Source organism: Urocampus carinirostris, chromosome 9 (assembly GCF_059441175.1).
Source record: "Urocampus carinirostris isolate Australia breed hairy pipefish chromosome 9, RoL_Ucar_1.0, whole genome shotgun sequence".
NCBI lineage: Eukaryota > Metazoa > Chordata > Actinopteri > Syngnathiformes > Syngnathidae > Urocampus > Urocampus carinirostris.
The window spans coordinates 2468002-2540090 of record NC_142357.1 but is presented as its reverse complement, the minus strand read 5'-3'; positions in this window follow the sequence as shown (position 1 = coordinate 2540090).

The following is a 72089-nucleotide window of genomic DNA, read 5'->3' as shown; positions in this document are numbered from 1 at the left end:
TCCGTGGTAAAGTGTCAGAAAAAAAGTCTTGCAACGATTTTCTCAAACGCATCAAGCTTTTGTTTCAAAAGACACGGCGCGCCTCTTCCTTACACTTTCCATCAACCATAGTGAATGGATGCTAGATATATTAAAACAATAAAATGCCAAAGTTCCTACTGTTCGCGTTGTTATGATTACACATGAAGAAGTAGACGCCGGATTTCTTCTTCGACGTAAATGCTGGGTGAAAGGTCACAGTGCCACGCGGCGAAAAGAAGCACTCCAGTAATGTCCTCTACTTGGAAAAAGGTGCACACAATACAAACTCTAACTCACAGGAATGTCCGAATATTTTTTGACATCCCGAAATTGTTTTTTTCTATCTACCATTTTGCGTAAGTCGAATGTTTGTAAGTAGGTGAAGGATTTTTTATTTTATTTATTTGACTATAAGGGATTTAATATAATACAAATTGCATTTGCTGAATGCAGGGGGATTTTTCACAGGGAAGGCTTGGGGTCAGTGTGGCCTGGACAAGAATGATGTTTACAGAAAAACAAGAATGGGGACAAGGGTTGACGCGGGAAAAGGAGACAAGATTTCTGATAAGCTTTCTTGTTGTGAGTCCTTTAAACATGGCGGCGTCTTTCGGCGACGAGTTGTCGTCTAGGTGGAAGCCATGTGAGGAGTCGGCCAGGGGAGGAGTCAGCACGCACAGGGGAGGAGTCAGCACGCCCATGGGGGGTGGCCGATGCCCCGACGTCTCAAAAAGACGGAGAGAGACAGGAGCAGAGACGAGAGATGGGGGGCTCGACAAAGACTAATTAGACTAATTCGACAATAATTCGGCTAAATTCGATGGAATTCACTTAATAAATACTTTAAGAAAATAAATCTGCCCCCGTGTGGAAGAGCCTGTTTCTTGTTCCCATTAAGAAACGAGCATGCATTGTTAAGAGAATAAAGTTTGTGTTTCATTAATGGAGTCAGATAACCAATTTGAACGATTTGGTGAACACTACATTTGTAATAATATAGTTTGATGCCTAACAATTTGGTCACCTCTCGACGTGACTTAAATGGGGAACAATTTAATGGGAAAAGACTTCGAGAGACCACAAGCCGTCGTCCTCATGTACAGTTACATTACAAATTACAGCCTGTTTTTCTCCTAGTGTGGCCACACTCTTTAAGGTAAGCACAATAGTTCTTATTTAAAGCATACATTGGACACTACTAAATTGAACGGAGAAAAGCGGCTGTAATTTGTTTGGATATTGTGAGGAATGTGTAGATGGCAGTAAGGTTTAAAATTCGGTATTTACTTACTGCTGTTTCGGGAAGGTCTCGGTACCTATTTTCGTGTTTTTGTGGGAAGCTAAAATTTGATAAAACTTGCTTGAGAATAGTTAGGTGCCATTGGCCAGGACACGGGGGGCAGATCGTCAGATTGGTAGATTGTTTAGGAGAAAAAGTCTCGGCTAGAATAGTCCCAAACTAAGTGGAAAAAAAATAAAATTATATATATATATATATATATATATATATATATATATATATATATATTATAAGTGAAAAAACGTTAAATAAAAATAAGGGAAGTTATACAAAAAGAATAAGATAACAGGAATTGTGAAGAGAAAAAGGCATTAGTTCAGATTAAAGCGGACTCTCGTAGGTCGTGGCAGAACCAACTAGTCACCTGAGTGTTTGGGACACAAGCTGGGTTTGAGACCCGGGGAGGTAACGAGCCCCGAATTCTTGTGAATAAGAAGGTGCAAGGCCCGCGACAGGATTAGCCTACGCGAAAAAATCCGCGGTGGAACAGGGTTCCAAAGTGAAGTAAACATTAAGGAAAAGAAAAAATGATCAAAATAAAAAGGAGTCGCTTAAGCAGAAAGGAAGTTGAGCCAGTGTACACGTTTCAATTTAAACACAGATTTAAAAATTCAAAAAGTAACCCAAATCACCAAATTCTGTTAAATTAATTACAAGTTTGTTTGTCTGGGCCTTGTAATAATAATAATCATAATGCATTTTATTTAAAAGCGCCTTTCAGGCCACCCAAGGACACTGTACAGACAATGAAAAAATACAATTTAAAAAAGTTGTGAGCAAAATAATAAATAAAAACATGACATAAAATCATAAAACATAGGAAATGGAGAAGCTATGTGTTGTAGGCAGTCCTGAACAGGTTTGTTTTTAGACGGGACTTAAAAGTGGAGAGAGGTGTGCAGTTTTGGAGGTCCGGAGGTAGATTGTTCCAAAGCAAGGCTCTGGCTCCCATGGTGCTCAGGTGGGCAGGGGGCACTGACAGTCGGAGGGAGCACGAGGATCTGAGGGAGCGAGTGGGGACGTGCACCTGGAGAAGGTCGGACAGGTAAGGAAGGGCCAGGTTGTGAATGGCCATATATGTATATAGGATCAGTTTGTAACTGATGCGATGTTGAACAGGAAGCCAGTGTAGCTGTTGGAGAATGGGGGTGATGTGCTGCTGGGAAAATGTTTTTGTGATGATGCGAACAGAGGCGTTTTGAACCAGCTGAATTTTATGGAGGGACTTTCGAGGAAGGCCGCAGAGGAGAGCATTGCAGTAGTCAAGGCGGGATGTGACAAGACTGTGGACGAGAATAGCAGTGGTGCGAGGGGTGAGGGAAGGGCGGAGTCTGGTAATATTGCGGAGGTGGAAATAAGCAGTGATGGTGTTGATATGTGACTGGAAGGTAAGCATGCTGTCCAGGATCACACCCAGACTCTTGACCTGGGGGGAGGGGGACACTAAGGAGCTGTCGATGTTGAGAGAGAAATTGTTTACTTGGGATAAAGTGGATTTGGTGCCAAGAAGGAGGAATTCTGTTTTATTGGCATTTAATTTAAGAAAGTTTGTTGTGAACCATGTTTTGAGTTTGGAAAGGCAAGAGGTGAGGGAGGGAGGTGGGAGTATGGAGTTTGGTTTGCAGGAGAGGTAGAGTTGGGTGTCATCAGCAAAGCAGTGAAAGTGGATATTAAATTTGCGGAGGATATGACCAAGAGGCAAGAGGTAGACGATGAAAAGAAGAGGACCTAAGACAGATCCCTGGGGTACACCTGTGGTAACTAGGGAGGGCTATGAGGTGAAGGATTTCAGCTTGACAAACTGAGTGCGGCCAGTGAGGTAGGAATGGAACCAACTGAGGGGAGTATGGATGAGACCATTGGAGGAGAGTCTATTGAGGAGGATGGGGTGAGAGATTGTGTCAAAGGTGGCCCTCAAGTCTAGGAGGATGAGGATGGAGACTAAACCGGAATCAGATGCTATGAGGAGATCATTTACAATACGGATTAGGGCAGTCTCTGTGCTGTGGTGGGGGCGGAAACCAGACTGAAAGGGTTCATAGAGAGAGTGGAGGGACAAGTGGGAGTGGAGTTGAGCAGCAACAGTTTTTCAAGGATTTTCGAAATAAATGGAAGGTTGGAGATGGGGCGGAGGTTGTCAAAGTTGTTGGGGTCAACACCATGTTTTTTCAGTGTAGGGGTAACAGCAGCGGTTTTGAAAAGTAATGGGACAATACCAGAAGAGAGTGAGGAGTGGATAATGGCAGATATGAGAGCAAACATGGAAGGGAGGCAGGATTTAACAAGGGATGAAGGGAGGGGATCGAGCTGGCAAGTGGTGGGCTTGGATTTGAGTATGAGGTTGGATAATTCAGCAGTCGTGGGTGGAGCAAAACGAGATGAAGTGACAAGGAGAAGGAAATTCAGATGGGGAGGGAGCAGACAGGTTTTGATGGAGTTGGTGATGAATCTTAAGGATTTTGTGATTGAAGTACTCCATTATGGAGTTGCAGGTTGTTGTGGAGTACAGGTGGAGGGGGAGATAATTTGGTGGCTGGAGGATTTTGTTCATGACAGAGAAGAGAGTTCTTGAATTTCCTTCATTGGAAAGGATGAGGCAGGAGTATTAGCTGGATTTGGTTTGTGCAATTTGCTCCTTGTATTTAGCAGTATGGGTAATGTACATGTCCTTATGGATGGTGAGGCCAGTTTTCTTATAGAGTAGCTCGAGTTGGCGGTTCTTTGATTTCATTGACCTAAGAGCGGGTGTAAACCAGGGGGCAGAAGTGGAGAATGAGGCAGTCCTGGTCTTCAGGGGGGCAAGATAATTTAGAATATTTGTGAGGCAGGCATTGTAGTGAGCGGTGAGGTCATCCGGGCTTGAGAGAGCATCTGGGGGTAGGGAATGGTCAATAATGGAGCAGAGGGTGTCAATGTTTATATTTTTGGTATTACGAAAAGAAATGAGACGGGAGGTTTTGACAGTAGAGAGACAGAGTACGGTGTTAAAAGTGAGGAGGACATGATCGGATTCAGGAAAAACATCAGCAGTGGGCTTGGAGGTGGAGAAGCCAGAGCAGCAGACCAAGTCCAATGTGTGGCCTTTAATGTGGGTGGGGAAGTCAATAAGGCTGTGTATCCCAAGGCTCTCCAGGCAGGATGTGAAGTCTGGTGAGTGGCAGGTTGGGGTTGTCCATGTGAATATTGAAATCTCCCAATAAAATTAAATTTGGCGAGAGAGTGGATAAATGTGTAATTAAGCTGGAGAATTCATTGATAAAATCACAATGTGGCTTCGGGGGGCGATAAATTGTAGCAATGATGGTTGGCGAGGGTCCAGGGAGCTTAAACACCAGGCATTCAAAAGAGCTTTATGCAGGGACGGAGACAGGCAAGACTTTCCACTTCTCGCGGTGGATTACCGCGAGGCCTCCTCCACGGCCACTGCCACGGGGACGGCAGATGTAAACAAAGCCGGGAGGAGTGGAGTCATTCTGAGCAGCGAAGTTGTTAGTTTGTTGCCAGGTTTCTGTTAAAATGAGGAAGTCAAGTTTGCGTTCGGCGAGGACGTCTTGGATGAGGTGGCCCTTGTTCCTGAGTGAGCGGATGTTCAGTAATCCAAAGTTGACGGCGGAGGTGTCATGTTTGACAGAGATGGGCGGATCCAACTAGATGTTTGATCGTACTGTACACAGTAAAAAGCTCCGTCGGGGTGTGCAAGCTGCTATTTATTGATAGCAGCCAGCAGGAGATTTAGCGCTATGCTAACGTTAGCATCCGGTGGAACGTAAATAGAAAGCACAATGACCACAGTTAGCTCTCTCGGTAGATAGAAGGGTGTACACGATACTGCTAGAAACTCTATATCGAGTGAGCAGTGTGTGTCAATGATTCGGCTGGTATTGTAGCGCATAGTCCCCAACCTGTTTTTACCGGAGTCTCCGTCTCGTTCGTGCCGGTGAAGCGTGCGTCCTGCTAGTTGGACTGCGGTGTCGGGAAAGCCAAGACTCCGAGATGACAAAAATACTCCAATTTCGGACGCTGTTGGTGGCGATCCGCAGCTCAAATTCACTCATTTTGTTGACGATGGATCTGGCGTTGGTTAGGAACATGCTTGGGAGCGCTGGTCTGTGTGGTTGCCTTCTTAGCCCAGGCCCGACTGGCAGCCTTTTTCTTTTGCACGGTCATTGTTGGCAGGCAGATCACCCAGGGAGAGCCAATGGTCTATGTGTATATCCCTCGGGATGTTGTGGATGTTATTGTAGTTGCGTAAGGAGTCAAAGGGAAAATATGAGGGATAAAAAAACACTGAAAAACAAGACGGATCGACATTTGAGATGAAGTGCCCGGTGGTGTTGATGGTGTGGTGGGTGCCAGCTCTTCCATGGGACGTTCTACACTGGCCTTGAGTTGGGGGGGAAAAACAAGAATAATCAATTAATGGCAGTGTATTGTACATGGTCTGTTACATACTGTTGTAAATAAAGACAATGTTACTAGTGGGGGCGGCAGTAGCTCAGGAGGTAGAGCGCTCGTCTTGGGATCAAGGGATCCCAGTTCGAATCCCGGCTCGTCCGTGTTACATGTCGAAGTGTCCTTGGGTAAGACACTGAACCCCTAATACCCCCAATAAGCAGGTTAGCGCCTTACATGGCTGCAAGGCCGCTATTGGGAAATGTGGAGCACATTGTAAAGCGCTTTGGGAAGTCATTGACTTGAAAAGCGCTATATAAAATGCAGATCAAAAATGTAGATCAAAATAGTGGGCTCCTCTCAACTTCCCGTTTGTGGTTCTGTGGTTTTACGTCTCATGTATGACATAACCATTGATGGCGGCTCAATAGATGGCCTCCCACCAAGAACGGCATGCATGGCCACATATTAAGGCCAGTTTGATGCCGTTAGTTGCCCATCAGAGGTCCCTGATCCTGTTTTTGGCATGTTTAGGTTCTGAAATCACAACACACACAGTTACGTGACATCCTAATATATCGTGTATCTATTTGAAACAGGATCTACGTAATGACAGCTAAGGGGTTAGGAAGGTGTAGATCACATTGAATTTTGGATTACTTTGTATTTCATTTTTAGGTTTTCCCATTCTTTTGCTGCCTGTTGTCCTTTTATCCCCCCCTCCAGGCCGATCACTTTGACAGCTGTCCTATGACATTAGAGTGGGTTAATGCATCATCACATGATCGCAGAACTGCAGGTTAGGCTACTCACTCCCACAGTTGTTTTGTGGTGAACCTCTTTCTGGTAAACTTTTCATCATTTTCTGTCCTGAATTGTATCAGGGCTTTGGTGTGCTCCACAGTCCCTGAAACATTAGCCCATATGAGCACATTAGACAATAGGCCAATTCAACTTGATGTGAGAAAGGAAGGTTTGGAATGTGTTCTGGAATAATATTAAATGGTGAACAGATACACAAACGTTACATATTATTCGAATGGCTGTATGAGCCTTCTCCTGACCAGCATCACATGTGCTTTAGAAGAGTCTCCACATTTGGACAATTTTTCGAGAAGGTAATTAGTTTATTTAATACGTGTTGACAGAGAAGACAGTGGGCTATGTTATAGTTATTTGTTTCAACTGTAGTTCCACGTGAAATATGGTGACATTACTTATGATGCATGCTGAGAACTAATGATTTTTAGCAATAATGTTTTAGGTCTCACATGAAAGCATCACATTCTAAATATGACGGGACACACGAAATTGTGAGCAGTAAAACAAACTGCGGATTACAATTATGAATAACGTTATTGTGGCTATGCTGCTTTAGCGACTGGCGTTTTGGCCATTGAGATGTAAAGGCAAAACTCGTTAAAGATGAAAACATGGAAAACAGCAATTTCATGCACAATAATCTCACTCTAAGGTCTGGAGTGTGAAAATATATCTGTGGCTCTCTCGGTAGATTTGTGCATTATGTAAAGTAGCGATTTGGCGATGTTTGTGTTTTAACGCAAAGAAAAGGGTTTCTATTGCATTTAAGTCTGACTAGGATACCTCATATATTTCGCTGCAAATACGTGCTTTAATTGTAGAAAACTACTTACATTTGTGCGTTTGCTTTCCAGCAATGTGGGTTTGTTTTCAAATTTCGCGAAGCCTTCAGGGTAGTCACTTCGCTCCAAGTCAGGTACCGACCTCCCTTCATCTGAAATGGTTATGTCATGGGTGGAGGGCACTTCTCCCTCGGTCTTGAGAGTATTGGGACACATCCCATTTTCACGTGAACGCGCAAAACCGAGTGACTAGGGCAAATAGCAAGTGAAAGTGAGAAGAATGGGACGCAGGAGCTGCCGTTTTACCATACTATCTAGCTGAGATATGATTGAATGAAAGTTTGTGCATTTCAATGTAGTAATGGTATAATTTACGGTATTTCCATTGAAACGGAAACTACTAAAAGTAAAAATTCAGTTCTCTATTCACTAATGGGATGCATTTTAATGAAATTCCTAACGCTACTCTTCTGTGGCTCTGTTTTTGTGATGATAAAATCTTTTTTTATCTTTGTCATTGTCTTTGTCTTTTTTTCAAGAAAAAGACATTCCTGGGAGAGGATTTTTTTTTCCTTTTTGAAAGTCTTAGCCTCTCCATGAAATTACCAATCTGATGTTCTCTTTTATAATGTTCTTTGAAATTCACAACAGGGGGTAAATGTAAAGTTGGCTGGTTTTGGTTGTGTATTTCTCAGACTTCCATGCTATGAAATTAACCTGTTTTTGTATTCCTAATATAAAAACAATCTTCTCACACACACACACACACACACACACACACACACACACACACACACACACACATAGTCACATTTCAAAGATAAGTCTTAATTCCATTATTTGTAAATACGTTTTTCAATCTTATTTCCTTTTCTTGTTAAGTCACACTCATGTGTGACTTCACTTCCTGTTTATGTGTGATGTCAATAAACCACGCCTACTGACCGGATGTTTTCAGTTCGCCTGGAGCAGTCGACCAAGATGGCTGTGCGGGGCGGGCTGAGAGATCCACTATGTAGATTTAAAACCTCAATAAGTGTTTTTATTTGAATAATTCTGCCAACAGAGTTTATATCTTGTATATCTCTCACAGCCATGCAAAGCAGCCATGATGCAAAAATGGCTACAACTACCATGCCAAAATTCCGCATGTGTTGGCTTCCTGTTGAGAAGAAAGAAGATATGTGCAAACAATGGTTCAGGAGGCAAGCTCTTTGGAAAATGGGAAATCTCCTGCAGCTGCAACAAACACCATCTCTGTCACTGATGGATCAAATGAAGATTTTTTATTTGTGTTTGGGAAGAAAAACAGGACTGACAAGAGCACAGCAGAGGAAGAGGTTTGGAGGTTCCTTGATGATACTGTTAAGACCATGGACTCCCTGAATGCATTTCCTTTGGTTAAGCAGCTCTTCATGAAGTACAATACTACGCTGCCTTTCAGTGCTCCAGTTGAACGCCTTTTCAGTTATAGTGGAAATGTACTTACCTCATCTCGTAGTAGAATGTCTGATGACCACATGGAGCAAGTCCTCCTCCTTCGTTATAACAAAGTTTTGCCCAAAGCTCAGTTTTGATTGAATATAAGATTGGGCTGCACATTTCCAGTCTCAGGATTTTACAAATGGTTCCTACCTCCTACACACTAGTTCTGCAAATGTATAAGCAGCAAATGTTCTTTTTGCCTTGCTTTATGTTCTTAAAGTGTAGTACCTTACATTCATTTTGATCGTCCTTTTATTTCATTTTTGAAAATTCAGAAAGCACACCTGATTTGTTAAACATGGTGCGAAGGACTTAAGTATGAGAATTTGGTGTTCACTACATAAGAAGTATACTTTATTTCTGTTTAGTTGTGTATTGTGGGTGCCCTTAATCTAAATAGTAAACTTAAAAAGAGCACTTAGTGTTTTGTTATGACTATTTCCATTTGGAAGTTTGCTTTAGGCCCATTCTTAGATTCATTTTTCATCTACCCACGTGCTGTATTTACTTAATGGTGTGAGTGCTAGATGAAGGACTAAAGTAATATTTTTGTGTTCACTGTACAAGGAGCAGACTTTATTTCTATTTTGTATATTGTGCTGTAAGCCTATACTTTTGATTTAAACTCAAAAGCACCTGCCTGAATTTACATTATGGTGTTCAATATATTTGACTTGCTTGGAATTTTTGTTGAAAAGTGAAACGTTTAGAAAGTGAACACTTTGTGTGGTTAAAACATTTATGGGCTCTTAATGTGCTCTTAATTCATAATGTGAACTAAAACAGCGTATTTTGGCTGCAATGTGAAAGAGAAAGTTTTTTTTTTGCTTAATTAGCTATACTATGTGTTTAAGATTTGAGCATTTTCTTTGAAGGACTACAAGCAACTATCTGACCTTGGTTTCCTGTATTTCATTTACAAGGTTACACTGTTGATTTGTCTTACACAAAATTTAGTAATTTCGTTTATATTTTTTTTCTTTTGTCTTTTATTAGCGTATTTGTTATTGGAGTAATCCAAAAGTAATTACAAGTAATCAAGTTACATTACTGTAATATTATGGTACTTGGATTACGTTACTGACTACATTTTTCAACAGGTAACTAGTGACTGTATCGGAATACATTTTTATAGTAACCCTCCCAACCCTGCCTGCGAAGCACCTATGTCACTGTCCGTCCGAGAAGAACATGTGGTAGTTACTGTAATGCAATCAATACTCCATCGTCCAGTTACTGTGTTAACGTGCCTCGTTGAGTACTCACGTACTCTTGTACGGTGTGGCATGCATAGTCACATATCAGCCTTCCTACCTTTCCTCCTATCTAATTGAGTTGGGACCCGAGCGGTGCAGCCGGATGCATGAGTCCCGTTCTTATAATACTGGATTAAGGACTTGCAACCTGGTCGGAATGTGCGTACACTCACCGTTGTCAGAACGGTCGGGGAAAACGGCAATTGTACCGGAGGTACATACTCTGACCAAGATGGATGATACCAGAGCGCCTTGGTAAAAGCACAGTATGTGATCGTGATGCTCTCTATCGAGGCAACCGCCACACTTTTAGATGACAAGATCATCATCTTTCGTGCTGGACTGAGGTGTTCTTTGACTTCGGAATATTGCAGTGACAATGAGTTTGGGGAAGCAGTGTGGACATACCGGGAGACCAATGATTGCCCGTCAACTGTCGGCACGCTCTACTCCGGTCAGGGGATTATCACAAAGGCAGATGATGGTGGGCTATACAAATAAACATGACTTGACTTGACTTGACTATGTCCATTCTTGTTGTGAAATCTGGACCATCTACCTTTGCCTTGAGTTTAACAGGACTGTCTACTCTCTGTGGACACGTGGTGTTTGGGACTGAACACACTAAAGTGTTCGTATCTTAGCGTACCTACCTAAGCCCACAATGGCCGAGTGACCCTAATTTTTACAGTAAGAATGTGGATCCCTACATCCACATCGGATCCAAGTTCCTGTTTGTCACACACATGGGCTATACCAACATGGTAAGTCTGGCTCGAGGCTTTATGATTCCCACCTAGTCCATCCGGTCCTCCTAGATCACATATGTCAGAGTCAAAGCCCGCGGGCCACATTAGGCCCGCGAGAGGGTTTTACCTGGCCCGCGTGACGATATCAATATATTATTAGATCCGGCCCGCAGGCCGCTGCAAGCCAGCAGCCCGCAGTACGCACGAATACTACATTTCCCACAATGCAACAGAGACGCGCCGAGCGGGAGCACAGCGGGAGGCGGTTTAATTTATTCAGCAGTCGATCAGCAGCAGTCATTAGCATAACAGCAAAAATTATCTTACAGATACCCATCAACAATGGCTAAACGGAAGGTGGACACTGAAAACCGGGGCTTTCAAACAAGGTGGGAGTTGGAGTACATGTTCACGGAGGTAGCTGGAAAACCTGTGTGTCTGCTATGTGGAGAAAGTGTGGCGGTGATGAAAGAGTATAATATGAGACGACATCATGAAACAAAACACACGGACAAAACCAAGATTCTGGACATAGAACAAAGGCTACAGAAGGTCGAGGAATTTAAACAAGGTCTCAAATCTCGACAGGGTCTGTTCAGAAAAGCCCAGTCACAAAGCGAGGCTGCTGTCAAGGCCAGTTTTATTTTAGCAGAGGAGATCGCCAAATCAGCCCGGCCATTTACCGAGGGGGATTTCATCAAAAACTGTATGCTTAAAGTCTGTGACGAACTTTGCCCAGGCAAAAGACAACTTTTTTCAAACATGAGCCTGAGCAGAGAAATACCATTGCTGATCGCGTAGACCTTTTGTCTAACAATCTAAAAGAGCAGCTTGTTACATAGGGGAAAGATTTCATCGCATATTCCCTGGCTGTGGACAAGAGCACAGACATTTCTGACATTGCCCAGTTGTCAGTTTTCATCCGCGGAGTGGACTCCAGCCTCAACGTGACAGAGGAGTTGTTAGCGCTACGTCCTATGCACGGCACAACTACTGGACATGATTTGTATGAAGAGGTCTCAAGATGTGTAAACGAGATGGAGCTGTCTTGGGAAAACAGACGGAGCACCTGCGATGTGTGGACACAGGAGTGGACTGGTGGCAAAGATACGGGAGAAGATGCAGAAGGAAAACGTCACACGTGAGCTGACAGCTTATCACTGTATCATACACCAAGAGTCCTTGTGTGGTAAAGCCTTGAAAATGAAAGATGTAATGAGCACCATCACATGCGCAGTTAACTTTATCAGAGCCAAAGGGTTAAATCACCGCCAGTTTAAGTCATTTCTGTGCGAGTTAGAAACGGAGCATGGTGATTTGCCCTATCACACTGAGGTCCGGTGGCTAAGCCAGGGAAAGGTGCTGCGCAGGTGTTTCGAGCTTCGTGAGAAGATTTGTTTGTTCTTGGACAGCAAAGGGAAAGACACAACACAACTCCGAGACAAAAGGTTTTTGTGTGAAATGGCTTTTCTGTGTGACATTACGAGTCACCTGAACGCAATGAACCTGCAGCTGCAGGGTCGGGCTTGTGTCATCTCTGAAATGTACACTACAGTGAAAGCATTTCAAGCCAAACTGACTCTGTGGGAGGCACAAATGCGGAAAGAAAACTTCAGTCACTTTCCTAGCTGTCAGACCATGAAAGATGAGCTATCTACCAGTGTTTTCCCAAGCGCAGTTTGCTGATAAAATTATTATACTCGCTGCTGACTTTCGACACCGATTTGCTGACTTTGAAGCACAAAAAAGCAGGTTTGCACTGCTCAGCAATCCATTTGCCGTTGATGTGGAAAGCTCACCGCCAAACCTCCAAATGGAGTTGATTGAGCTACAATGCGATGATGCGCTGAAGGCAAAATACGCAGCAGTGGGTGCTGCGGAGTTTGCGCGCTTCCTCCCCGACACAATGCCCCAGCTGCGCACCCAGGCTGCTCAAACATTGTCTATGTTTGGCAGCACATACCTGTGTGAACAACTGTTTTCCTTAATGAAACTGGACAAAACATCACACAGAAGTCGACTTACTGTTGAACACCTTCACTCAGTTCTGAGGATTTCCTCAGCTCAGAGCCTGACCCCGAACATTGATGAACTTGTGCAAAAGATGAAGCACTGCCAAGTATCAGCGTCAGCCTCAAACAAGTAATGTAGAGTTGTAGTAATACAGTAATGTATATAAATGTATATAAATACAGTAATAATACAGTAATGTTTCCTGTGCAATTACACATTTGAAGTTTTTACTCCGTTCAAGTTTAAAAGTTAAATATGCACATAAAGAAGGTCTTGTTTTTTGTTGTTCCCCTCTGGAATTTTAAAGCTTTATTGTCTATGTTGACTATGTTGTTTTTGTTTGCCGACTCCGTTCCTGGGAGTGTTTCTTGTTTTTCGGCTTTTCATGGAAAACAGATCTTGATGTGGACAACAGTCTTTTGATAAAATTGTCTCCTATTTAGCAGAGAAAATGACTTTTGATTGTTATTATTTGTTAATCAGTAATTCCTTTTTTTTCACACTAACCCAGAGAAAGCACAGAAAGGAAAGTCAATGTACATTTGAGCAGGACAGATGAGGTCCAGTGTGTTGATTGCTATTGGTTTTAAGTAACAAGAGATTTTTGCACTTTATTTTATTGTATTTCGAGGCAATATTTCTTTTTAATCATTTCAGATGATTGAATGATAGAAAATGGTTATGAGTTGTTGTTATGAGATATGTTATGAGTTTTTTATATAAAGGACATTTGTATTTTGTGCCTGCTGAAATTAAAAATGACTGACAGAGTCATAAGAAAATATTGCTTTATTTATCCAATCATATTGTAATATATTTGTTGTGTTTTCAGTAGGTTAAATCTTGGTTTCAGTAAAGATTGGACAGTCCGGCCCTCGGCTTGTAGCCAAATGTTTTATTTAGCCCTCCGTCCATTTGACTTTGACACCCCTGTCCTAGATGTACCACTGTGGCACATGCTAAGAAGGCAATAAATGAAACAATTTTCGTCTGAATGTTTGACTGAAAATACTGTGTATTGATTGTTACTGTAAGTCGCTCCTGCCTAATATCCTTTGTGTGTAAACCAAGACCAAGCATATCTTGACTGTGCAAGAGAATATTATTATTCTTGCCTGATAAACAATACTTCATCGTTAACATATTAAGCCCTTTTTTTGTAGGATTACACGTGGCTATATAACTTTGGTTTCCGCAAATTCGTTTTCAAGGTTACATTGTTTTTATCAGTTCAACAGTTTAGTTTTTTTTATATGTTTCTGTCTTATTAGCATATTTGAAATTAGTCATCCAAAAGTCTGTGAAAGTAATCAAGTTACATTTTCTCTATATTATAGTATTTGTTTTAGGATACTGATTACATTTTCACCATGTAACTAGTAACTGTATCAGATGATATTTTAAAAGCAATTCACCCTTCCCTGAATGTATGACGGCATGGAGGCGGCCCATATGCTGAGAATAGGCAGCAGGGGGTGTGCACAGTGTGTAGGGATGAATAAATATATCAGTACAGACTGTTAACATCAGGGGCTAAAACGCTGTTCCAGAGTTCATGTCTTTTTCACACAGAAGTTCAGCTTTCTTGTAATAAAATGTAATTCTGCAAGAAGAGTGACCTATTGTTAAGGGAATGTACTGTTTTGATATCGAAGGTATCACACATATGCTTTAAAAGAAAAATAGTTTCAAAAAAACTGTCAGGACCCAGAATGGAATCTCAGACTCAATTGCGTTCGTTTTTAAGGAATCTTTATTGGATAGCTGACAGAGCTTGCTTTGGGAGCCGATGGTTGTTGGTTGCTTGCAGCGTTTTACGGAAAGGCAGTTCTGTGACCGGTAAGCAGAATCAATACGTCTTAGCGGGCAGGTCGATCGCCAGGGCAGGAGAGTAGGTCGTAACGCGGAGCAGAAACAGGTCGGAACCGAAGGCAGGAATCAAAACAGGAGAGTAGTTTATAGTACTTGGTCATCTGGCGAAACACACAGGAACACAGAAGTACGCTCTCACGACCTGGTCTGGACGCTGACCGCTTAAGAAGAGAACGTCAGCCAATCAGGGAGCGCGCTCCAGTGCGCCAAGCGACTGCCACAGGTGTCTTCACTTCGGCAATCATGACAAAAACTAAATTTTTGAGTTTATCTTTGAAACAATTATTTTCAAGAAACTTGGCAGTGTTAACTACTCTGTGGTAAAAGCTATTAGCATTCTTTTTCTTTTGAAAGATGAGGGTTCCAGACAGTGGCCATAAAAAGTACTTTGGTAACTTACTACAAAATAATGATTCAAGTAGAAGTTAAAGGTATTCTCTCAAATCAATTCTCGAGTAAATATAAAAAGGTACCTGGTGGGAAAAAAAATCCTCAAGTCCTCAGTAACTAGCATTGTTTATGTATTGGTTTGTTTTCAAACAAAGATTTGATTGTATCATTAAAGTCCTGCCATTAAACAATAAACAAAATTTAATTTAAAATTGATCTAAGTAATGTATATTAATGTCTACTACTAAACCATTGAACAATTGTCACATAAACCAGTAACTATTGAGTGCAATAACCAATAAATCATGTAATACAATAATAAAATTAACATTTTAAATGAAGGACACAGGACACATTGAATACTTGGATGTAAAAAATGATCAAATACAAAACAATCTTATCCTTTTTCGTGCTCCGCTAACAACACCGATCCCCTGAATAAAATATGTCATTTGCAAACAAACCAGCTAAATGAGCTGGATCATTTGCGATCGTCACATCACTAATTCAGGCCGTAGTGTAAAATCCACGGTCTGCCACATATAGGTGTCTATTTACAAGGAGTTGTTTTGAGCATCTGCCCCGATGTAGGCTAATGTAGCTGAGTCACAGTACAATTCTTCACTAAACCACTTGACCAACAGTCCAAAGTATAGTGATTTAAAATTACTTCTAGATTTACAAAATGTCCCAATATGTTAGTAAAAGTAACCCGTGTCTACCCACTCTGGTTCAAGCTTTCTTTCTATGATTCCTATGTCTATGTAGCTACATAACTCAATTTACTGCAGGCTTTCAAAAACGAGTCAAAAAATATGGCATCGGCACTTTCCATTTGAGAGAAACGTACAGCACCGAACGGAATAAAGAATGTTGTCTAATGTAAACTGCTATTGAACACCTACAGTAATTTCCTGATTCATCGTTTTAAAATTCGTATTTTTGCCTGATGTTTTCTGCAAACATGTGGAGATTTGGACGTGATGCTCCTTCTGGACGGGGAGGGATCACTGCTGAACGTCTCCGTGCACTCGGAGAAAGTAATCGGGCAGGAAGAGTCCCTCAAGGTGGCGCAGCCCGTAGAGAGGTTGAACGTCCAGCGGCCCAAATTGCTCAACCCGCTGCGGGACAGATAATTGTGCGTGCCGGTGCAGATAATGCTGCCGTATTTGCCGCCATGGTTAGCACTGCTGGAGTGCTCCGTTGTATGTTGCGCGGATGCAACATAGCACCCTTTACACAAGCGGCAATTGCTGGGAACGAGTTAGGTCTCGGGGATGTCACATTAGCCGCTGCACTCTGTAGCATACGAGCGGGGTTAATGGACGCTGGAGAGCGAGCAGCTGCCCTTGCTAGGCAACAGGTGATTGCTGAGGTGTTAGCACCAAATTGGAGACAGGACAACTGTATGACGGAGATTGAAGCAGGAGTAGAGCTCAACCGCATCTTAGAGAACCCTGTTAATTTCGCTCGGCAACAGTGGTTCCTGGACGTGGTTTTTCAGATGTCCCCAGGAGCTGCTGATAACAATGTGCTTCTGAATGTGTATAACCGTAACACTCTGGAATGGGTTGGCACCCCAACTCTGGAGCAAAAGGTGACATTTGTTAGAGCAGTAGCCACTCACCCAGCAAGCAGAATCCACGCTCGCTCAGCATACATCGTGGTGCTCCTCCTTGTGGCTTTTTCTACTCGAGGTCAATTGAGTGCTCCGAAGCTGCAGCGCATAAAAGATGATCTCCGGCTGCGGCTGCATCTGCTCCCGACAGTTTCTCACATTCTGGTCAAAAACCCCAATCTTCGACTCAGTTTATGAGGGCGAACAAAGACAACTCTAACTGCAGATTAATATACGATCGCAGTTTTTTGCTGGATATGCGAACATCCAGAAATCCAGCGCAAATTTCTACGATCACTCTGGAGTGTTTACTTAGCCTCGGAGTGCTACGTCAACAGAACACAGCGGCCTACAAAGCAGCGAGTAAAAGTGGCAAGCGGAAGCGCTGTGACCGGGGAAGGAAACGAGGTTGTCGGGCCGGGCTAACGGCTCGGATGAAGGCTAAACCCTTCAAAACGCCTCTACCATCCATTTTCCTATCCAACGTCCGCTCCCTGGACAACAAACTGGACCATTTACAAGTGGAATTCACATCAAACCGCGAGTTGACGAACTGTTGTGCTTTAATTCTGACGGAGACATGGCTAAACTCATCTATCCCGAATGACGCTGTTAGCATGTGGGGCTAACTGCTTTCCGCGCTGATAGAAGCGGCGAGCTCACCGGCAAGAGCAAGGGTGGCGGTCTATGCATTTATACCAACAACAACTGGTGTAGAAATGCGAAGATAATCTCGAATCACTGCTCACGAGACATTGAACTTTTGACGGTGATCTGCAGACCCTTCTACCTACCGAGGGAGTTTAGCGCGACCATCATTACTGCCGTGTACGTGCCCCCCAGCGCTAATACGAAGGAGGCAATGGACGTTCTCTACCGAACTGTGAGTGAACTGCAGCATGCTTACACCGAGTGCATTTTTATTGCGGCGGGGGACTTTAACCAGGCCAATATGAAAACAGTTCTCCCGCATTTCCATCAGCATGTAAACTTTGCTACAAGAGTAGGAACACATTAGACCTGGCCTACACAAACATCAAAGGTGCATATAAAGCAGCCCCCCGCCCCCACCTTGGCTCATCAGATCACCTTTCTGTTATGCTAATTCCGGCATACAAGCCCCTGCTGACCAGAGAAAAACCTACAGTGAAGCAGGTGAGGGTGTGGTCTGAGGGGGCAATGGAGGCACTACAGGACTGCTTTGATTGCACTGATTGGATCTGAATCTGAACTTAACACTAGAGAATATGATAATGTGTGACTTGCGGCTCACTGATTGTCTAATGTTTTGTACAGCTGGATGCAATCTCTCCCATCTCAGCACAGTTCAGACCTGAGGTCCTGCAGTTCACTGGAGTGGTCAGTTTCGCACGTTTTGTAGATACCTTAAAAATTAAATGCTTCTCATTTTGCCACTTCATTGGTCTTTCTATTAGTTATTTTTCTTGGTGAACATATTTATTGAGGAATCACAATCACCTTACTTATTGTATCTGTGCAACACGATTATGGTTGGACTCCAGTAGGCAAAGAAAAGAAAATATAAAGACTTGTGGATAGAAAACAATCAACCGCATGTTTTCACTTCTTATTACACAGTATTTGTTTACATCTGAAATTAAAATTATACACAGCCTAGTATTTTACCTAAAACTTTGACAGTCATAGTGACGATTGAAATTTTCTATTCACAAGGTTTTTGAAATAAAGTCAAGTGTCAATAAGTAGAACAGCGTAAAACCTTTAAAAATACAAATACGTAAAAGTCTCCTTTTGCAATACAATATTTTTTCCGCATATAAAATACGTCTTCACAACTGAATAATCTGCCAGAATAAAGATTCTTCCAGTTTACTTGGGTAATTTTTCCAGTGGTTACAGGTTAAGACAGTCATGACATATGTGTTATAAATAAAAAACTGCTTTAAATGAATAGATGTGTAACAAAATGCATTCCTTGTTTTGTTTTTGTTCCAGCCAATCAGTGTCATTACGGCGTCCCATTCCCAGGGGGATAAAAGATACGACACATTTTCCCGGAGCAGCCAATAAACCTGCATGGCACTGACTTTCCTCGCATACCTCTACGAGGGGTTGCGATTTGACACGGCGTGTCTTGATAGAGTGCTAGCTCAGGGAGATTCACTCTATGTCGGTGTGAAATGGCGACTTATCATGGATGGCACCTTCACACATGGCCACTTGACCCTTGAACAAATGCCAAACCACGTCTTTACCAATGACCATTCCTATTTGGTGACCATGAACCCATCAGATCTCATGGTCGGGCCGGTCAACTGGTGATAAGGTAAGCACTTGCAAAAGTAAGTCTAATAAACTGCAGTATGCGGGTATGTCTGCATTTCGGGAGAAAAAATTGCAGGCGTTGAGGGCTAGCTATCATCTGCGCTGCCAAAGCAAGACTTCTTCTGTAATGGTCCTTGATCGGGAAGTACGTTCACGCGTGTGAACCATCCTGCTCGGCTCTTTGCACAGCTCCGCCGGAGAGGCTGAGCGAGTGGATCTGCTACACCTGCAACAGCCACTTGCTGAAAGGTAAGATGCCATCGCAGGCCGTGGCTAACAAAATGGCTTTAGCCCCAATACCCTCCGCAGCTGGTGCAACACTTTAAAACGCCACCTTCTGGCGAAAGTGCTGCCTCTCACTGAAGTAATTTTGCTGAGCAAGGGAAAGCAAAGGGCGGTGCACAATGCCGTTGTTTGTGTTCCATCAGAGGTAGAAACCGTAGTCAATGCTTTCCCCAGGCCTTGCGCCAATGCTCAGCTCTTGCAGGTGTAGCTAAAGTGCAGAATCCAGTTTAAAGGTCATCAGCGTTTTTATAGAGTAGACATGAAGAATGTGCTGGGAAGCTCATTACCATGAGTACAAAGACGTTACCATTAATGAGGGCGCCGTTCACGTGGACTACGAACCGGGTCCCGAATCGCCGACCGAGGAAGAACCCAAGCGACCCGACAAGCAGGAGGAACTCTGACGGCTTGGACTTAGACAGCTGTCTGCAGCTCCCCAACAGGTTTCAGGCTAGAGGTAGTCCTCACATCCACATGTTGGTATGAGTCAAAGATGCACTGGAAATCGAGGACCCCGAGCTCTGCCCTGACGTTCTGCAGTTTATCGATAAGTACGTCAGCTGCCAAATTCCGGACGAGAAAGTGGACCTGGAGCATTTCCGGATCGTCACGGAGGTTCAGACGCACAGTCGTAACTACTCCAAATCATGCATGAAAGGTAATGTCACCTGGTTTCCCCCACCTCCCGATACTGAAGACCGCCATCATGGCATTAAGGCGGCGTGGGAGGCTATGCCCAACGCAGATTTTAGCATTTCACAGCCACTTTTGCATTTTCTCAAGTCGCACGTAGCCGCTGCGCCGATGTTGATCATGGTACACCACAATAGTCAGGGGCTTCCCTCCCACTTGGAGGACTTGAGGCATCACCACGAACTCCTCCTCGCTGATGTTCTGTGCATCAGCGAGAGCCATTTACAGGGTTAGGTAATTACGCATTCGTTTGAGTTGTTAGGGTATCGACTAATTGCCCGTAACAGAAACGTCTGTTACGGGGGCAGATCAGACATGGCCACAAAGGATGGAGGAGGTGTCATTGTGTACTACAGGCGCAGTCTCGTCGCCGGGCCGCGCAAGTTCTAGCAGGACGTGTCTGATTTAGCAATCACCTTCCTCAAGGTTGAGCGACCTGTGGTGGCTTTGATTGCTACTGTGTACAGACCGCCCGACTACACCTTTTCACTATTTGTCAGTAAAATGCATTCCTTGTTGGACTCATTGGAGCTGATGGGTTGTCAGCCGATTGTTGTGTGCGGGGATTTCAATGAAAACCTTCTTTCCGGTTGGAAGAAGGCGATCAATGGCCAGATTGCTGTGTTCAATCGGGTGTACTGCCGTCCTATTATATCTACCATCAGCCCATCTTTTGTATTTTATGTAACGTAGAGCCAGTCCCGGAGAGCGCGGACCAACCGGACGACGGGTAAGTAGCTGAGGCTTAGACGTTTGTGCTTGTGTGGCGACTCTGCACCCTAGGTTTTCTTTGTAGTGATGGTCCATGTCCGGCGATTGTAGAGGAAGGCAGAGGCTGCGCTTGGATTTTGATTCTCGGTTCTTGTTCCTCCAGATGGGTAGAGGTCTGGCAAAGTGTAGCTGTGGTTGGTGCTATCATGGCCATGATTTCGGTTGTTGTAGTTCTTCTGATGTGAGCTACTCTTTGTTACCGATTAGTGCAAAGGGTACTCGACTTTACTAAAAATTAAATGGTCAGCGGCCACGTCCACCGTCCCTAGGGGGCACTGGGCCCTGGTTTAATTCTAGACTTATAACCTTCTAATCTGTAGCTTACGATTGATGCTGACCTAATTCTTTTGTTTTTCACTCATTTTTTGGATGTTTGGCTGCTGGCGGAAGAGTGAGACAGACGAACTTGGATGAGCCACTGAACCGACGCGTGGACTTGAAGCACGTCGTTGCCCCCCGTTGACAAGCTGAGATGATTACAAGTGCTATTTCGGTGTGTCCTACTACGCGCATTTGTATTCGCTTTATTCACTGAGCAAAAAATATTAAATTGTATTGCTTCGTTCCAGACAACCAAGGGACCAAAGAACTCATGAACTTTCTCTTGAAGATGACCCTCTTGACGGATGCCGGCATGCTCTTTACAGGTAATTAAGGTTTTTTCAGCCTTTTGTACATTGATTAATGAAAAAGTAATGAAAAAGACATGCAAGCATTAACTTGACCCCCTCTCACATATATGATTTGATTTCCCCCTCGGTTCCTGCTCGGTAATGGCCGTTCTACGACTCACAGAACCATGGAGATATCTGCAAACTCTAGAGCGCTCTCCCTTTGTGTTGGATGCTGCAGATTGCTCTGCCTCCTGAAGGATTTTATATTTTATACATTTTACTATAAAGGATTTTATACAAGTTACATTTATTGAATGCGATGAAGATTTTTCACAGAGAAGGCTTATGTTCAATGACAGGTCGCGCCGTTCCAAGTACGGAGTGTTTTGGCTGGGGAATTTTGATAACAGTGCGCTGACGAAGGACGTAGGCCTTGTTTTGATAAGCGCTTAGTGTTGTTTTGAGTTTCTCCAGACGAGGTGGAGACGAAGTGGAGCCCACATGGGCATTCTTGGTCCGCCCCATGGGGGTGGCCGACACGGCGGCGTGGGCAAAGGAAGAACTTCAAAAGATCGATCGCGAGGGACACTCGAGAGAGAGGCTCGACGAAGAGCGACACTAATTCGGCTAATTTGATGGAATTCACTTAGTTAAATACTTTAAGAAAATAAATATGCCCCGTGTGAAAATGTCGGCTATTCTTGTTCATTTTTTCATAAGGACACAAGCATGAATTGATAGAATAAAGTTTGTGTTCGGTTAATGGTGTCAGAAAACTAATTCGAACAATTTGGTAAACGATACATATTTTAATAGTTTAAATCCAAACAATTTTGGGGACACCGACGTGACTTAAATGGGGAAAAGACATTGATAGACCACAGGACAAAGAATCACAGGGGTCACAACCCTGGGTGCGTCCGTCCCCATCTACGCAGGTGATAAATTAAACATCACAAATTACAGTCTGTTTGTCTCTGGTGGCCACTTTTCTTTAAAGTAAGCACAATATTTCTTATTTAAAGTATTCATTGGACATTACTAAATTGAACGGAGGAAAATGGCGGGATATTGTGAGGAATGTGAAGATGCCAGTGAGGTTGAAAATTTGGGATTTACTTACTGCCGAATCAGGAAGGTCTCGGTACTGATTCAGGGACCGACGAAAAGTTTTTGTTATCTTTTTCGTGGTTTAGTGGGAAGGTTAAAATTTGGTAGGCATCCTGCTTGGGAATAGTTTGGTGCTATTCGCGGTGATACGGTGTAAAATTTTGTATTTACGTATCGCAGTCGGTTGAAGCAACAAAACGTTGGATATTGGAATTTAAAGAGTGAAAGTTGAAGCGGTGTGACTGTGATACAATATGGACCTTCTTGTTGAAAAAATAGCCAAGACACGGGGCGGATCGTCAAATTGGTTGGTAGATTGTTTAGGAGAAAAAGCATCGACTAGGATCGAGTCTCCGACTAAGTGAAAAATAAAAAAATTAAGAAAGAAAAACAAGTGAATAAATAATAAAAATGATCAAAATAAACCAAGTTGCTTATTCAGAAAGGCAATTGAGCTACGGTACACGTTTCAATTCAAACACAAATCTAAAAGTTTAAAAGAAACCTAAAGCACCAAATGTTGTGAAATTAAAATCACTTAAGTAAAACAAAACAAGGAACGGGAACATAAGACTAGGAATAAGCAGTTCGTTTGTCTGTGGGCCCTGTGTATGTCTTATTTGTTGATGTGTTGGTATGTGTACCTATCCTATTAGCTTTTATCCATGTGTTTGTGTGTGTCCTACTCGTCACAAAGAAAGAAAAAACAGCTCGGAAAATTGTGTTTCTAAACGACAAAAAGAACGCTTTCAAAACAGCTGAGGTTGTTTAAAAAGTGATATTTAAGAAGAACTTATAGAAGATATGAAAAGGAGTCAGAAAAAAATGGTTGTTTTTTTTGAGAAATTGGTTTTCACCTTAGGGGTGTTCAATATGAGGAGCGCGGGCCACAGATGCTTCTGGAGATTTTTTTTTGCGGTCCGAATTTTTTGGGTTGAAAATTGATAAATTAAGGAGTGAGAAGTTTAGGAAAAGTATGAGTGAGTGATTTTGGATGTGTTAATTCATGATAATGCCAGATTAATACAAAAAAAGATCAAATATTTCTGTTTTTACTTCAAAATTGGTAAAAAACTAACAAAGACATTCACTCATCCATTGTCTGCGCCGCTTATCAACATCAGGGTCGTGGGGATGCTGCAGCACATCCCGGCTGTCTTCGAGCAGTGAGCGGTGAACCGATTACAGTCATTTGCAATGGAAAAAACAAGGACAATGAAGGTCAGTGAAGCACTGATACGGATAAGCCACATGGACACATTCAAGCAGTGGATTACGAGTGAACGTCACATGGACTAGGTCAAGGCCGTCAATGATTTTATTTTTAACACAGGAATACTGCTAAAATTGTATTTTGAATATGCTCTCTAGGAAACGTTGACATTTCTTTCCAGATGCAGGAGCATCAGGGGGATTTTTACGAAAAATAGGTAATAGCAAATTACCTTTTAATTCTATTTCAGTAGACAGAAGCACTAACCATTTACATTGGTAAAATTGTGCAATTAAAACCTAGCAATGAGAAATTTAGAATACTGATATGCTAACCAGGATATCCTGAGATGTGAATAAACGTCTACATTGAAATTTTTAATGAAAACATTGCATGCAACAAGGTTAGATACAATACTTTAGAGTAAACATGCTATTAGGATTTAAAAGGGAATAAAAAATAGACAAGCAAGAAGAAATGTTTACAAAAGTTATGCTTAAAGATTGGCCTAAAATGATAATGATTTGATTGAAAAAAAAAAAAAAACAAACAAAGAGTGAATCTTGTGTTTTATTTGGCTAGGGGATGATTTAAAATGTGGATCAATTCAGTGACGGGAACAGTGCAAATCAGCCAAATTTGAGATTTAGAGACCAAAATAGATTGACAATTCTGAAGAGGAAATTGATTAAACTGTATTTATTTAAAATGTTGTTATAAAGATTTATTAACCTTGTTTTATAAAAAAAAAATTTTAGGATCACCCACTTCCAGGACAGAATGTAGGGGTCGTGCGGCTGAGGGTCTACGCGGCTGTGCAGTTGGCCACCGTTGGCTCGGGGTGGCGCTGTGGAATTCTTGTCCGGCCTGCACGGCCCTCAATGCCCAGCCCACATTGACATTTTTTCATGTATTTTCAAATTTTGACATTTCCATTATGACTCATTTTGATTGACTGGGTAATCCCCAGTCCAAAAGGGGGAAAGAAAAAGGGTTTCGAACAGGTGGCATTAGCTCAGGAGATAGAGTGCTTAGATGTCGAAGTGTCCTTGGGCAAGACACTAAATCTCTAATGCCCCCAATATGCAGGTTGGCCCCTTCCATGGCCACTATTAGTGTGTGAGTGTGTGTGTGAATGGGTAAGTGTGAAGCACATTGTAAAAAACTTTGGGAGGTCTTCATTGACTTAAAAAGCGCTATATAGGCAGAACATTTACCATTTATAACAGTACTTTTGTGGGAATGCTACAAAAATAAAATAAATAAATTACAAGGATAAATATGTAATTAAATGCTTATAAACATGGACATAATATATAATTTCGCTTTAGAAGAAGAAAGAAATACCACAGAATTCCTACACAAATAATATTAAAGTATTATGATAAAAAAGGTTCTACTAAATGAATACTTTAAAATACTACAAAAATGCTACCACAATAAAACTAAAACATAAAAGTACTAAAACTATTCTACAAAGGTACAGCTACAGTAACACTACTTCATTAACACTACTTATATTGACTTGATTTAGGGATATCGTATTGAAATTGCTAAGAGTTCACAAGACAATTGAAATACAGACATCATTATGTACTTATGCTGTGCCCCGCATTCGAAAATAATGCAGAAATACAATAATATGGCAAGGCTACAAAATTACTACTTCAATAACACAACCTTTCAGATACAGACAGAGATAATATAATTACAGCAGCCAACCACACTTGCCATTACCCTAACCCTTACCCTAGCACAAAATCCCACTGTAGACCAGAGAGAAATACACAAACCAAAGACCCTAACCGGAACAGAATCAGTGATGATTACGATGTAGACATGAGGGCCAAAAATTCGCTTGGTAAGTATGAATGGTACAGATATTTAGCCAGGGCATGGACCATATTAATAAGGGAAACTGGAGATAATTGGACTGATTGGTCAAAAGGGAAGACCATGCAAATTAGAAAACATTACACCTGGCCAAAGCCCATGGTGGTTTGCTTGTCACCTTGTTAAAATTATATGGGAAGAACAATTGTACTAGAGTCTTAGTCTTAGAATCTTAGTCCAAAAATAAAAAAGAATATGGAAAATCCAATGTTTCCTGTGACTATATTTTTCAGAAATAATACAGCCTCAACAGTGCCACTGATAGGACAAATTTTATGACGGCAAGGACACTCGTTGAGAAGTCTTCTTGCATTTGAAATGTAATGAACAAATACCAGACCCAAATTTGATTGCCAAATTGATGATTGGGTGATTCTGGCCCCAATGTTTGGGGGCCATGAGAGGGACTGAGGGATTTTATATTTTATATATTTGACTATAAGAGAGTTTATACAATTTTATACAAGTTATATTTCTTGAATGCAATGAAGATTTTTCACAGAGAAGGCTCAAGATCAATGACAGGTCGCGGCGTTCTGATTGCGAATGTTTTGTTTAGTTCTGTTGATAACAAAGTTCTGACGCAGGTGGTAGGCGATATTTGGAGAACAAAGTCCTGATGACGTGGAAGCGCGCGGGGATGTTATGACCGGTCCAGACGAGGTGGCGCCCACATGGGCGTTCCTGGCCCGCCCATGGGGGTGGCCGACATGCCGGCTTAGGAAAAGACATGGGCAGAAGAATTTCAGAACTTCAGGAGATCGATCGCGAGGGTCAATCAAGAGAGACGATCGACGAAGAGCGACACTAATTCAGCTAATCCGATGGAATTCACTTAGTTAAATACTTTAAGAAAATAAATCTGCCCCCATGTGGAAATGCCGGTTTCTTGCCCATATTTTCCCGAAAAGAAAAGAGCATGCATTGTTGGGTGAATGAAGGTTGTTTGTTTAATGGAGTCAGATACCTAATTTGAATGATTTGGTAAACACTACGTTTTTATTAGTTTAATTCCCAACAAGCAGTTTATTTGCAGACTTGGCTCACGCGTCGAACAAGTGCAAATTACCAAACACCTAAGCCTAAAAAACTGCGGTATGCAGGTCTGAATATTGGGAAAGGAAATGGCAGGCAATGACGGCGTGCTATCGTCTGCGCTGCCAAAATAAGACTTCTTATGTAATGGAGCGGTACTGGATTAGCCTTCTTTCCAAGCAGCAGAAGAAATCTACATGAAGTCCTACAGCTGAAAACAATACAGCACCAAAACTGTTTTTGCAGCAAAAGAAAAACTCGATAAAGTTTACATCCAGACGCGCTACAGCGCTGGCCTTTTCAGGGACCAGCAGAAATCTTAGATTCAGGCGGTAAAGCACAGACCATATTTTTCGGAAATGGCAGATATCATACTTCCCGACACGGTACAGCACTATCCTTAATTTCCAGCATTAGAAGAAAAATAATTTGAACTATAAATACCAGCATGACGCGTAGCCCGGGGAAAAAAAAAGTCACTTGACACGTTGCAGACTGTACCAACAGGCTCTGAGGACGGCTTCATTAATAAACTACAGTGTGAATTGGATCTCAAGCATATGTATTTGTCAATCACGTGATGCCATCCAGACCCACGAAGACCATTTCGTTGCTTGACACGTACTTTGCCACCTTCTGCAACATTTGCACCGTGTGTCACACTACTGAGTTTCCGAACTAAGTGAAATGGTGCCTCAGTAAGAACTACAAGGAAAACCAGAGTTCCAGACATTAACGCCGCCGCAAGTTGTGCTGGAGGACCCTGCTGTTCAGGTGCTGCAGCGGAGTTTGAACTGTGTCAGGTCAATGTACAAAAGCATGAATGAAGATCAGGCCATTGTTTTTATGAGGTCTGAGAGTGGTGTCTGCAAGCGTGTCTGGGGTCTGGATCCGCAGCCTTTTCCACTGGTTATGTCTGGGGGAGCTGGTTGTGGGAAATCAAAGATCTTGGAATCAGCCTTTCAGAAAGTGACGAAGATTTGGCTTGACAACCAGAACTCCTGAACAGACCTGTGTTTCCCACCAATGAACGAGACTGTGGTGACCAGCCAGTCTTGTTTGCCGCCTCCCCCATCAACACATTGTCTAGAAACGGGCATCCCTTCTTCTCTGACATATTATACGAGTGCTGGTTAGAAAAAACGAAAGAAAGATGGGGTTAGAGAAATGATGATGAGACGTTAAAATTTACTAAGCGCTAACGTTTTATTAGCAACCAGTGTTCTGGACCACAGGCCCAGTTGATGTCGCATCGAGCAGGCATAACACCATTCAGTATATATTTTGAGTGAATATGGCCAGTCAGCCAGAATTTGATATCAATTTATCTGGGTTATTTTAATGCAGTCTACTGTGTAAATATACACCAAGCTTTGTTGGAGAACACCTGCCAATCAATTGTAATATCGTCACTGGGCTTATAGCAGAAAATACAGTTCTCTACGAAATGATTCCACGTCGACACCAATGCAAATGGGCAGACTTCGAGACGTACACACCAGGATTCCTTTCATTTAAAGCTTGGCCTAATAGTTTGTGCTTTTGATTTTCAGACCATGAGCTTTTAAAATATATCAATATAATGAATATGGTTTTCTTGAACCCACTACGGTGTTACAGTTGGATTACAAAAACTAAAAAATAAAATAAAATCGTAAATAAAGAATGAAAAATATTCCACAGCGCGATCGCGTAGTACCATTTCAAACAAAGGCTATCGGCACTGCCAGTCACAGTGCGCATGCAGGAGGTTTCTTTTTAGCTCAATTTTGAGCACTGCCATTGTTTAATCTGCAGCAAGAAGGAACCGAGATGTAGGTCACAGTGCTTTGAATAGACCATGGAATCTACCGGAGAAAAAGTGCAGAAAATTGTGAAACCGAAACAAAAATTACAGTGCTTTTGTCAAGAATATTTCAAAGCTTTCCCTGGAGTACTTATCAGTTCGAAAAAATGTGAAAATTACGCGAACTGCACACTGTGTAGACAAAACTTTTCTGTTGGTCATGGAGGAATTGATGACATGAAAGACCACTTGGGAACGGAAAAACACAAATCAAATGCCAATAACAGTAAGTCCAGTGGCAAAATCTCCACTTTTTTGTCGCCCCAACTGATTCTTTGGACGTCATAAATGCCAAGGGTTATTATCTGAAGCGATCATTGAACATGGTGTTCCAATCGCTATGGCCAACCACATGGGACCGCTTTTCAGGAGAATGTTTCCCGATTCTAAGATCGCTAAGAAATATGGTTGTGGGAGAAAGAAAACTTCGAACATTTCAGTGCCTTGGTGAAGAATCATCACAAAGCATCGTTGATGTCATCAAATCTTCGCCTTTTAGCATGTCTACTGATGGAAGTACAGACTATGACGATGTGAAACTATCCAATTTTTGTACAATTCTTCGATAACCAAACAGGAAAAGTTCTGTCAATGCTTCTTTCGTTGAGAGAATGCAACACGGCATCGACGGGCGAGAACATTTTTGAGATTATTGAAAAAGAAATGAACTCGAACAATATTCCCTGGGATAATTTAGTGTGTTTTGCTGCTTGGATCCAAGAAAGGAGGCGCGTCCTTCATCACAGAAAAATCTCCATCTGCATACATCGCAGGTAATTGAATATGCAATTTATTCAAAATTATTATTATTTCATATCGATGTGCTTATTACCAAAACGCTGCAAGCTGATTAATTTTTGGTATCAAATATCTCACTTGAAAATACAATTTTCCATAGATTATTTTACAGTACTGATCTCAATTACAATATTGGGATAGTTTAATTCAACTAAAATTTGTCATTGATTTAATTATTTGTATGTGCACAACAGTAATCACCTGGTAAAGTTTTGATGTGCGTACTATAATTATTAATAATATCATTATATTTTAAATATTGTAATTTACACTTACTCATTATGAATTTGGTAAATATATCTCTGTTTTATGAAATTGTAAATATTATAAATAATTTAATATTGTCTGTACCTTGCTTATGAAATAATTATCAATTAGTGTTTTTTTAGACATTTTTTCAGCAGACACAATCAGTGTTAACGGTTACGTTGCTTCACAATATTTCAACACTGATATTGTTCATTTGTGCTAGTCATTAAAGAAACATCTTAATATTTCATACTTAAGATGTGAGTTTGTATAAATGTAATTTATTAGGTTTTATGGCCACAAGTCCCCCAACACTAGCCCGGATTTCAGCCACTATTGGCGGGCACAAATCCCCAAACACTAGCCCGGATTTTCAGCCACTAGTGGCGGGCACAAGTCCCCGCGCACAATTGTTTTACAGTCGGAAGCTGCTTCCGATCGATGTTGAAGGGCATCCCCTCCCACGGCTGCTAAGACGCTCTTTGGCATCCGACGCTTACAAGTGAGTATGGGTTGCTGTAAAGGTTGCTCCCGTGTCCGTAGGCAAGTAGCCCTTCTAGAGGGACGTGTCCGTGAGTTAGAGCAGTTTAAACGGAAAATGTTAGGTGCCTCAGACACCACTGCTAGCTTGGGTTGTAGCGAACCTGCTAGTCCGGTTAGCACTAGCCCTAAACGGCATGCAATTCAGACGCATAACAAGTTCAGCCCCCTAGCTAGTCCCACTCCACCCCGGTCTACTGGCTCCCGCACCCTAGTTATAGGTGACTCCATCACCCGTAACATAAAGCTTAGCACCCCAGCCACGGTTATGTGTATTTCTGGGGCCAGAGCACCCGACATTGAGGCTAATTTGAGGGAGCTGACGAGAAAACCTAGACACCAGGACAGGGCTAGCTACACCGATATAGTCATTCACGTCGGCTCTAATGATACTAGAATGAGACAATCTGAGATTACAAAGAAAAATATTGCTAGGACCTGTAATCTCGCCAGAATGATGAGTCGGCATCGAGTAATTGTCTCTGGCCCCTTGCCTGCTAGAGGCAATGATGAGAGGTTTAGCAGACTATTCTCACTAAACCGGTGGCTGGCAAGTTTTTGCAATCAGAAGGGATTTAGGTTTGTGGATAACTGGCCTGCTTTCTGGGGCTGACCTGACCTCCTGAGGAGAGACGGCCTTCACCCTAACTGGGAAGGTGCTCTCACTCTTTCTAAAAATATAGATTACTGTTTAAGCCTTCCATGACAGGGTACACTAGTGCAGGCCAGGTCACAGGTGATTAGTGAACCTGTAACCATGGGTGTGGAGTCTGTAACGCTAGGGCTAACTAGCGCTATGCTAGATTCATGCAATTCACATAGTTTTTGTAGTTTAGAGCGTTCTACTAACTGCACCATACACCCTGATTTATACTCTTCTATAGCATCTTCTGTGCTTCTTACCTGTTTCTCCCTTGTTAGGTGAGGAGGGAGAAGAAATAACATTATTTTCTACCAATAGTCATCCTGCTACTCCACCTGTCAACAATATTCCTGTGGTATGGAATTCGGGCCGCATCTGCCGTCATGCAAGGCACAAGACCCGGGACCGGCAGTCTAATCCTGTGGTGGTTACCACTAAGGTTGCCATTAAGGTTCAAAACTCGCGAAAGGTTTCAGCTCAGTCCACAGTGCTGAAGCTTGGCATTCTTAATATTAGATCGCTAGCCTCCAAAGCTTTACTTGTCAATGACCTTATTAATGAACACAATCTTAACCTTATTGGCCTTTGTGAGACCTGGTTAAAACCAAATGAGTTTGTAGTGTTAAATGAGGCTTCTCCCCCTAACTTTGTGAGTTCGCACTTGGCACGACCATGCAAAAAAGGTGGAGGTGTTGCTCTTATATTGAAAGATAGGTTGAAATTTACTTCTAATACCCCTACTAGTTTTAAAACGTTTGAAGCACTTGTTATGAGGTCCTTAATGTCAACACCAATTTATTTAGTTGTTGTGTATCGCCCACCTGGACCATACTCAAACTTTTTGGAAGAATTTTCGGAACTGTTAACAGACTTAGTAACTTATGCGGACAATGTTGTAATTATTGGTGATTATAATGTTCACATAAACTCCCCATCAAATTCACTTGCAATTGAATTTAAGTCACTGATTGATACATTTGGTTTCAATCAAATAGTTGAGGTGCCCACTCATAAAGATGGGAACACTCTAAATCTCGTCCTGACCCGTGGCGTAGTAGCCTCAAATGTTACAGTGTTACCGTATCCTAATGCCATCTCTGATAACTATTTTGTTAAATGTGAGGTGCTGTTTAATACTGTGATAAGGAAAATTTAGGCTTTAGCAGTCGCAATATCCGCCCTAAAACGGTGTTAGCCTTAAAAGAATTATTACCTACGGTAACTGCATCCTTCCCTTTGTACACTGGGTCTGTTGACTCATTTACAAACAACTTCAATACTGCTTTGGTTAATGTTCTTGATTCTGTGGCGCCCCTAAAGTATAAATTCCGACCCAAGAAGAATACACCTTGGTTTACTGAAGAAACTAGGTTACTCAAACAAAGTTGCAGAAAAATTAAACGAAAATGGCGCACTACTAAGCTGGAGGTTTTTCGACTGGCCTGGTGTGACAGTTTGCTGAAATATAAAGTAGCTCTTGCCTCAGCTAAAACTTCGTTTTTCTCTAAGATTATTGTTGAACATAAGAATAATTGACACAGTGGCGAAACTTACCAGACAACAACTTAACCCAAATGGTTGCACTTATTCTGCTAATGACATTATGGAATTTTTTAATAAAAAGATTCAACTAATCAGGAATAACATTTTAAAAGAACGCTCTGTTTCCTCCTCCTATATCAAAGATGTGGAGGTGTTAGGTATGGACTGTGTCAGCGGTTGTTCAGAAACATTCTCCAGTTTCAATGATTTGTCCCTTGATAATCTAACACAGATGGTCAGTAGGGCCAAACAAACTACGTGCCTGCTTGATCCGTTTCCAGCTTCACTGGTGAAGGATCTGTTTGGGATCTTAGGACCATCAGTTTTAAATATTATTAATATATCGCTATCCTCGGGTATTGTTCCTGTAGCCTTCAAGTCTGCCGTCATTAAACCCACACTTAAGCGACCTAACCTTGACCCAGAAAGCCTTGGTAATTATAGGCCAGTATCAAATCTGCCATTTTTTGCGAAATTACTTGAAAAGGTCGTTGCACAGCAGCTAAATGACTGCATGTCAGAAAATAACCTTTTTGAAACTGTCCAGTCAGCTTTAGGGCAAATCATTCTACTGAGACAGCCCTGGCTAAAGTAACCAATGATCTCCTTTTAACAATAGATTCTGGTGCCTCATCAATGTTACTGCTGCTGGATCTCAGCGCTGCTTTTGATACGGTCGACCACAACATATTATTGGTTCGTCTAGAACGCATTGGTATCTCAGGAACTGTACTCTCGTGGTTTAGGTCCTACCTGTCAGACAGGATGCAATGTGTTAACTATGGCAATCTGACCTCTAAACAATCTAATGTCCCTTGTGGTGTTCCTCAAGGCTCTGTACTTGGCCCCCTTCTTTTTAGTATTTATATGATCCCGCTTGGTGACATTATCCGCAAGTATAATATTAGTTTCCATTGCTATGCAGATGACACTCAACTGTATGTGCCACTGGAAAAAAACTGGACATTTAAGTTTTAGAAATCTGGAGGCTTGCCTTACTGAGATTCAAAGATGGATGTCAAATAATTTTTTACACCTTAACCCAGAAAAAACTGAAAGGTTGATTATTGGTCCAGCTCACTGTCGTCAGTTGTTTTCATGCTCCATGCTATGTTCCTGCACGGAGTCTGCGCTCGGAAAATGCCGGACTACTTGTGACTCCGAGAGCCAAGAAGTCTGCGGGCTCGAGAGCGTTCTCCATCCGGGCCCCGGTGTTATGGAACGCCCTGCCTCTGGAGATAAGATCTGCAACCTCAACGGAAGTTTTTAAATCGAGGTTTAAGACACACTTCTATTCCAAAGCATATGATTGATGCCCACCTCATATTCTGTTTTGTCCTGTCTTTTTCCGACGCCTGCCTGGCTGATACGAAGGAGAAGGATGATTTGGGATGGGTCAGCGGACCGGCGTCTGACCTGCAGCATGTCAACCCCTGCATTTACCAGCTGGCAGAGACGGAGACAGAGTGATGCTATCAATCACTTGTAGCAGGTAATCTATAAACTTTTCTCAGTCATGTCAAATCACAATCGAAAAAAGTTTTCAGATATGTACTAATGTTCAGGGATTTTCTTTTTTTTTTGCAGGACACACTGTCAATAATTCATTTAACCCTGTCATTGTTGTGGAGCATGAAGCTGTGGTTGGTGGATTCAAATGCCTGTATTGGTTGGTGAAAAGCGAAAAATCCCACCACACCAACAATGCCAAGATGCTCAGCTTGGCCCAGCTTCTGGGATGTTACTATTTCCTCAAGCTGAAGGTAAGTACTTGTGCTAATATTACAGTTCAATTAAATCAGTTCAGCATTCCGCATTGATGTTACAACTACCGCTCTCATCAAATCATTGGTGAGCTGCTAAAGGTAGTTTCAGTTCATTGAGGAGCCCTTTCTGAGAGCAGATAACAGCATCCCAAGCCATTGGGATTGAGCTTGGTGAAAGCACAGATGTTTCCTTGCTTCTTCAGCTTGATCTGCACATCAGGTACAACGAGATATTTTGAGGATCCTGCTCACAATGTATTCAGTCTCCCTTAGAGGTCAAATTGTCATAATTATTTATGAATAATTTATGGTATGGTACCATATTTTTCTGTGTGATGATCTTCTGCAGCAGTGTAAGCAAAAAAGGCTTGAATAATATTCCAGGATGTGATTCTGCTTTATCAGGAATACAACTTCCATACACTACCTTTTTTTGAGGTAATGAAATGCCTTAATGCTATACTTAATGCTGTATTTGTTTTATACAGATACATAGATAAAGAGGGACATGTAGACAGCAGCTACCACCCTAGGACTGTGTGACTTGAAGATGAAGGTTTTTACATATACATCACTCACACTTGATGTTCTCAATTCACTCATTAATACTAATAATTTGTGATATGAGAATCTGAGAAAATGCATTTAGGGTTAGAGGTGAATTCATGTAATATTTCATTACTTTAAAGTTACTTCCTTTGATTTTCTAGCATGAAAAGCAGTTAGATGTGTGTTGAAGCAATCCCCAGGTGCAGTACGTACATTTCAGAGCAAAGCTAGAAAGAGCCAGAGCCGAGGGGTAGCTTGTTTAGAATACCGTATTTTCCGCACTATAAGACGCACCGGGTTATGGGGCGCACCCCGAAAAAATAGTTTTTGGTCCTATTTTTGACATACATAAGACGCACCGGATTATAAGGCGCTACAATGGGAACGTGGACAAAACAGTCAGATAGTTCAGTCCAACTTATTACCCCCTTAACATTCCGAAAGCTTGCAAAGACGCAAATACGTGTCGAGAACACATGCGGATGCGGTGTCCGTAAGATGTCACTCAAATGCATCGTTCCATCATTCGGAAGGTTAAAGTCTTGGGATTCAAGAAATGCTAACCATTCCTTAGTATCCATTTTCCTTTTTGCTCGCAACTTTACTGTGCATATGACAATAAACACTTGGAATTGAGTTTAATTTAAAAATAGACACTCCATTATCTGCACCGCTTATCACAGAAATTGCAGGGTTTGTTTTGGCCATTTAGCCAATCCGAGGCTCCGAATAACTTCAGCCAATAGTGATCGATTCAAATGATGATTGACACATTGGTTAGCCAATGAAACGCCGGTATATAAATCCCAGCATACACCGCGGACTACTCCACGTTCGGGGTAAAATCGAGTCGGCGGCTGTTGAGTAAGTTGCGAGACCTTGCGAATTTAATATTGAGCCATATATAAGGCGCACTGTGTTATAAGGCGCATGGTCAGCTTTTGAAAAAAAATTAAGACTTTTATGTGCGTCTTATAGTGCGGAAAATACGGTAAATGTTATCACTATGCTCAACATGATTACTTGTTACTATTATAAATAAACCCTTAACCTCAATTATAATTGATACAACCTGTGCAATATAAATAATGTGAATTAACATTTCTCCAAAATATATTTTCAGGAAGAAGAACAAAACTGAGGTGTTGTCTTTTCTGGCCCCTGAGTTGCTCTGGTCATTCCAGTCTCCAGCAACTGTGAGAGAGACTTCTCCACAATGAACAGGGTAAGGGCATGACTAGAGGTGCTTATAGGTGTGCCGAATATGCATATTTGGTGTGAATGTAAGGTGCATAATTGTCAAGTAAAGGCGAGTACAATTGTGTGCTCCAAAGGCGCCTCCCAGTTTAATTTCTTTTGACTAATTGTAGTGATCTAAAAGGGCATCAGACCTCAGGAAAAACCTGCAAGGAGAACAACTTGCGCCTGCCTGAGTGTCTCCCTATAAATGGACCAAACCCCTAAGTGTTTAATTTTGGAAGAGTTATGAAAATTTTATTTACAAAGCAAAGAAAAATGAAATGTTCAATGGTAATGTGCAAAGTGTGTCAGTTGTGAGTGAATGAACAATGGACTGGATGAGTGTGTGAATGAAATAATTAATTTGTGTCATGGCTTATTGCCTTGTTTAAATTTGAAATATTCCTGATAAACCTTTGTGTGCTCTTGAGGATGATACCAACCTGTTCATACAAGGTGTGGTGTCGTGTAATACACTCCCCTTCCTGCGGTGTCGCTGTATAGTAATGCGCAGCCTTGTACTTGTGCTTGAGAACTACCGAAGAAGAAGTTAAGTAAACACTCTATGAATGTACCGTCCGTGCCTGTCTCTGAATCCGACTGCAACCCTACTACATACACAACATATTGGCGACGAGGATGACTTGGATCGGAATTTCACAACCCCTTGCTTTGCTTGAAACCCCGGGTGAGCCTACGATGTTGTACACCACGTGGATTCAGATGTTCGAAAATTACCTGCTAGCATTGACTGCTAACGAAATGCCAGACGAACGAAAACGCGCACTACTGCTGCACTGTTTAGGCACAGAAGGGCAGAGAATTTTTCTTTCCCTTGCCAACACTGGCACTTCTTACAAATCCGCCTGTGATGCGCTAGAAAATGTCTTTGTACCATCAATGTCAGATGCTAATGCTATTGCTCCTGTGCACGTGCCTGACGTTCCTGTGAAGCTTGTGCAACAAAGAGATAAAAGGAATCAGAGCAGTATGCATACACAGCGTTTGAGAGATAAAAGGAATCAACACAAAACCTGCTACCGTTGTGGCTCCAACTCTCATCTAGCAAATGACCCCAATTGCCCTGCTAAAAATCTAAAATGCAACCAATGTGGAAAAATTGGACATTTTAGTAAAGTGTGCCGCAGGGCAATTCCTACTCGATCAGTAAGAGAAGTTACTGTCCCAGAACTTACTGTGTGTCATGTAGCCCCTACAGCTGCAGTCCCAAAGCGCCTTACGTGTACAGTTGCTCTCCATGCGAATGATGAACAGTCTATTACTACTGACCTGCTTGTGGACACTGGTTCAGCAGTCTCAATTCTGCCAGAGAGAATTTACAGACAATCATTCATGCACTTGCCTCTCTCAAAGCCTACTGTACGTCTGGTGACCTACATGAAGAAGCCAATTCCAGTGTTGGGCTGTCTTCAACTTACTGCTACATACTGCAACCAGAGTGCACATACTGACTTCTACATAGTTCCTGACGGTACTCCACTACTGGGAATGGACCTGTTCACTGTACTTCGCCTCCAGATACAAGATGGGCAGATTACAACACCTGCTGCATCGGAGATGAGTCACTCTGTCAACACTACAAATGCTCTAGGCGTTGCTACAGGTTTTCTACACAAATTTAAAGTGAGTGCAGACGTCCCTCCAGTCCAGCAAAAGCTACGCAGACTCCCATATGCCGTGCATGACAAGGTGTCGGAGGAGCTGACGAAACTGGAAAATGATGGCATCATGGAGATGGTGGCTGCTGTGTCTCCTGATTTTGCTGCATTCACTGCTGATGAGCTCTCCAGTGCATGTGAGGAATGTCCAGTGCTACAGAAGGTGCGACACTACATGCAGAAGGGATGGCCTCGTACTGCAAAAGGCCTTGACCCCCTCATCGTGCCATACTTCCGTGTGCGAAATGAGCTTGCCTTGCAGAACAGTGTCATTGTGCGTGGCACTCATCGTGTTGTGATACCACAACAGCTACAGGAAAAAATGATCCAACTTGCTCATGCTTCACACCAAGGGATAGTTCGCACAAAACAAAGACTGAGAGACTTGTACTGGTGGCCTGGAATGGATTCTCACGTTGAGCTCGCCATCAAATCATGCACCACCTGCTTGCAGCATGATAAAACTGCAACCACACTTACTGCACCATTACAGCCTGTGCCTACCCCAACTGCTGCCTGGGAAAAGGTTGCTGTGGACATTGTTGGTCCTATTCACTGTGCGCCTGCTGATTGCCGCTTCGCCATCACCCTCATTGACTATTACAGCCGATGGCCTGAGATTGCCTTCTGCTCAAATGTTACTTCTGCCTCTGTTATGACTTTTCTTTCCATTGTGTTTAGCAGAGAAGGTAATCCACAGGAAATTGTTACTGACAATGGCCCTCAGTTCGTGTCGACCGAGTTTGAAGCATTCCTTAGTGACAGGAACATCACGCACCGTCGCAGCTCTGTGTACTACCCACAAGCCAACGGTGAAATTGAGCGTTTCAACAGAGTCTTCAAGGACTGTCTACAAACGGCCAACATCGAAGGTAAACCACTGAAAGCCTTCTTCACTGAGTTTTTACAGACTTACAGAGCTACACCACATGCCGTGACTTCAGTATCCCCCGCTGAACTGTTGCATGGTAGACCACTGAATACAAAGCTTCACATCACAGGTCTTCACTCCATGCGTCCCACTGCTGACAAAGGCAACATGCTACAAAACATACAAAACAAACAACGGAAGTACAAACGATACACCGACAAACGTCGCGGTGCAAAATCACCCAGCTTCCAGATTGGCTCTGCGGTTCGCATCCGCAAACCTGGAATCATTGCGAAAGGACACTCAAGGTTCACCAAGCCACTGACAGTGGTAGCCCAAAAGGGTCCAGCCACTTATCTGCTGTCTGATGGAAAGGTGTGGAATGCTTTCCACCTTGCCCATGCTTCCACCTGTGCTGCTGTCTCAGCGCCACAGCCTCCTGATAATGATGCTTGCCTCCTGCCAAGCGACCAAGTTGCTGAGCCACCTGAAACTGAAACTGTGCCCTCACCACATCCCTCTCCGAGTGCACCGAGAATGCGACATGCTCCTGCATGGCTTCAAGATTATGTGACTTAAAAAAAAAAATACAGAAAAGATGTGGTGATGTTAAAAAAAAAAAAAAAAAAAAAAAGACATGATGAATGTTCATTGTTAAAAAAAATTGTCATGTTTGTTTATGATGTGATCTTCATACAGTCTGCTTAAGTTTACAAGGTTTACACACTTTTGCTTACCGATATTGACAGTATAGTTCCTTACGTTATTGCTTACCTTTGATAAATATTTACCTCTAATCTGGTAATGAATATTGAAATGTATGTTTTCTATAAGCTCATAATTACCAAAGAATTATTGCGTATTTCAGATTAATGCTACAGTTTGTGTCCTATTCTAACAAAAAGGGAATATGTGGTGTCGTGTAATACACTCCCCTTCCTGCGGTGTCGCTGTATAGTAATGCGCAGCCTTGTACTTGTGCTTGAGAACTACTGAAGAAGAAGTTAAGTAAACACTCTATGAATGTACCGTCCGTGCCTGTCTCTGAATCCGACTGCAACCCTACTACATACACAACACAAGGCAAATTATATTACATTCAGTGGTCTCAAAATGCCCTAAAGACCAGCTCAGTAGCCTAGATGGTAAGGCGCCCGCTTTGAGACTGGGAGGTCGGTGGTTCGCGCCCCGGCCGAGTCATTCCTAAGACTTAAAAAGTGGTCGGCGGCGCCCTCTGTTGGCTGCGGCTGCATCGGCTCGCTACAACGGGTCAGGTGCAATCGACATTTCGTTCTGTGTACATTGTTACACGGAATGACAATACAAGGAAATTATTATTCTTATTATTATTATTAAAGAGATACACCAGGTTTAGAATACACATACCCTACCCAGAGCGTCAGAGACCTTGCCACCACAGTCTCCTACAATCCTACGGGAAACACTGTGATCAAGCAGAAAACTCAATTACTCGACGTACCGACTGAGCTCTGTCCCATGAAAAAACTTAAAATCTTTGCGATCAACAAGGGTAACAGGAAGGATCTGCTAGTTGTGATCGGAGCAGCCATAGGTGTGCCTGTTATGGCGACTGGTAACAGACATCAAAGACAGCCTTTCTCAACAGCACTTTTGCCACCTTCCAACATCTCAGCAGCTACATTACTGATCACAAAATTGTAAGGTTTATCGGGCTGGAATTGGACCATCCAGAGGCTAGTCAAAAGTTAAGAGAAAGGTTCACGGCCTGACGGACGCATTGTTTTACATAGAGCAGGTCGAAGAACCAATGATTAAGAGGGGAGTCGTCCAGCGTCAGATGGCGTTTGGCTGTACAGCAAGTGTCGGCCGGTTCTACCATCAAGGCGGCATTGGAGGAAGTGCCTCCGGCAGATTTCAGAACGTCTTTCATTTTGTTAAGTCGGACATCACCGCTGCGCCAGCGTTGATCGTCGTCTACTACAACGGTCAGGGTCTTCCTTCCTACACTAAGGACTTAAAGCACCATCACAAACTCCTTCTCGCAGAAGTTCTGCGCATCAGCGAGAGCCATTTGTAGAGTTTGATTGTTCCGCTGGCGTTTGAGTTGGTAGGGTACCACCTGTTTGCTCATAAAAAACGTCTGTTATGCAGAAAGACCTGATATGGCCAACAAGGATGAAGGAGGGACATGGTGTACTGCACAATGTGATACTCATAATTTTGGAACAAGACAGTTTCTTCCTATTGATTCGGGATCTAGTATCACAATAGTCAAACAGACACGTTGATGCAACCAAAAAACAATGGCAGCCAGATAATGAAAGTTCTGTATCTAAGTCAGATCAGGAGGCTTCTTCTGCTGCTGGTAACCAATGAAACCAGTACTATCATTTTCATGTGGGGCAGATTAAAAAAAAGTAAAAGGCCTCGAGAGGCATGGGCATCGCCGGGATGTACATACCCAAAATACGCCACAGGAAGTGGTGCCCCTAAGACCAGGGCCGTTAGATAATCCATGGAGTTTTTATATACAGTCATTACTCTTAAATCAATCACTTATAACTCAATTTAAAGCCGTGCCATTTAAATAGAGCTCATATCAACTTGAGTGAAAAGCCGTTAAACAGTCCCATTATGTTTACAGGTGATTCATCGTCAGTGGAACAGAAAAAAAAAAAGCAACAACTTTGTTTAATTCCCCAAGTATCAGGAAAAAGAGCCTACCTTGGTCCGATGTTAAATTTTAAGTCAAGCCACATTTTTACATGTGGCACAGAAGTCGGCAGCCTTTTTGATCAACAGAGCCATAAAAGCTAAAATAGTTTCATTTATTTATTTATTTTTTTCATTTCTGAGAAAGAAAGGGAAACACATTACATTCAAATGAAACTGTCACACTTGCATATAGACAGAAGCCATTTTTCTGCACATTTTATTTCACTGTTTCATTTGAAGATTTTTTCAATCATAGGAAATAACACCAGAGCCCGTGTCATTTTTGTTTTAAGCAATGGAGGATTGAGGTGACAGCAAAGTATTTTTGTAAAAAGGTCACAAATATGCAATAGAAAAAATATATTGTCCTATTTACCTTTGGTGCAGACTGCACTGAGCAAGAGAAAGAAGAGAGTGGCTTGGGCACTGTAAAAAGATCCGCCCACGCGGATTGCTTTGAGTGGTTTGCTGGTGTATTTGGGTATTAATAATTTAATCAGACAGTTTTCATCATTAAATATTTCAACAGCGAACATAAAGAGTTTAATTTCAAGAACCCGCTCGAGGTAGTGTGGAAGCACAAAGCAAAATAGTACAGTGTTTTTTATTTTAAGCAATGTTTGGCACACAGTGAATCAGCCATCAGGGCCTGGGTATCTTAATCACCAGAGGCAGCAGTCATGGTCAAGAAAGGGGGCAAGGGCTGAAGTACACTGAAGATAAACAAAGTTATGTCAAGAAGGCTTGGAACATTGTACGAGAAGCAACAAACAAGCACCAAGTCTAAAAACAGGACTGCTTAAATTCTGAACTGTAAAGTAAGCTACTTTTAGTTGTGTATTTGTCAGACTATGCTAGGAAATTAACCTGATTTTCTAATTTTAATATACAAGCAATCATCTCACACACACGCACACACATAGTCACATTTCAAAGATTCACGAGTTTTCCATTGTTTGTAATGTAACACACATGCGCGACTCCATTGTAGATTACTGCGCATGCGTGACTTTTCAATAAATACGTCTACTAAAACCAGATGTGGTCAGAACGGCCTGGGCAGCCAAGCAAGATGGCTGGCGGGCCGGGCTCACTACATGCGCAGTAGTTTTAACCCTTTTTTATGCCTTTATCTGAATACTTTTGTCAGCAATGAGTTTCTATCTTTATAAACTCCGACAGAACAGGAGATGTGATTATGGAGCAATCAGGGCAAGTGACATCAGGTGTGAGTGGAAATAAAATCCAAGAAGAAAGTGACCAAAAAAGAAAAGGTAAAGCGAAAGGGGGAGAGAGAGAAAATAAAACCTGAAAGCTGAATTGTAAATTGTAGTGGAGAATGTGCCCATTTTATACTGTACTGAACCTTTTGTCAATTTTGTGTTGCATTGGCTTCTCATGTACAAAAATCAAGCTGTAATGACCAGATTTTGGAATGCTACAAATAAATCTACAATACATTTATTTTACCTCCGAGCCATATGTATTCATTAAAAAAATGTGTCGTGAGCCATAGGTTCCCGACCCCTGATGTAGCGTGTCATTTAGGAAGTTTTGAATCATTCCTTGGCGTAGAAAAATACACACGAACACATACAGCTTCTTTGGAGAGTGACAAAGTTGGCACCTGTTTATTGAACACAGCACTCGAACTTCAACTCACACTCTCGAAACACTCATCGCCCTGCTTACGTCATCCGACCGCACCCCTTTTTCTGCGCCTACATACGACCCCCACTCTAAATAGAATAAATGTCTTCATTTCAGATTCAGATTCAGATTCAGATCTACTTTATTGTCATTCTAGTACACGTGTATACAGAACGAAATGTCGATGCATCTGACCCCCACAGTTTCCTTGAATGTACAGATATAAATAAAGTTGTATTGTAATTGGCTACGTATAGTATTTTACCATAGTGCCGATAGTGCAAGAAGAGTAGCTAACCAGATGTGCAAAATGGGCAGTCAGGTTAACAAGTCAGGTACACAGTAACATTAACACTGTAACAATAACGCTGTAATTACCATAGTGCAGAGAGCAATGTGCAATGAGTGGCAAGCTATAAAAAACTGCCAGTAGTGCAAAAAGTCAGATTAGCAGCCGTTTAGATTTAAGTTAACTATATGTTAGATTGACCATTTAACAGTCTAATGGCCATGGGGACTAGACTATTGCGGAGCCTGGTGGTCCTGCACCGCACACTGCAGAACCTCTTCCCAGAGGCTAGCAGAGTGAACAGTCCATGATGGGGGTGAGAGGGGTCCCCGGTAATGTTCTTAGCATGGGATAGGCAGCGCTTCTGGCCGATGTCCTGAATGGAGGGAAGTGTAGTCCCGATTATTTTCTCTGCTGTCCTCGTTACCCTCCTCACACTACCCCAGTCGGTAGCGCTGCAGCCTCCACACCACACAGAGATACAGCTGGTCAGGATACTCTCTATGGTGCCCCTGTAGAATGTGATGAGGGAGGGTGGGGGCAGGTGGGCTCTCCTCATCCTCCGCAGGAAGTACAGGCGCTGCTGTGCCCTCTTAACCAGTGATGCAGTGTTCACGGACCAGGTGAGTTTGTTTGTAATGTGCACCCCTAGGAACTTGATACTGCTGACAACCTCCACAGCCTTGTTGTTGATGCAAAGTGGGGCATGGTTGGGCTGGTTTTTCCTAAAGTCGACAATGATCTCTTTAGTTTTGTCAACATTCAGGACCAGGCTGTTGTCCCTGCACCAGCCCACCAACTGCTCCACCTCCTCTCTGTAGGCTAGGTCGTTGTCATCCCTGATGAGGCCCACCACTGTTGTGTCGTCAGCATACTTCACGATGTGGTTTGTGGCGGACCTAGGGACGCAGTCGTGTGTCATCAAGGTGAACAGCAAGGGGCTTAGGACGCAGCCTTGGGGGGAGCCCGTGCTGAGGTAGATGACATCTGAACTGTTCTGACCTATCCGCACTGATTGGGGTCTGTCACAGAGGAAGTCCAGCAGCCAGTTCCGCAGGGGGGTGTTGAAACCCAGGAGTCTCATTTTGTCTACCAGATGTTGTGGGATGATGGTGTTGAATGCTGAACTGAAGTCCAGGAACAGCATCCGCACATGGGTGTTCTTCTCCTCTAAATGTGTCAGGCTCAGGTGAAGCGCAGAGGAGATGGCATCCCTGGTGGAGCAACTGCCTGCCTGGTGGTGATACGAGGGAGAAGGACGATTTGAGATGAGTCAGTGGACCAGCGTTTGACCTCAAGCATGTGAACGCCTGCATGGACCAGCTGGCAGAGATGGGAAGCTGCATCGTGGCCGTCATAGACTTTCTGGACTAGTTTACAGGCTCGAGGCGTTGCTGCTGTCATGCACTTTCCGGACAAATTTTCAACATATTACCCAGTGTTTACTATGTTTGTGCACTGTATGCTAAATGTAATTCACCCTGGTCATCCTGGAAGGGGGATACCACTTGTCATGTCCCTTCAAGTTTTCTCTTTTTTCTCACGTTGAGGTTTTGAGTTGTTCCTTGCCCGCATGTTGGTTTAAGATCAGGCAATTGTGTCATTGTAATCCTGTGCAGTCCTTTGAGACATTTTTGTGATTAAGGGCTATATAAATAAATTTGAGTTGACTGGGGCCAAGCCGAAGCAGATCAACATTGAGGAAAATGTGTTGCGTTTGAAGGACTTTTTCTTTGGTGGGGGTACATCAGCTCTAATGAAGGATGCTCACAGATTCTCAAATGTGCAGCAGTTTCAAGAAAATGTCAAAGAGGCATACATCAGCTGTGGAAAATATTTTCAGAAGAAGTTGCCACTGGACAACCAGCTTCTGGTAGCAGCATCAGCAGTGGACCCACAGCAAGACCTTGGGGCTGTTTAGGAATTTGCCCAGCCTAGTGACCAATGTCATTGATCAAGATCAGTTGAATGCTTATGAACTTGAAATCAGGTTACCAGGTTGACTCCAGCCTTCCTCCTCCTCATGACAAATAAGGAACTGAACCATCTCTTGATGCCTGGTGGACAGAGGTGTTCAGACAGGGCACTTAGCCTATCTTGTCACAGATGGTGAAAGCTCTGATGAGTTGCTTTCACCACTATGGGCGATGTCCTGCACCATAAAGCCTGCAGAATAGACATCTCCACATACAGTGCTATCCAATCAGTGAAGTATTCACTTAGAGCCAGGAAGAAGTCTGCCATCCAACAATTCAGAAGGAAAGACCTGGTCATGGACCCTGTTGATGGTAGGCTCTGCTTCAAGATCAGGACTTCCAGCAAAAGATTTAGGGAAGAGCTACAGATGAGAAAAGTGGAAAAGGAGGCAGAAACTTGAAATCAGAGCAAAACAGGAGGCATCCAAGGCAGAGGCAAAGAGGAAGATGGAGGCAGCCCAGAACTTTGAGCGGAAGGCACACGTCAGGGCAATACGGGCAAAATGTTCAAGTCTGAAGTGAATTTGAAACTGAAAACTTTTTTCAGCTGTAATCAATTTCTGTTCTCGTTCTTGTCAAGTGAAGTGTTCAAGTGTGAAGATGTTCAAGTTTATAAGTGAATTTAAAAATAACTGGAAACATTTTCAGCAGAAATACATTTCTCTGATCTCATCCTTGTGAAGTGAACCAAACATTACAATTTGAAGAATATTTTATTTTTTATGTGTATGAACTGAACTGCATTTGAACTGACCTTGCAGTATTTCCAAAAATTCAGGTATGTGGGCAAATTATTTGGTTATTTAAATCGTCTAAAGATGTTAAATGATTAATTTACGCATGGTTTTGGACAAGTAAATTGCTTAAAACCCAGGAGCTTCGGGGGGCTCCGCCCTGGACCCCCGGCTAGGTTTCAGACTTTTTCTCCTCACCTCAATCACATCCCTGATATATCTCTTGTCAAAAGTAGAAATATGGAAATGCTACAAAACCTGAAAATAGACTTCAAATATGTACTTTTCAGAAATAAGTTTAATCATTCCTTCTTTTTTTGCTCTTATGACTCTGATTTGATCATTTGCTCTGAACGCAGCCAGACACCTGGCATCTTTTTTTGGCAACAAGTTGGTTTATGTTTGGTGTGAAGTCCTGTGTTGTGGAGATTCTCAGGATGGACTGCATGTGGTTATCAGTGAGACAACTTCTGTGTGCTGTTTTGTTAATCTTCATCACTGAGAAGAGCTTCTCATAGATATGTGCTCCCAAACATGCACAAGGTTCGAGCCGCATGAAGCCGGAGCTGGGGCATTGCTGCAGGGATAGAGTGGATGAACTGTGCGGTCCCTGCAGTGGCATACTTTGTCTTCAGTGACCCATTACACTGCAGCTCAATCAGTTCCATCTGAAACTGCACAGGTGCAGTTTCAACATCAACGGCAAATGGGTCGCGAAGCAACTCAAATTTGTTTTTTTGTGCTTCAAAGTCTCTAAACCGCTGTGCGAACTCAGCGCGTAGTGTGCTCAGTTTGTCGGCAAAGTGCGTTTTGGGGAACACTGTTGTGCTGACTTGGAGCAACATCACTTAGCAACAGGGAAAGTGAGGCAGGTTGCATTGTTGCATTTGTGTCTCCCATAAAAGCAGCTTCACTTGAAATGCCTTCACCGCGTCATACATGTCAGGGATTATGCGGTCGCGTCCCTGGAGCTGCAGATTTAAGGCGTAAAGATGAGCTGTTACCTCAGCCATGAATACCAACTCGCACTTCCATTTTTCGTCTTTTCCTTTACTGTCCATGAATTGACAGATTTCGTTGCTGAGCTCAAAAACTCTGTTGAAAACCTTTCCCCAACTTAGCCAACGCACCTCTGTATGATAAGGAATGTCAGCAAATTCTGAATCTCCTGCATAAAGGACCATTACATTCTCTGTTACGCGCAAATTGAAGTCCACTCCACGGATGAAGATAGCCAGTTGTGCAGCATCAGTCATGTCAGTGCTTTCATCCACAGCAAGAGAGTAGGCAATGAAGTCTTTACTTCTTTCCCTCAACTGTGCTCTTAAATCAGTTGCCATCTCACAAATTCGATCAGTAACCGTACTTCTACTCAGACTTATATTTCCCAGCATGTGTTTTTTGTCTGGACATAAGACGTCGAACACCTTGATCATGCAGCTCTTCAGAAATTCTCCCTCCGTAAATGGTCGGGCTGATTTGGCGATCTCCTCTGCTACGATAAAACTTGCTTTACAGCAGGTTCACTTTGAAATTTTTCACAGGTAAAAAGCGTCTGCTGGAGTGTTATTACAAACAAACTCACCTGGTCCGTGAACACTGCATCACTGGTTAAGAGGGCACAGCAGCGCCTGTACTTCCTGCGGAGGATGAGGAGAGCCCACCTGCTGGAGAGATTCTTCTTTAAGTCTTCTGCTTTCTGTTTTTTCTGCTCTGCATCCAGGTCATCCTTATGTTTTGTCTCAAAGTGCCGTCTTAGATTAAAATCTTTAATTAGCCACATTAGGGCTACACATGAGACACACGGGTTTAACGGCAATGTTAGTAAACATATACTCAGCCTCCCATCGTTTATTAAAGGCTTTGTTTTCAGAATCGACTTTTCTCTTCGCCATTGTGAGGGGTGTGTTCGGCTACCGGCTAGCAATAGCAAGACTGAACAGACGTAGGAGATGCGCCGCAAGGCAGCCGAAGCGTTGTATTGTGGGATGTGTAGTTCTATACAGTATTGTGTTTTCAGCGCGGCGAAAAGGGTATAGGATATAAGTATATATAGTATATCGTATGGTATACGTCATAAATGAAGGAATAGGTATAGTGACCAAGACGTCAGAATATGATGTCCAGGGATGAGACGGCGTTCATATTGACGGGCCATTAATAACAATGTAAAATGGTCTTGCTGGCCGGATATGATTACACGGCGGGCCGTTAGTGTGGTGTCGTGTAATACACTCCCCTTCCTGCGGTATCGCTGTATACTAATGCGCAGCCTTGTACTTGTGCTTGAGAACTACCGAAGAAGTTAAGTAAACACTGTATGAATGTACCGTCCGTGCCTGTCTCTGAATCCTACTACAACCCTACTACATACACAACATATTGGCGACGAGGATGACTTGGATCGGAATCTCACAACCCCTTGCTTTACTTGAAACCCCGAGTGAGCCTACGATGTTATACACCACGTGGATTCAGATGTTCGAAAATTACCTGCTAGCATTGACTGCTAACGAAATGCCGGACAAACGAAAACGCGCACTACTGCTGCACTGTTTAGGCACAGAAGGGCAGAGATTTTTTCTTTTCCTTCCCGAGACTGGCACTTCTTACAAATCCGCCTGTGATGCGCTAGAAATTTTCTTTGTACCGAAGATTAATGTCGTTGCTCAGCGTACCAAGTTCCGTCGGCGTGCTCAGAGACCGGGCGAGACCACTGCTCAGTTCATTGCCGCATTGAGGGAATTAATTGCTAACTGTGACTTTGGCACGTTTGCTGATGATATGATTAGGGATCAATTCATTGAGAAGATGTCCTCTTCGAGAATCAGAGAACGCTTGCTGTTGGAAACGGACTTAAAGCTTGACAAAGCGATCGCTATTGCTACACAAATCGAATCCGCTATTTCAGAAGCTAATGCTATTGCTCCTGTGCACGTGCCCGACGTTCCTGTGAAGCTCGTGCAACAAAGAGATAAAAGGAATCAGAGCAGTACGCATACAAAGCGCTCGAGAGATAAAAGGAATCAACACAAAACCTGCTACCGTTGTGGCTCCAACTCTCATCTAGCAAATGACCCCCAATGCCCTGCTAAAAATGCAAAATGCAACCAATGTGAAAAAAAATGGACATTTTAGTAAAGTGTGCCGCAGCGAAATTCCTACTCGATCAGTGAGAGAAGTTACTGTCCCAGAACTTACTGTGTGTCATGTCGCCCCTACAGCTGCAGTCCCAAAGCGCCTTACGTGTACAGTTGCTCTCCATGCGAATGATGAACAGTTAATTACTACTGACCTGCTTGTGGACACTGGTTCAGCAGTCTCAATTCTGCCAGAGAGAATTCACAGACAATCATTCATGCACTTGCCTCTCTCAAAGCCGTCTGGTGACCTACATGAAAAATCAAATTCCAGTGTTTGGCTGTCTTCAACTTACTGCTACATACTGCAACCAGAGTGCACATACTGACTACTACATAGTTCCTGACGGTACTCTACTACTGGGAATGGACCTGTTCACTGCACTTCGCCTCCACATACAAGATGGGCAGATTACAACACCTGCTGCATCGGAGATGAGTCACTCTGTCAACACTACAAATGCTTTAGGCGTTGCTACAGGTTTTATACACAAAGTTAAAGTGCGTGCAGACGTCCCTCCAGTCCAGCAAAAGCTACACAGACTCCCATATGCCGTGCGTGACAAGGTGTTGGAGAAGCCGACAAAACTGGAAAATGATGGCATCATGGAGATGGTGGCCGCTGTGTCTCCTGATTTTGCTGCAGTCACTGCTGATGAGCTCTCCAGTGCGTGTGAGGAATGTCCAGTGCAACAGAAGGTGCGACACTACATGCAGAAAGGATGGCCTCGTACTGCAAAAGGCCTTGACCCCCTCATCGTGCCATACTTCCGTGTGCAAAATGAGCTTGCCTTGCAGAACAGTGTCATTGTGCGTGGCACTCATCGTGTTGTGATAACACAACGGCTACAGGAAAAAATGATCCAACTTGCTCATGCTACACACCAAGGGATCGTCCGCACAAAACAAAGACTGAGAGACTTGTACTGGTGGCCTGGAATGGATTCTCACGTTGAGCTCGCCATCAAATCATGCACCACCTGCTTGCAGCATGACAAAACCGCAACCACACGTACTGCCCCATTACAGCCTGTGCCTACCCCAACTGCTGCCTGGGAAAAGGTTGCTGTGGACATTGTTGGTCCTATTCACTCTGCGCCTGCTGGTTGCCGCTTCGCCATCACCCTCATTGACTACTACAGCCGATGGCCTGAGATTGCCTTCTGCTCAAATGTTACTTCTGCCTCTGTTATGACTTTTCTTTCCATTGTGTTTAGCAGAGAAGGTAACAGGAAATTGTTATTGACAATGGCCCTCAGTTCGTGTCGACCGAGTTTGAAGTATTCCTTAGTGACAGGAACATCACACACCGTCGCAGCTCTGTGTACTACCCACAGGCCAACGGTGAAATTGAGCGTTTCAACAGAGTCTTCAAGGACTGTACAAACAGCCAACATCGAAGGTAAACCACTGAAAACCTTCTTCACTGAGTTTTTACAGACTTACAGAGCTACACCACATGCCGTGACTTCAGTATCCCCCGCTGAACTGTTGCATGGTAGACCACTGAATACAAAGCTTCACATCACAGGTCTCCACTCCATGCAGCCCACTGCTGACAAAGGCAACATGCTACAAAACATACAAAACAAACAACGGAAGTCCAAACGATACACCGACAAACGTCGCGGTGCAAAATCCCCCAGCTTCCAGATTGGCTCTGCGGTTCGCATCCGCAAACCTGGAATCCTTGCCAAAGGACACTCAAAGTTCACCAAGCCACTGACAGTGGTAGCCCAAAAGGGTCCAGCCACTTATCTGCTGTCTGATGGAAAGGTGTGTAATGCTTTTCCACCTTGCCCATTCTTCCACCTGTGCGCCACAGCCTGCTGATGCTTGCCTCCTGCCAAGCAACCAAGGTGCTGAGCCACCTGAACCTGAAACTGTAACTGTGCCCTCACCACATCCCTCTCCGAGTGCACCGAGAATACGACATGCTCCTGCATGGCTTCAAGATTATGTGACTTAAAAAAAAAAGATACAGAAAAGATGTGGTGATTTAAAAAAAAAAAGACATGATGAATGTTCATTGTTTAAAAAATTGTCATGTTTGTTTGTGATGTGATCTTCATACAGTCTGCTTAAGTTTACAAGGTTTACACACTTTTGCTTACCGATATTGACAGTATAGTTCCTTACAATATTGCTTACCTTTGATAAATATTTACCTCTAATCTGGTAATGAATATTAAAATGTATGTTTTCAATAAGCTCATACTTACCGAAGAGTTATTGCGTATTTTAGATTAATGCTACTGTTTGTGTCCTATTGGCTGCATCGGCTCGCTACAACGGGTCAGGTGTATCGACATTTCGTTCTGTGTACATTGTTACAAAGAATGACAATACAAAGGAAATTATTAAATATTATTATTATTCTAACAAAAAGGGAATATGTGGTGTCGTGTAATACACTCCCCTTCCTGCGGTGTCGCTGTATACTAATGCGCAGCCTTGTACTTGTGCTTGAGAACTACCAAAAAAGAAGAAGTTAAGTAAACACTCTATGAATGTTTTTTTTGGTTTGAACAAATTTATTGACACTAAAAACAGAAAACAATCATGACAATCTCAACAGCAATTAAGCACATTCACAATATTATATTCCAATATTACGTTTTTAACAGCAAACACAAAGTGAGGTTTGAACAAACCTTCTCGAAAATCAAACATATTCACAATTTCATTATATAACATCTTTGTTAGTGTCAATAGATCCGTCCAGGCCAAAGTCGATTGTCCTCGGTCTGAACAAATCCACCGACACCAACAGCAGCAAAACACAGCCATCAAGCATATTCACAATTTTTTTATATTTGACAATATGACGTGACGATATGACGTTTTAACATTTTTTCCTGACATTTTCAACATCAATTAAACAATTTCAGAGTTATTTTCTTTTAACAGTAGTTAACCAGCATGTAAAAGGCAATACTATTGTGCAAGGGCATAGCTCTGCCATCCCACCCTCCCAAGCAGCATTCTTCCAGTCCTCTGTGTGGGTCCTTTCCCTTCTGCGTGGGTCCTCTCCCTTCTGGGTTCCACAACCCAGGCCGTTGCTGCCGGGACTCCCACAGTGTAGCTCCGGCTCCCCCCTACCGCCCGTGCCTGTCTCTGAATCCTACTACATCCCTAATACATACACAACACCCATGAAACCTTTTTGTGGTGCCGTGAGTACAGATTGGGTCTTTGGTTTGTGTATTTCTCTTTGGTCTATAGTGGGATGGTGTGCTAGGCATCATTATGGCACAAAGAGATTGATTACAACCTCACATAGTGTGGGGTGCTAAAGTTGGAGATTTGAGGTAGAGATTGATTTTCAGTTGTAAAGTGTGGTAGGCTGCTGTAATTATGTCATCTCTGTCTGTGTCTGAAATATTGTGCCAACAATACCAATTGTGTTTCAAGTTCTGTTTTCTAGTGTTGTTAGATCTGATATCCCAAGCTGTCTCTTCATCAATTGTTAAGGCCATGGATGGTGCATGGGTTAACCTGATGAGGACTGATGAGAGTCCAATGGAACCACCTTGAGCCCTTGGTGGCCAACTGCACAGCTGTGGAGGTTCTGGCTGTAACCTCAAAAGGGGCCTGACCAGCGTGGCTCAGACCAGGAGCGACGAAGATGCTTCACATCACATGAGTCCAGGTAGTTTCAGGGGAGAAGTCATCTGCAGTCTGTCCTGGAGGTGGGTTGACCTGAAAAGCAAAACTTTGTGCAATAAGGTTTACTTGGCGCCAAAAGGAAGTGGGTGTAAAGGCCAGGTCTCTCATAGACATGAATAAGAAGGGTGAACTATGCTGATTTGCCCACAGGCCCGCCTCACAGTGGCCACCAACACCCAGCAATGCAAAATAAAAATTTTCAATGTTATTCGGTTAGTAAGTATGTGTTCGCTTGCGCTGTTAACCTTTTTGAGAAGTTTAAAACCTGACTTCTGACAAAAAATCTTTCCTTGATAAGTCAAATGGGGACTTGCACAGATGTCCACCTCACCAGGCCCCAGAGTTTTTGATCCTTTTCGTTCTCCTCGCTGGACTCGACAACCACCGGACCACAAGATTCTAAATCTAATAAATTCCTCTTCAAAATTGTCCGTCTATTCGGTCTGTAAATCTCAAATTTGGCTGATTGCACTGTTTTGGTCACTGAATTGCTTAACTATCATCATCATCATCATTAGAATTAACCCCGTTTCAATCATCAACTAGCCATATAAAACGCGTTTGATTTACTATTGTTATGATTCACTCTTCATTTTTTATCTTTTTAAAATCATAAACGATGCATTATTTCAAGCCAGTGTTTGAGCAATACTTTTGTAAAAATGTTCTTCCTCGCTTGCTTATCTTGATACTCTCATCTCGTATTCCTTTTTAAATCTTAATATCTAAAGTTTTGTGTCTAATCTTGTTGCTTGCAAAATTTCAATATAGACGTATACTTACATCCCAGCAGTGCCTCCAGTTTATCATATCAGTATTCTAAATTTCTTGTTGCTAGGTTCTGATTGCACAATTTTACAAATGTAAATGCTTAATGCTTTTGTTAACCTAATTAAAATCAAAGGTATTGTCATATGACCTATTTTTCTTCGTAATCACCTTGATGCTTCTGAATCTGGCAAGAAATGTAAAACCTTTTAATATGATGTGTTCAATAAGTTAAGCAAAACAAACTAGTTAGATGGAGAGCTTATTCAGAATACAATTTTTTTTTCAGCAAAAATGAACATAATGGCTTTAATTAGTAGAAGCTCATAAACATATCTCCTTTTTACTTTGTCTTCTAAAATATAATTAAAATGATTCCAAACAGTCCATATTGACTTTATACCAACTTCCTCTATGTGGTTATAAATCGCCAATTGTGGACAACCTAGGTGAGTGAGTGAGTTTACCATGAAAATTGATCAATTTTCCTCATATATGTAAAAATGTTGTCATTAACGTGACTCTAATGTGACTTCAAGCAGACGTGTTGTCTATAATGCCTTTTGTCCATCCATCCATCCATTGTCTTCCGCTTATCCGAGGTCGGGTCGCGGGGGCAGCAGCGTTAAAAGGGAAGCCCAGACGTCCCTATCCCCAGCCACTTCCTCCAGCTCATCCGACGGGACCCCGAGGCGTTCCCAAGCCAGCCGAGAGACATAGTCTCTCCAACGTGTCCTGGGCCGCCCCCGGGGCCTCCTGCCGGTGGGACATGCCCGGAACACCTCCCGAGGGAGGCGTCCAGGAGGCATCCTTATTAGATGCCCGAGCCACCTCAACTGGCTCCTCTCAACGCGGAGGAGCAGTGGCTCTACTCCGAGTCCCTCCCAGATGACTGAGCTTCTCACCCTATCTCTAAGGGAGAACCCAGCCACCCTGCGGAGGAAACTCATTTCGGCCGCTTGTATCCGGGATCGAGTTCTTTCGGTCATGACCCAAAGTTCATGACCATAAGTGAGGGTAGGAACGTAGATCGACTGGTAGATCGAGAGCTTTGCCTTTCGGCTCAGCTCCCTCTTCACCACGACAGACCGGTACAGGGTCCGAATGACGGCAGACGCTGCACCGACCCGTCTGTCGATCTCCCGTTCCATCCTACCCTCACTCGTGAACAAGACCCCAAGATACTTGCACTCCTCCACTTGGGGCAAGACCTCCTCCCCGACACGGAGGGAGCATACCACCCTTTTCCGACTGAGAACCATGGCCTCGGACTTGGAGGTGCTGATCCCCATCCCGGCCACTTCACACTCGGTTGCGAATCGCTCCAGCGAGAGCTGAAAATCACGGGCTGAGGAAGCCAACAGCACCACGTCATCTGCAAAAAGCAGTGACGCAATGCTGAGGCCCCCAAACCGGACTCCATCCCCGCCAAGGCTGCGCCTAGAAATTCTGTCCATAAAAGTTATGATCAGAATCGGTGACAAAGGGCAGCCCTGGCGGAGCCCAACCCTCACCGGGAAAGAATCCGACTTATTGCCGGCAATGCGGACCAGACTCTGGCACCGGGCATACAGGGACCGCACAGCCCGGATAAGACTGTGCGGTACCCCATACTCTCGAAGCACCCCCCACAGGGCCTCCCGAGGAACACGGTCGAATGCTTTCTCCAAGTCCACAAAACACATGTAGACCGGACAGGCAAACTCCCATGCACCCTCAAAGACCCTGAAGAGTGTATAGAGCTGGTCCAGTGTTCCACGGCCAGGACGAAAACCACACTGTTCCTCCTGAATCCAAGATTCGACTTCCTGGCGGACCCTCCTCTCCAGTACCCCTGAATAGACCTTACCAGGGAGGCTGAGAAGTGTGATTCCCCTGTAGTTGGAACACACTCTCCGGTCCCCCTTCTTAAAGACGGGAACCACAACCCCAGTCTGCCAGTCCAGAGGCACTGTCCCCGATGTCCACACGATGTTGCAGAGGCGCGTCAACCATGACACGCCCACAACATCCAGAGCCTTAATGAAGTCTGGGCATATCTCATCGACCCCCGGGGCCCTGCCACCGGGGAGTTTTTTGACAACCTCTGTGACTTCAACCCCAGTGATACGAGAGCCCAACCCAGAGTCCTCAGGCTCTGCTTCCCCAGAGGAAGACGTGCCGGTGGAATTGAGGAGGTCTTTGAAGTACTCCGCCCACCGATTCACAACGTCCCGGGTCGAGGTCAGCAGCGCCCCATCGGCACTATACACAGTGTCGATGGCACACCGCTTCCTCCCCCTAAGACGTCGAATGGTGGACCAGAATTTCCTCGAAGCCGTTCGGAAGTCGGCTTCCATGGCCTCGCCAAACTCCTCCCATGCCCGAGTTTTTGCCTCGGCAACCGCCAAAGCCGCATTCCGCTTGGCCAGCCGATACCTGCCAGCTGCTTCCAGAGTCCCACAGGCCAGGAAGGCCCGATAAGACTCCTTCTTCACCTTGACGGCATCCCTCACCGCCGGTGACCACCAACGGGTCTGAGGGTTGCCACCGCGGCAGGCACCGACTACCTTGCGGCCACAGCTCCGATCAGCCGCCTTGACAATGGAGGCGCGGAACATGGTCCACTCGGACTCAATGTCCCCCGCCTCCCTCGGGACATGGGCGAAGTTCTGCCGGAGGTGTGAATTGAAACTTCTTCTGACAGGAGATTCTGCCAGCCGTTCCCAACAGACCCTCACAACACGCTTGGGTCTGCCGGGTCGGGCCGGCATCTTCCCCCACCATCGAAGCCAACTCACCACCAGGTGGTGATCAGTTGACAGCTCCGCCCCTCTCTTCACCCGAGTGTCCAGAACATGCGGCCGCAGGTCCGACGAAACGATGACAAAGTCGATCATCAAACTACGGCCTAGGGTGTCCTGGTGCCAAGTGCACATATGGACACCCTTATGTCTGAAAATGGTGTTCATTATGGACAGACCATGACGAGCACAGAAGTCCAATAACGAAACACCACTCGGGTTCAGGTCAGGGGGGCCGTTCTTCCCAATCACGCCCTTCCAGGTCTCACTGTCATTGCCCACGTGAGCGTTGAAGTCTCCCAGCAGTACGAGGGAGTCCCCAGGGTGCGCGCTCTCAAGCACACCATCTAAGGACCCCAAGAAGGGTGGGTACTCCGAACTGCTATTTGGTGCATAAGCACAAACAACAGTCAGGACCCGTCCCCCCACCCGAAGGCAGAGGGAGGCTACCCTCTCGTCTACCGGGGTGAACCCCAACGTACAGGCGCCGAGCCGTGGAGCAATTAATATGCCCACACCGGCTCTGCGCCTCTCACCACGGGCAACTCCAGAGTGGAAGAGAGTCCAACCCCTCTCGAGAGGACTGGTACCAGAGCCCAAGCCGTGCGTAGAGGTGAGTCCGACTATATCTAGTCGGAATTTCTCAACCTCACGCACCAACTCGGGCTCCTTCCCTGCCAGAGAGGTAACGTTCCATGTCCCAAAAGCCAGTTTCTGTAGCCGGGGATCGTCGCGCCAAGGACCCCTCCCTTGGCTGCTACCCAGCTCTCTGCGCACCCGACCCCTTTGGCCCCTCCTACAGGTGGTGAGCCCATGGGAAGAGGGTCCCACGTCGTCCCTTCGGGCTATGCCCGGCCGGCCCCCGTGGGTAAGGGTCCGGCCACCAGGCGCTCGCCAGCGGACCCCACCTCCAGGCCTGGCTCCAGAAGGGGGCCCCGGTAACCCGCGTCCGGGCGAGGGAAATCGAGGACCAAAGTTTTCTTTCATCATTAGGGGTCTTCTGATCTGCGTTTTGTCTGGCCACTCACCTAGGACCTGTTTGCCATGGGTGACCCTACCAGGGGCTTAAAGCCCCCGACAACATAGCTCCTAGGATCATTGGGACACACAAACTCCTCCACCACGATAAGGTAGCAGATCAAGGAGGAGTCTGAATGCCTTTTGTGTTCCAGTTTTGATGACGTCCTTGATGTGTGCCCCACTGTTCATGTGGGGAGCACTCGTAATCCACAGCTTGAATGTTGCTTGCCCCATCAAAAGAATTTTTGCAAAATGCGTGCATCTCAAAAAAATGAAATGACTCTATTGTCTTTGTTAGTTGTCCTGCAACTGGCTGGCAACAGGTGTCCTCTGCCTGAAGACAGCTGGGATGGGTTCCACCACCCCCACGATCCCACGGAGGACAAGCGGTGCAGACAATGGATGAATGGATGTCTTGTTAATTTTTCCAGCTGTGTCCCACATCACAGCAAACAGTATTTTGTTCATCTTCGTTCAGATGTGCCACCTCTTAACAGTTCAATCCGTCCTTTAGAGACTTCATTGACTTTCAAAAGTGTATTTTCATTTTTTAGTGCAAATGAGGATTACCAAAGTAGAGAATAAAGGGAGAACCATATTTTTTCTAACGAAAGAGCAGACCCCAATATGTCAAACAGAACCCAATATGTCTATCTAGTTTATTACACATTATTCTAGTCCCCCTTATAAATGAGTGAAAATGTCCGAAATCTGTTGGGATTCTGAGGGTTTTCGTTTCACTAAACGCTTGGTAGTTGACAAGATAATGAAATCTATTACCAAAAATCTTGGACGTTCTGGTCTTGACATTTGATGTGTAAATATTTAAACATGTGCGTAAGCCTATATAATTGACAGAGGCAACAATTCTCAGTTATTTAATGATTTGGACATATCCATCAAAAAATAATGATAAATATTGTGTTTAATTTAATCAGATCACTGCTTAAATCATACTATTGCCCATCACTAGTTCTTGGCTGAAAAAAAAAATGTTTTTGGTTGTTAAATATTTTTAGAGTTGTGTGCTTGTGTCGTCAAACAAAAGCAAAGGGAGAACTTCTTGAAGTAGGAAGCACCTACTCGGCATCCTGAGGCGACAATATTATGGCAGCTCAGCGTTAGTAAATGTCTTCCAATTTATGACTTCCATCACAACACAGCTTTCAATGACACGGCGAGAAGAACCGTCAAAAATGCGCTTTTGTCCTGGTGGATTTCTGACAGTGCTGTATTGTTTGAAGTGGATACAAACTTATCAAAGCCAAGCTCCTGGCTAAGAAATGTGTTGTTTATTCTTTCAGACCATCCTCAGGACATTTTCAGCAGTCTGCAATGTGTTCCCCTGCTGGTGAAGGAATCTATTTGATGACGACGCCCAAGTGCTTGAAAGTCATTTGCAGGTGCATAGATTGTAGTGGCACTAGATAGTAATTTTTGTTGACAAGCTATGGAATCTCAAGATTCATTATCCAATTAATACAATGAACAATCAACAAAAACAAAAAAAAAGAAAAAAAAAGCCTAAATTATAATAAATAACACTGTGGGTTGGGTTTTTACATAATTACCATGATGGTTCTACTTATAAAAAATCTTTTAGCCACAGAGTACATTGGTTTTTTTTTTTCCCAAAACTTAGTTTGCCCATATAAATGAAGTTTGTTTTTAACCATAATGTTTTGACAAACTGCATTTTGCAAGATGACTCTTGCTGTCAATCAAACTACAGGAGGCAGGACTAGCGATGCAATTAGCTGATTACTTGAAACAGACCTTGATAGCAGACACTTGCAATAATTGTCATTTAAGTGTGAAAATGGTACCCATTAGTCCAGAGTATAAAAATAAAAATGGCTTGGCAAGAAAAATCTATCTCTGAATTCTTGAAAAATCAGATAATCAGAATTAGGCCAAGAGACTAGCGTAGCTCAATAAACTGGCTAAGGAGTGAAGCAGCTAAAAGTTCTAACATCCCCCTCAGTAGCAGCCAGTCACTGACTACTTCTCTAATCAAAAGTACCCCCTCTAACCTGCTCTACTCAACAAAAATAAATCCTACGTGTGGCTAGTGATATTATGCATGGAGTCGCAAGTCCTGCCCTGCACAAAGGGGGTGTGGTTAAATGGAGCCTGTATTGAGGTAACGTCTCGTTTTTTCCTCATGCCACGTGACCGAAGGTAAAAGAGGCCCCATTTTGAACACTCTCGTGACTGACTCGCGTCGTGATTCACGCTCAACAAATAGGCGCGAAAAACTCAGGAAGAATCCCCCGCAGACATGAGTCTTGAATCATTGCTGCGTTACTTCGTCTACTTGACAACGGAGCTGCCAGAAAAGCAAAGGACTCTACCAGTTTGTAAGCAATTCGAACAGATATTTCCTAACAAGGTATAAACAGACATGTATAATTAAGTACCACTTAGGTCAAGTCAAGTCAAGTCATTTTTATTTGTATAGCCCTTAATCACAATTAGTCTCTAAGGGCTTCACAAGTTATTACATTAAGAAGTTTAGGTTACTCGTATGCTATAGAGTAGAAGTGAGTTTTAAGCCTAGATTTAAACATTTCCACCGAGGTTGCAGATCGGATCTCAGGGGGAAGAGCATTCCACAACACCGGTGCCCGGATGGAGAACGCTCTCGAACCAGCAGAACACTTCTTGGCTCTTGGGATCACCAGGAGACCGGCGCTCTCGGAACGAAGGCTTCGGGCCAGGACATAGGGGGAGATCAGATCTGAAAGATATGAGGGGGAAAGTCCATGTATGATTTTGTATAGTAGTAGGAGAACCTTAAAATCGCATCTTAGGCTAACAGGGAGCCAATAATTAATAATAATTTCCTTGTATTGTCATTCTGTGTAACAATGTACACAGAACGAAATGTCGATTGCACCTGACCCGTTGTAGCGAGCCGATGCAGCCGCAGCCAACAGAGGGCGCCGCCGACCACTTTTTAAGTCTTAGGAATGACTCGGCCGGGACGCGAACCACCGACCTCCCAGTCTCAAAGCGGGCGCCTTACCATCTAGGCTACTGAGCTGGTGAAATTTAATGCATGTCTTTGGAATGTGGGAGGAAACCGGAGTGCCCGGAGGAAACCCAGGCAAGCACGGGGAGAACATACAAACTCCGCACAGGAAGTCCGGTAGCTGGATTTGAACCCACACAGGAGGTTCCGGAGACCTTAGAACTGTGCCGCACACGCGCTAACCACTGCGCCGCCGTGCTGCCCACTCCGATACTAAGATGCAGGTTAGCCAAAATTGGGGTGATGTGATCGTACTTTTTTGTCCTTGTTAAAAGCCTCGCTGCAGCATTTTGTACCAGCTGAAGACTCTTGAGTCTGGTCATCGGAAGACCGGAAAGTAGTGCATTACAGTAGTCGAGACGGGAGGTAACAAACGCATGAATTATGATTTCCGCATCCGACTGAGAAAGTATAGGACGAATTTTAGCAATGTTACGGAGATGGAAGAAAGCGGTTCTAGTAATTTTCTTCACATGTGTTTGAAAGGACAGATCAGGGTCGATAATGACACCTAAATTTTTAAGTGAGTCACTCTGTGTGATGTGGCAATTGTCCAAGTTCACTGCGGTTTTAGAGAATAAGTCACGGGACTTAGATGGACCAATAACTAACATTTCAGTCTTTTCAGGGTTAAGACGCAGGAAATTGAGTGACATCCACTCTTTTATCTCAGTGAGGCAGGCCTCCAAAGTTCCACAGTTTAGTGTGGCAGATTCCTCCATCGGGAGATATAGTTGAGTGTCATCTGCGTAGCAATGGAAACTGATATTATACTTGCGAATAATATCACCTAGTGGAAGCATATAAATGCTGAAGAGAAAGGGGGCCAAGCACTGAACCCTGCGGAACACCACAAGTAACACTAAATGGCTCAGATGTCATTTCGCCATATTTAACGCAGTGTGTCCTATCTGAGAGGTAGGATCTGAACCATAATAGGACGCTTCCTGAGAGACCAATCCATTTTTCCAACCGTTCTAGCAAGATAATATGGTCCACTGTGTCAAATGCAGCACTAAGATCCAGCAGCAGCAAAAGTGATGATGCGCCCGAGTCCATTGCCCGTAGGAGATCATTGGTTACCTTAATCAGAGCTGTCTCAGTAGAGTGGTTAGCCCTGAATCCTGATTGCATTGATTCAAGGAGATTGTTCTCGGACATGAAATCATTCAGCTGCTGTGCCACTACTTTTTCAAGTATTTTAGAAAGAAACGGTAGGTTTGACACAGGTCTATAATTACATACGTTTTCTGGATCTAGGTTGGGTCGTTTCAGTGTGGGTTTAATGACGGCGGACTTAAAAGCAGCTGGAACTACACCTGAGGAGAGTAATATATTTAAAATATTTAGAACTGAAGGTGCAAGAACGCCAAAGAGACCTTTAATAAGTGAACCTGGAAGTGGGTCGAACTGGCAAGTCGTCGGTTTGGCCGTATTCACCATCTGTTTAAGATTATCGAGTGACAGTTCACTAAAACGGGACAAAATACCTAGACAGCCACCATGTCGTGCATCTAGAGATTTGAGTGCTTTAGTATGTGTTGAATTAATACTGTCTTTAGCAATTTCTTCCTGTATGCTTTGGATCTTCTTAGTAAAGAAGACCATTATGTCGTGGGCAGAATGGGTGGAGCTATCTGGGATAGTCTGTTGCCTTGTTAGCGATGCTACAGTGTCGAAAAGGACCTTGGGATTGTTCTTTTGTGACGCAATCACTTTCGAAAGGTAGGCTGATTTTGCAGAGGCCAGGGCCGCTTTATACTTCAACAAACTATCACACCAGATTTGATGGAAAACTTCAAGCTTGGTAACGCGCCATTTTCTTTCAGATTTCCTGCATTCTCGTTTAAGGGATCTAGTTTCATCATTAAACCAAGGTGTGCGTCTTTTAGGTCGTGATTTATGCCGAATGGGCGCTACTGAATCCAGGGCATTGGCCAGGGTAGCGTTAAATTCATTTAGGAGTGGTTCGATGGAGCCTATGTAGGAAGGAAAGGACGCAACTGCTCCTGGAAGAATATCGGAGAGCTCAGAAACTGTGCCCGTGCTTATATTGCGTCCAGTGAATCCTTCAGTTTTTTTGGTACTACTTAGCTAGCACCACAAATGTAACTAAATAATGATCCGAGATAACTGTAGTACACGATAGCACCGCCATGTTTGAGGTTGAAACTCCTCGAGTCAGAACCAAGTCGAGCGTGTTTCCATCTGTCTCTATATTCATACACACACACACAGTGTGTGTGTGTGTGTGTGTGTCACACTGAATATAATCTAATAATTATAATTCATTTAAAAAAATATGTAGATACAAATGTCACAGAATTTATTCCACAAAAAAAATTACCTCTATCAAATAAGTGTACCAGTTACACAAGCATATCAAGTTACTGAACACACAATTGACATATATACGGACAATATTTCATGGATAAAACTTATTATTTTGTGCACGAATTTATTTACTGGTTTGTTGCCTGTTAACCACATAGCATTGCGTCACATCAAAATGACCAACCACCAGATTCAGATTCAGATCTACTTTATTGTCATTCTAGTACACATGTATACAGAACGCACAGTTTCCTTGAATGTACAGATATAGATAAAATGTTGTATTGAGTTGGAGTATTGAGTACTAATAAAATACTAAATAATTATGGATATGTATAGTATTTTACAGTAGCGCAAATAGTGCAAGAGGAGCAGCTAACCAGATGTGCAAAATGGGCTGTCAGGTAAACAAGTCAGGTAAACAGTAACAATAACACTGTAACAATAACACTGTAAGTACAATAGTGCAGAGAAACAGATGTGCAAGGAGTGGCTAGCTATAAAGAACTGCCAGTAGTGCAAAAAGTCAAACAAAACCAACAGATGTACATATTAGCAGCAGTTTAGACTTACTATGTGTTTGATTGACCATTTAACAGTCTAATGGCCAGGGGGACAAGACTATTGTGGAACCTGGTGGTCCTGCACCGCACACTGCAGTACCTCTTCCCAGAGGCTAGCAGAGTGAACAGTCCATGATGGGGGTGAGAGGGGTCCCTGATAATGTTCTTAGCTTGGGATAGGCAGCGCTTCTGGCCAATGTCCTGAATGGAGGGAAGAGAAGTCCCGATGATTTTCTCTGCTGTCCTCGTCACCCTCCTCACACTACCCCAGTCGGAAGCGCTGCAGCCTCCACACCACACAGAGATACAGCTGGTCAGGATACTCTCTATGGTGCCCCTGTAGAATGTGATGAGGGAGGGTGGGGGCAGGTGGGCTCTCTTCATCCTCCGCAGGAAGTACAGGCGCTGCTGTGCCCTCTTAGCCAGTGATGCAGTGTTCACGGACCAGGTGAGTTTGTTTGTGATGTGCACCCCTCGGAACTTGATGCTGCTGACAACCTCCACAGCCTTGTTGTTGATGAAAAGTGGGGCATGGTTGGGCTGTTTTTTCCTGAAGTCGACAATGATCTCTTTAGTTTTGTTAACATTCAGGACCAGGCTGTTGTCCCTGCACCAGCCCACCAACTGCTCCACCTCCTCTCGGTAGGCCAGGTCGTTGTCGTCCCTGATGAGGCCCACCACTGTTGTGTCGTCCGCAAACTTCACGATGTGGTTTGTGGCGGACCTAGGGACGCAGTCGTGTGTCATCAGGGTGAACAGCAAGGGGCTCAGGACACAGCCTTGGGGGGAGCCCGTGCTGAGGGTGATGACATCGGAGATGTTCTGACCAATCCGCACTGACTGGGGTCTGTCAGTGAGGAAGTCCAGCAGCCAGTTCCGCAGGGGGGTGTTGAAACCCAGGAGTCTCATTTTGTCTACCAGGTGTTGTGGGATGATGGTGTTGAATGCTGAACTGAAGTCCAGGAACAGCATCCTCACATGGGTGTTCTTCTCCTCTAGGTGTGTCAGGCTCAGGTGAAGCGCAGAGGAGATGGCATCCCCGGTGGAGCGGTTTGTCCGGTAGGCAAACTGAAAGGGGTCGAGTGAGGAGGGGAGACTGGAGGTGATGTGCTCTTTAACCAGTCTCTCAAAGCACTTCATTATGATGGGAGTCAGTGCAACGGGCCGGTAATCGTTGAATGATAAGATCTGGGGCTTCTTTGGCACTGGGATGATGGTGGCAATCTTGAAGCATGATGGTACTGTGGCTTGGTCTAGCGAGGTGTTGAAAATGTCTGTTAGTACACAAGCCAGCTGATCGGCACACTCCCTAAGGACCCGCCCTGGAATGTTGTCCGGGCCTGGAGCCTGCCGTGTGTTGACCCTTCTCAGGGTCTTCCTCACGTCAGTTGAGTCACGGAGGAGTGCTCTTTCGTCCTGATTTGGAACCGCTTTCGCTTCAGGGGTGCCATTTTGTGCCTCAAACCTCCCAAAGAAGTTGTTGAGGTCATTCAGAAAGTCCATGCTAGTGTCCTGCACTGGGGCGGTGGTTGGCTTGTACCTGGTGATTGCCTGAATGCCTTTCCACATATCCCTGGTGTTGGTTGTGCTGAGGAAACGGTCCTGGATTTTTTGACTGTGCGATCGCTTTGCTAGTCTGATAGCACGGTTCAGGTTAGCCCTCGCTGATCTCAGCGCCTCCTTGTCACCGGATTTAAAGGCAAGGTTCCGTACCTTTAGCAGTTTGCGTATCTCAGCAGTCATCCAGGGCTTCTGATTGGCACGGGTGCAGATGGTTTTGGTATTGCTGACGTCTTCTGCGCATTTACTGATGTAGGCTGACACAGACATGGCGTACTAATCTATATCTATTTTGTTGTTGTAAGTGGCAGCCTATTTAAACATGTCCCAATCTGTGCATTCAAAGCAGTCCTGTAGTGCCTCCATTGCCCCCTCAGTCCACACCCTCACCTGCTTCACTGTAGGTTTTTCTCTGGTCAGCAGGGGCTTGTATGCAGGACTTAGCATAACAGAAAGGTGATCTGATGAGCCAAGGTGGGGGCGGGGGGCTGCTCTGTATGCTCCTCTGATATTTGTGTAGGCCAAGTCTAATGAGTTCCTACCACTTGTAGCAAAGTTGACATGCTGGTGGAAATGCGGGAGAACTGTTTTCATGTTGGCCTGGTTAAAGTCCCCCGCCGCAATAAAAATGCACTCGGTGTAAGCATGCTGCAGTTCACTCACAGTTCAGTAGAGAACGTCCATTGCCTCCTTAGTATTGGCGCTGGGGGGCACGTACACGGCAGTAATGATGGTAGCACTAAACTCCCTCGGTAGGTAGAAGGGTCTGCAGATCACCGTCAAAAGTTCAATGTCTCGTGAGCAGTGATTTGAGATTATCTTAGCATTTCTACACCAGTTGTTTTTGGTATAAATGCATAGTCCGCCACCCCTGCTCTTACCGGTGAGCTCGCCGCTTCGATCAGCACGGAAAGCAGTTAGCCCCACAATGCTAACAGCGTCATCCGGGATAGATGAGTTTAGCCATGTCTCCGTCAGAATTAAAGCGCAACAGTTCGTCATCTCGCGGTTCGATGTAAGTTCCACTTGTAAATGGTCCAGTTTGTTGTCCAGGGAGCAAACGTTGGAGAGGAAAATGGATGGGAGAGGCGTTTTGAAGGGTTTAGCCTTCAGCCTAGCCATTAGCCCGGCCCGACAACCTCGCTTCCTCCCCCAGTCACAGCGCTTCCTCTTGCCACTTTTCTTCGCTGCTTTGAAGGCCGCTGGGTCTTGTTGACGTAGCACTCCGTGGCTAAGTAAACACTCCAGAGTGATCGAAGCAACGAGCGCTGGATTTCTGGATGTTCGCATATCCAGCAAAAAACTGCGATCGTATATTAATCTGCAGTTAGAGTTGTCTTTGTTCGCCCTCAAAAGCTGAGTCGAAGACTGGGGTTTTTGACCAAAATGTTAGAAACTGTTGGGAGCAGATGCAGCCGCAGCCGTACAGGGCGCCGCCATTTTGCATATCCATCCATACATCCATTATCTTCCGCTTATCCGGGGTCGGGTCCCAGGGGCAGCAGCCTTAACAGGGAAGCCCAGACGTCCCTATCCCCAGCCACTTCCTCCAACTCATCTTGAGGGGTTCCCAGGCCAGCCTAGAGACATAGTCTCTCCAGCGTGTCCTGGGTCGCCCCCGGGGCCTCCTGCCGGTGAGACATACCCGGAATACCTCCCGAGGGAGGCGTCCAGGAGGCATCCTTATCAGATGCCCGAGCAAACTCAACTGGCTCCTCTCAATGCGGAAGAGCAGTGGCGCTCCCGGATGACTGAGCTTCTCACCTTATTTCTAAAGGAGAGCCCAGACACCCTGCGGAGGAAACTCATTTCAACCACTTGTATCCAGGTTTAATACAAACTTTATTTAGAACATTAGAAAATAAAAGCAGGACAAAAACAATGACTCAACAACAAAATTAATGTTAACAAAACATGTTCAAAAAGGGGTAGTAAGAAGCAGACGCTTATTTTCCCTACCCCTTCATCTTCCTTATTTAATTGCATTTCACAGATTACTCCTCTTTTTTGTCTAAATATAAAAAAAACTCACTGATATTGCATAGGTCGGATATCAATAATTATAATAACAACAACAATAGTCACATATGATGTGTACTAATCATCGTAGTGCCCATCTATTAGTTATAATGCTACTAGTCACTAAATATCGTTAAGACACCAATGAAAATACAACAATAGCAATAATCACATTTATAACTGGGGTGTCCAAACTACGGCCCGCAGGCCATCTGCGGCCCGCGGGTCAGTTTTTATTGACCCACAGCAAATTCTGAAAATATAGTTGAATATGGCCCACACATGGCGCTTGAGCTCGAATCTGTTGCACTTCTCAGTTTTAACACTAGATGGAGCCAGTAGCGATCCGTGCATTTGGGATCCCCTGAACTGGATAACATTGGAATTGTGTTTTCTTTGCTTATTTAATGAACCTTCTTCTCATTCATTTGAACTTTCATGAAATTCAAAGTGTATTACTATGTAACTTATTCTGACACAAAATAGATTGATTGTTTATTCTAAACCCTATCAGTGCAGATATACATACATTTTGCTACTAAAAATAGGTTTAACAACAAAATTAGAGTAGATGACCGGCTATCAAACTGAAAAATAAATAAAACATCCATCCATCATCTGCACCGCTTATCTTCAGTAAGGTCGCAGGGGTGCTGGAGCCCATCCCAACTGTCTTCGGGCAGTGGGCAGGGGACACCCTCAACTGGTTGCGAGCCAGTTGCAGGGCACACAGGTACAGACGGGTCACTCGCTCATTCACACCTAGGGTCAATTTGGACCGACCAATTGACCTGACATGCATGTTTTTGGAATGTGGGAGGAAGCCGAAGTGCCCGGAGGAAACCCACGCAACCCACGAGGGCAACATGCAAACTCCACACAGGAAGGTTCGATCTCACGACCTCAGAACTGTGCCGCACACGCGCTAACCACTGCCCCGCCATGCTGCCCGAAATGAAACATATTTAACAAAATAAATATTACCACTCCTCAAACCTAGAACAAGTCCAGTAGCTTTTCTGTCCTCTGTCTAACAGCATAGGAGCTACACTTAGGTATTGCTGAGGTTTGTATTTGAGACTGTATCGCTATATACAAAAATGTAATCAACATTTTTTTCTCCTCCTGGCCCTTTCAAAAAATGTTTAAGCCAATGCGGCCGGTGACTCAAAAAGTTTGCCCACCCCTTATTTATGATATAATAATAGTAACAATAACAAGGTTAACTATAGATGTAAACGATCCATTTGCTATGCAACATTTCCAATCTCTTGTATCACTCATACCCCATTTTCTTAATCTCTGTATTCTGCCAGTAATGTTTTTTTTGTATTTAAATTTGAATACGTGAATATTTGGACATGGTTTGATCTCGTCTTGTAAATTGTTCCAAAGTTTGACCCCACACACAGACACACACATACTTTTCCTGGTGGTTTTCACCAGTGGGATTTTGAATTCACTACAGCTCCTAAAGTTATAATTTCCCCTCTTTCTGAGTGAATAATTTTTGGATGTTTTCTGGCACTATGTTTTTGTTGACTTTGTTTTGGACTGCAGGAGTAAAAATTTTAGTAAGATCACGATATGCTACCCTGTGTGTGATTCTAATTGCACGTTTTGGGAGGATAAAAAGGGGCTGTAGTGAACTTTTGTAATTATTGCCCCAGACTTCTTCACAATATGTTAAGTATGGCAGAACTAGAAAACAAAATAATAAATACAATCCATTATAGTTTAAAAGAAGTTTGGCTTTATTAATGTATTTCTAGTTTTTCTAATAGTATATTATGATTAATGGTATCAAATGCTTTTTTAAGGCAATAAATACCCCAACTGCGTATCTCTTTTTTTCTATGCTATGGGTGATTTCTTCTACTGCATCAATAATAGGCATTGTTGCTGATCTGTTTGCTCTAAAATCACATTGACTTTCATTAATCAATTTATGTTTATCTACAAATTGTTCTAGTCTATTATTGTTAAGTTTATCTAATATTATAGAGAACTGAGGAAACAGAGATACCGGTCTATAGTTGGTAAAAATGTGCTTGTTTCCATTTCACTGAAATCTTCTGGTCCTAATGAGTTGTAAAACTGAAGCACAAAATACAAAATGTCAGATGAAATACAAGACTTACAACCAGTAGTTACAATCTAATTTTCCTGGTATTCACTAACTTCCTCTACGGTTATAATCTTAACCTTACCTGATTTAGAACTTATGTTTATCAGGTAATCAAAACAATATTAAACCCCAAGCATCTTTTTGAAGTACATAGTGACAGTATGAATGAATGAAAACTTTATTCGAACATCAAAATAAAAACAGAACAAAAAGAATAACTCAACAAAATAACGTTACGTAATATGTTTGAAAAGGGAAAGTAAGAAGCAAATGCTCATATTACCTACCCCTTCATCTTCCCCACCAAATATACCAATGATATAACAACAATTGTAATGATATTCATAATAACAGTTATGATATAAGAATAGCAACAATAACACAAAGTTAACTAGACGCACTATTCCCAATCTCCCGCACCACTCATACCCCACCCACCTCATCTCTGTATTCCGCCAGCTGGGTAGGAAAGGCAACAAATACCGCAGTACAGTATTGATGTCTGTTGTGTACATTTTCACTTTAGTTTGGGGATGGCGGGGTGATGTAAGAAGCTGCGAGTGAATGTTGTAATACACAACAGCTGTTTTAGTGGGAGGGCATTTACGGAGGTGATTTGTGATTGGAAAACATGCAGAAAACACATAAAAACTCGTTTTAAAATAGTGTACAATTTGAATGTAACTTCACTGATGACTTTCTTAGTGGTTATGTTGGCGAATGATTATTGTTTGTTTCACAAATAATGGAAAGAAAAAGAAAGCGGAGCAACTGATATGTATTGAAGGATTTTATATTTGATACAATCGGCAGTGGCTCAGGAGGTAGAGCGATCGTTTTAGGATTAAGGGACCCCAGTTCGAATCCCGGCTTGTCCGTGTTACATGTCGAAGTGTCCTTGGGTAAGACACTGAACCCCCAATACCCCCAATAAGCAGGTTAGCGCCTTACATGGCTGCAAGGCCGCTATTGGGAAATGTGGAGCACATTGTAAAGCGCTTTGGGAAGTCATTGACTTGAAAAGCGCTATATAAATGCAGATCATTTCATTTCATAACCTCTCAAAGCACTTCATGACCACAGGCGTAAGAGCGACAGGCCTGTAGTCGTTGAGGCTTTCCACTGCTGACTTTTTGGAGATGGGAATGATGGTGGAGGTTTTGAGGCAAGGTGGAACGGTCGCCTGTGACAGGGATCGGTTAAAGATGGTGGTGAAGACCCCAGCCAGCGGATCGGAACAGTCCCTGAGTACCCTCCCTGACACTCCATCCGGGCCAGCTGCCTTCCTGGGGTTTATAGTTTTCAGCACACGCCTAACTTCATGCTCCTGAAATGTGAGTGTGTTGTTGGTGGGTGTAATGAGGCTGTTTGTGGCCTTTCAGCTTCAAAGCGAGCAAAGAACTGATTAAGGTCAGCAGCTAGTGAAGCATCAGCCTCAACAGTTGCCAGGTTAGTGATGTGTTGAAGACCCTGGCACATCCTCCTCGGGTCATTTCCAGCCAAGTGGTGCTCGATCCTCCTCGTGTAGGCTGCCTTTGCTTTCTTAATGCCTCTCTTCATGTCAGCCCTGGCCCCACCGTAAAGAGCCTTGTCTCTAGACCTGAAGGCGGTGTTGCGGTGTTTGAGGAGGGTGCGCACCTCGCTGGACATCCAGGGTTTTTGGTTTGGGTAGACCTTGATTTTTTTTTATTTACTGGGACTTCAGCCGTGCAATATCGAATGTAGGATAAAACAGTGTCAGTGAATTTCTGGAGGTCATGGTGTTCAAATACCAGCAAGTTTGATGAAAACAGTCCTTCAGCTGAGAGAGGGTTCCCTCAGGCCACGTTTGTGTTGTCCTTGTTACAGGCTTTATTTTTCTCCGGATGGGGGGGTCTGAGGGGGTGAGGGACAGACATAGGTGAATTGACTAGGTGGGGGGAGGGGGGTAGCTGTATATGTGTTTTTGATGTTGCTGTATACGCGGTCCAAAGTTTTTTTCCCCCTTGTTGCACAGTTCACATGTTGAAAGAATTTTGGAAGTACAGTCCTTAAACTTGCCTTATTAAAGTCGCCAGCGATAATTAAAGCTCCGTCGGGGTGTGCAAGCTGTTGTTTGTCGATGGCAGTGAGCAGGAGGTTTAGCGCTGTGCTAGCGTTAGCATCCAGAGGGATGTAAACAGCTATCACAATGAGCACAGTTAGCTCTCTCGGTAGATAGAATGGTCTACACGATACTGCTAGAGACAATATCGGGCAAGCAGTGTGTATCAATGATTCTGCTGTTATTGCACTACGCGTTATGCACGTAAACGCATAGTCCCCCACCTCTTTTTTTTACCGGAGTCTTCGTTGCGGTCGTGTCGGTGTAGCGTGGGATCCGCGGGTCAAGCCAAGACTCCGTGATCACAAAAATACTGCAATTCCTTACGAAGCTGTTGGTAGCTATCCGCAGCTCAAGTTCACTGATTTTGTGAACGATGGATCTGGCATTGGTCAGGAAAATGCTTGGAAGCGCTTGTCGGTGTGGTCGCCTTCTTAGCTTCTCCGCCTCGTTTTTGCTTACGTTCCCTCCACCGTCTCCGTCGCTTGTCGGGCGGGCAGTTCACCCAGGGAGATCCCGGTGGTCTTCGTATGTCCTTTGGGATGTTGTTGGTGTTGTAGTCGGGAAATGGGTCGAAGTCTAATCTTAGACCCAGGTTAATAAGTTCCTGGCGACTTAAGGTAACTGTTGCCGAGCAAGTATTTATCAAAGAAAAGATGAGAGATAAAAGAACACTAAAAGTAAAAAGATTTACTGGAGAGACATGTGAAGCCGCTGCACTCGCGCGCGCTGTCATATTGAGTGGACTCACGAGATATTAAACAATAAAAATGTTCTTAGCGCGCTGGAGATATTTTGGACACAGGCAGTATTGAACTAGGAAGGGCAAAGCGGATTTTTTTTTCTTCCGGGTGGGTGCTGGGTTACCTCTCACAGCACCACAGGCAGGCGGCGGAAAGAAGCACTACTGTAGGTGAACACAATACAGAATCTAACTTACAGCAATGACCGGATATTTTTTGACATCCCAAATTTTTTTTCATATCTACCGTTTTACGTAAGTCATGGTCATAAGTAGGGGAACATCTGTAGAAAGAAAATTATTGCTCGGACTTCTAGGAGGCAATGATGAAAGGTTTGGCAGACAAGTCTCTGGAGTAAGCAAGGATTTATAAGTTTGTGGATATTTGGCCCTAATTCTGGGGCCGACCTGGGGACAACCTTCACCCTAACTGGGAAGGTGCTCTCACTCTTTCTAGATATATATTAAGCTGTTTAGGCCTTAAATGACAGGGTACACTTGTACAAGACAGGTCATATATGATAAGCGAGCATGTAACCACGTTTGTGGAGTCTAAT